Genomic DNA, 72,089 nt, shown 5'->3' with positions numbered 1-72,089 from the left:
CAACGTGAAACCAACTCGTTGGAAATTCAGTACTTAAACTAAACAACTACTAATTATTCACTATCTACGAGAAAACAAAACAATTTCAACCACCAGGTTGGTTTAGGATAGTCAGAATTTCAACTGCCTTCAATCATTAGAAAACAAATCAATTTCAATTGCCTTCAATCATTAGAAAACGAATCAATTTCACCACCCATCAATACTAATAACAAAAAGGTACATGTGAACTATATATTGTTGTTACAGTTGGAAATTCAGTAATTAAACTACCTTCAATCATTAGAAAACAAATCAATTTTACCACCCATCAATACTAATAACAAAAAGGTACATGTGAACTATATATTGCTGTTACAATTGGAAATTCAGTAATTAAACTAAACAACTACTAGAAAACAAAACAATTATTCACTACAAGAAAACTAACAATTTCAACCATCTCAGTGGCATTGCTATTTATTTTTGTTCCAACCATATAATTGGTGTTACACCTAAACCAGCTTGGTGGTATGTTGCATGATGTTCCTACCACCGAGCTGGTTGGGTTGGTTTAGGATAATCACCTTAGAATTCAAACAATTTGTACTAAAGCTTTAAGAATCACAGACAACCACCTGGTTAGGACAACCACTGACCTGCGTTGTGTCAAGCAAGTGTATGATGTGCTCCTCAAATTGCTTGTGTCCCATTCACTTTTTGCAAATGTCCTTGTTTGGAGAAACTCTCGTGTTCTCGTGCCAGAACGATGTCACTTTAGGAGTGAGTTTCGTAGCCAGGCTATCTCTCCTTTTCTTGCGTTTTATTGAAGCCCACAGACTTTTCGATTTTGGATCATCCTGCATTACTTTTACTCTGCGTCCAACCGCTGGAGCAACGTTGGAACTTTTGATTGACAACATCTTCGACGTTGTGCGTCCAAGCCATTTCTTCTTTATTTCAGGGGATACCAGAATAGCTAACATCACCCTCTTTGCAGATAGTTTATCTAAGCTGTGCACCCCTTTCACTTTCTGTAGGCCATCTCTCAGGTTAGAAAGTAGTGTCTCTTGTGCATGCATCTCCTCCTGAGGTGTTGGCAGGGTTGTCACTCTATGAATTTTAGGGTGCAAGGTAAAGCTTCTAATGACACGAGACTTGTACTCATCTGAATGGCCTGATGTTGCTGCCGTGAATTCTCCCACCAATCGATTGGCCATAGCTCATGTTCTTCGCCCCGATGGCAATGTTCAAATGCGTCCATCTGCAAACAACAACTGCTTCCTGTTGTTGCTGCTCTGCAAGGAGTCTTATATCTTCTCATCATCTCTCCCTCCACATACGTTGCAAAAGTGTCTTGTGTTGCCGCTTTGAGCTTGTTTCCTCATCCGTGCCATTTCTTTCCTCATCCTGCAATCTGCTCCTTGTGCCTTGACCAAGCTTTTCAGCGTTTCTATCTCGCTGCCTTTGTCTGGTTCTGTTGCAAGCCATGAAGAGCTACATATTGCCATTGCCATAGAGACGATCAGATAGAGATCATCTAGCTTAAGAGGCAAGCAAAGCAAAGAAGATAGAGACCACCGAGCTGGTGAGGCCAGCAAAGCAAAGCAATCAGATAGAGACCACCAAGCTCATCAGGTGAGCAAAGCAAAGAAGACAACTTACCAGGGTAAAGAAGACATGCAATAAAACCACAGTGTTTCCAACATAATCCTCAGTATTTCAGTTACAAGTCCAATTTCCAATCATTCCTTCCTCGGTGTACCTATGACATCATCGGCAAAAACCAGAACGCTGCTCACTCAGGGGCCTTTTCAATAGTTCCTAGCCCATAATACCTAGGAGTATAATCACAAAAAATCCATATGGACTCTCCGTTGAAGATCAGCTAGATCCTTGACACCAAATCTGTGTGAAGTTGGGAATGTTCTCCCAAGTCTGAATAGACGTCTTGAACGCCTTGTATTGTGGCCCTCATCCACCATACCGGAAGCTCACCATTTTAACCAAACCGATGCTACTCAAGACCTCGACCGATCTTGCCGCGCGAGACACCCTTCTTTGATTCTCTATCAGTTGTTGCAACATTTTCACTTAGGTCCCCACGACCTCATTTCATAAGATAGTCAAAATGCTTCCCCCAGCATTCTTGATGTAAAACAATCTTTAAAAAACAGGTTTCACATACAAATACAGTTTCCAAGCAATATTCCCATCTTTCCAATTCATTCTTCATCATTTCACATCATTCCTCATCATTCCTCATCATTTCTCATCATTCCACATCATTCCTCACATCATTTCTCATCATTCCACATCATTTCTCATTATTTCACATTTTTTCACATCACATCATCATACATCATTTCTACATTCATTCACATCAACCACGTCACTCCACGCAACATCTATGTCAATCCACATCCCTCCACACATCAATCCACATCAATCATCTCAATCCACATCAATCACATCCATCCTCATCAATCCACACATCTATCCTCATTAATCCTCATCACTCCACACATCAATCCATATTAATCCACATCACTCCACATCAACCACATCATCCCACAAATCAATTCACATCACTCCATATTATTCCACACATCCCACACATCACTTCACATCACTCCACATTATTTCATACATCCCACACATCACTTCTCATCACTCCACTTCATTCCACACACATCCCACACATCACTTCTCATCACTCTACTTTATTCCACACATCAATCTACATCATTTCTACATCAATTCAACTCCCACAAACAAGATGGTCTCTTTTCGGTTTGAGCGAATCAGGTTTGATTATCAACTTTCCTTGATCTAGTTATCAGTCTTTGTCCCACAATCAACCAGGTTAAAAGTATAGTTACTCTCTTTCCATTTACTGACAAAACTCTCTAAGTCGACCATTATTTGACTCAGTTAAGGGCAGCTTTTTCTCGACTCAATTCAGTTAAATCTAAATTTTCGTTCCCTTTTGGATCCTCGATCCTTTCAAGAATTCCAGATTCCTTTTCCAGGGAATCTAGAAATAAGTCAATCACAATGTTTACGTTCATCCAACTACGCATGTTTCTGGTCTTTTCTTGGGAAATCCTTTTCTCGTTCAGAATGTACCCAAGATTCTATTTCTCAAGAATCTAGACGTATTCTTCATAATTCCAAAAGTTAAATATATTCGTGATTCCTTTTTCTGATTAAAATTTATCCATGATTTCTGGATGCATTCCTATGAATATTTTCACATTCTCTTCTCAGTTTTCTCAAAATAAAATATCATGAAAATTCCTCTTTTAGCATAAAATATTTATACACTCATACTAATTCATTTTTTATCTAAATGAATTATATTCATAATCCCTTCCACCATAATTCTCTATAAAAATTTGTGCATAACCTTCTTTATTTTTCTAGCAAATGAATAATGCTCAAAACACCACTTTAAGCATAAAATTTATTATGCATAAATTCATTTCCTAATGATAAAAATTTTACCATAGCTTCCCCGCATTTTCTATGAAATGATAATGCTTAAAATTCCATTTTAGCATAAAAATTATTATGTATAAATTCATTTTCTAATGCTATAAATTTTGCCATAGCTCCCCCACATTTTCTATAAATTGAGAATTCTTAAAACTCCACTTTTGGCATAAATTTTAATTTATGCATAAACCATATTCTAATGATAAAAATTTTGCTATAGTTTCCCTGCATTTTCTATAAAATGAAAATACTCAAAATTTCACTTTTAATATAAAAATTAATCTATGCATAAACCTTCATTTTCTAATGATAAAATTTTGCCATAGCTTCCCCACATTTTCTATAAATTGAGAATGCTCAAAGTTACACTTTTAGCATAAAATTGAATTTATGAATAAACCTTCATTTTCTAATGATAAAATTTTGCCATAACTTCCCCGCATTTTTTATGGATTGAAAATGGATAACATTTCACTTTTAATAAAAAGATTAGTTTATGCATAAATCTAAGCTTAAACATAAACATTAATTCATCATAAATCAAGAACATCATGGTTAAAGGAGAAAATCCATAAAATAAAATGCTTCCCAAGCATGAGGGAGATTAGGAAGGAGATTAACAACAAAAAGAGAGCATAAACTTCATTGTTTAGGCTTACCCTTGGTTTACTTGATTATTTACCTTGCAAATATTGTGTAGCCCTCAAAGAAAAGGCTTGGCCACCAAGGGAAAAGGGTAATCTTCAAGAGAAGAAGAGGTTTAGTGAAGCCCCAAAGCTTCACAATGCCAATGAAGAGGGAAGAAGAAAATACACTAAAATACTCTAAGATGAAAATACAAAGGAATGGGGGTCTATTTATAGGTGAGGGAGGCCACCAACTAAGCCCAAATGGGATCTAGAGGCTTCCAGCTTCAGTTTGATCCATTTTGGACAAGTTCTAGACTAGTATTGCCCACTTTTCTATCTAGTTTGGAAGAGGAGAGAGGAGAGCTAAAATATCTAGCCACTTTATGATATTTTTGAATTAAAATATGCCTCTTTGATGTGATTTCTAGGCGCCTCCTTGATGGAGGGTTTTCCCTCTCCTAAGGTGTCACAAAACCTCCATAAAATCTCCTAAAAAATCTGAAAATTTATAATTGAGGAACCTTCACCTCATGTGAGTCTTTCTTTATTATTTTCTAGTAGATATTTCTAAAATTTCTCATTTTTCTTTTCTTTTTATTCTCCAACCTTAATGAATAAGGATATCACATTTTTAAATTCAAAAGAATGTAATATAGCTTAGAACTTTGAACTTGGGGACTCCTTGGTTCACCCATCGTCCAAATCTAATGCAACTTAGGAATTTTTTATTAAAATTTTATTTCAGGAATCACTTCCATTTGTCTAAAAGAAATACTTATCCAAGAATATTTCAAAATTGTATTATCTCTCTCTAGAATATTTTCTCTCTCTAGACCAAAACAGGGTTAAACAAGATCTTTTCCCACTTCTGAAGGGGGGGGGTTTATAAGAGACTGAAGGGGAGATTCTTATATCTTTACATCTCAAAAGCTGGAGAGAGGAATCTTACATCCTACCCCACTTAAAAAACATGAGATGTCCTCATCTCGTAGCTGGAGGATAATCTCGATAAAATCATCTTCTTACTCCCAGTGCAGTACTTAATTCCAAAAATCAAATTCCTTATTATAGGGAACTGAAGATTAGACTTGATCATCAATGGTGACATAAATCTATCCATCCTCTTTCTTCCTACCACTACATCAGCTATTGTGGTGGCTCATCCTATATGGCGGCTATCTGGGGTGGGACTCTTTCTCTTCTTTGTCAAGTCCATTTTTCCAACTTAACAAGACGCTCAAGGAATCTCAAGTTAAAAAGACCACTTTATTTATAATTCGTATCAAAAAGGAATTAAACTTTAGATCCAACTGATTCTGGGATTCCTTAAAGTTTGGTCAACCCTCTCAGAATCCTGGGATAAAGATCCCTTCTATAAGAAGAAACATATAGAACTCATTATCAAAAAATAGTTCATTCATATCCTTAACACAATAATGGTCCATCGCACCAATAATTTGCATTTAACATCTCAACATTTCTCCATGAAAATTTCAGTTATACATGTTCTCGATTCATCATTCCATAATTGGGTCCACTGGGCCAAAGGTCAAGCTGCGAACAATCTGTTAGCTATCCACTAATCCCATAGTGATCTGCTAAAAGTCTTGATCGTCTTCTAAGTAACTAACATCATTACTAGAATTCTCTCCATTCATCATCATCATGACTTATTCAGCTCATCTACTTTTAACCAAAATTCAGAAAATCATCATCCTTTAATTAGAATCAAAATCAATTCATCAATTCTCAACCAGAATTCTAAAATCATATCAACCAACATTCGAAATCATCATCTAGGATAGCATTTTTGCTCATAACTTTAAGGTCTTAGATTCACTCGTATATATTGTCAGTAAAGAGCTACAGTATACTCACGGTAGTATACTCACGGTATATACAAGTGGTCACAGTCCTTGGTGTTATAAGGCAAATGTCATCATATCTAGGCCTCAAGCAAGTCGGGGATTCCACATAATTGCGGTACTTCCATAAAAAAACCCAATTCCCAATTTATGAATTCCCATTCTAGATATCAATTTGTACGAGTTTCAACACTCAATTACAGTCTTTCACTGGTAATTCATAAATTTTTGACATTTCTTGCTTCTTAGTTTATCAACTTCAACCAAATTGCTTTGATACCAACTGTGAGATCCTTGCCCCCTCTGCGCATCAAACTTTGGAGTGCTAGCAGGAAGTAGCAACCTTGCACGTAGGGTAGAGCTTCCCACGCGGGGCCTCGCCCATGAATGTCCGGACAAGAGACTAATCCGACGGCTCTTCCAAAATTGAACCTGGAAAAAACTTCCCTCGCTCAGAAAGCTTAGCCGATTCCTCCAGGAAAATCTTCTAATGTAGTCAAGAGCCTTAACTATCCTTTATATTCCGACCGAACCTGTGGGTCACATGGCCGAATCAGAGGAGGAACTTACACTTGGTTCATAGAGACCAACGCTTTTTTTCCCATCAAAGAGGCACAGTTGCCGTTGATTCTTTTCCATAGAACAAGGATTATCCTGTGACTTACTTCAACTATCGTAACTTGAACAAAATAGGAATCCATCCATCCAGCCTTAGCCAACCGTCCAACCACTGTATTGATAGGATCCATTATAAAAATTTTGTTTCGTTTTGTCTTGGGTACCAGGGAAAAGAGTTCCCAAGTCCCCTAGCCAGCACTCATGATGCAAAATTTAAATAGACACACCACTTAAACACACCCGATATTAAATTGCATTTTCTTAGACTCAACTATTTCCAAAACAGCATTGCAATAAAACCACAGTGTTTCCAACATAATCCTCAGTATTCTAGTTCCAAGTCTAATTTCCAATCATTTCTTCCTCAATGTACCTATGACATCATCGACAACCAAAACGCCACCTGCTCACTTAGGGGCCTTTTCAATAGTTCCTAGCCCATAGTACCTAGGAGTATAATCACATAAGATCCATATGGACTCTCCATGGAAGATCAGCTAGATCAACCAATGAGATCCATGTAAAAGAGCCATGAGCTCATCCGTTGAAGACCAGCAAGGCCAATCAACCAGATCCATGCCTGTGTTCAGAAAACAACTCCAACTCATTTTCTTCCTCGACGCACGCGTGGGTATCCTGGGCGACCCAGAGCCCGAGCACTGTATGGTCAACACCCTCTAGGTTCCTTCGCAGAGCAGGTGACCTAGCGCTTCACTCGCTTACTTGGTCCCTCATCCACCGTACCGGAAGCTCACCATTTTAACTGAAGCGAGACTAGTCAAGACCTCGCCCAATCTTGCCACGCGAGATGTCCTTCTTTTACTCTCCGTCAGATGTTGCAACATTTTCACTTAGGTCCCCACGACCTCATTCCATAAGATAGTCAAAATGCTTCCCCTAGCATGCTTGACGTAAAAAAATAGTTTTCACATAATACAATTTCCAAGCAATATTTCCATCTTTCCACATCATTCTTCATCATTTCACATCATTCCTCATCATTTCTCATCATTTCTCATTATTTCACATTTTTCCAAATCAATTCACATCACATCAGTCCACATCAATTCACATCATCCCACATCATTCCACATTCATTCACATCATTTCTACATTAATTCATAATCAGCCTACATCAATCCACATTAATCCACACAACATCTACGTCAATCCACATCCCTTCACACATCAATCCACATCAACAATCGCATCAATCCTCATCAATCACATTAATCCTCACATCAATCCTCATCAATCACATCAATTCTCATCAATCCACACATCTATCCTCATCAACCACATCAATCCTCATTAATCCTCATCACTCCATACATCAATCCATATTAATCCACATCACTTCACGTCAACCACATCAATCCACATCATCCCACACATCAATTCACATCACTCCACATTATTCCACACATCCCACACATCACTTCACATCACTCCACATTATTCCATACATCCCACACATCAATTCTCATCACTCCACTTCATTCCGCACACATCCCACACCACTTCTCATCACTCTACTTTATTCCACACATCAAACTACATCAATTCAACTCCCACAAACAAGATGGTCTCTTTTCGCTTTGAGCGAATCAGGTTTGATTTATCAACTTTCCTTGATCTAGTTATCAGAATCTTTGTCCCACAATTAACCAGGTTAAAAGTACAGTTACTCTCTTTCCATACTGACAGAACTCTCTAAGTCTCGACCATTATTTGACTCAGTTAAGGGCAGCTTTTTCTCGACTCAATTCAATTAAATTTAAATTTTCATTCCCTTTTGGATCCTCAATACTTTCAAGAATTCCAGACTCCTTTCCCCCAGGGAATCTAGGAATAAGTCACTCACAATGTTTATGTTCATCCAACTATGCATGTTTCTGGTCTTTTTCTGGGAAATCCTTTTCCCGTTCAAAATGTACCCAAGATTCTATTTCTCGAGAATCTAGACGTATTCTTCATAATTCCAAAAGTTAAATATATTCGTGATTCCTTTTTTCTGATTAAAATTTATCCATGATTTCTTGATGCATTCCTATGAATATTTTCACATTCTCTTCTCAGTTTTCTCAAAATAAAATATCATGAAAATTCCTCTTTTAGCATAAAATATTTATACACTCATACTAATTTATTTTTTTATCTAAATGAATTATATTCATAATCCTTTCCATAAATCTCTAAAAAAATTTATGCATAACCTTCTTTATTTTTTTGGCAAATGAATAATGCTCAAAACACCACTTTAAGCATAAAGTTTATTATGCATAAATTCATTTCCTAATGATTAAAATGTTACCATAATGATAAAAATTTTACCATAGCTTCCCCACATTTTCTATGAAATGATAATGCTTAAAATTCCATTTTAGCATAAAAAGTATTATGTATAAATTCATTTTCTAATGCTATAAATTTTGCCATAGCTCCCCCACATTTTCTATAAATTGAGAATTCTTAAAACTCCACTTTTGGCATAAATTTTAATTTATGCATAAACCATATTCTAATGAGAAGAATTTTGCTATAGTTTTCCCTCATTTTCTATAAAATGAAAATACTCAAAATTTCACTTTTAATATAAAAATTAATCTATGCATAAACCTTCATTTTCTAATGATAAAATTTTGCCATAGCTTCCCCACATTTTCTATAAATTGAGAATGCTCAAAGTTACACTTTTAGCATAAAATTGAATTTATGGATAAACCTTCATTTTCTAATGATAAAATTTTGCCATAACTTCCCCGCATTTCCTATGAATTGAAAATGGATAACATTTCACTTTTAATAAAAAGATTAGTTTATGCATAAATTTAAGCTTAGATATAAAAATTAATTCATCATAAATCAAGAAAATCATGGTTAAAAGAGGAAATCCATAAAATAAAATGCTTCCCAAGCATGAGGGAGGTTAGGAAGAAGATTAACAACAGAGAAAAAAGAATAAACTTCATTGTTTAGGCTTACCCTTGGTTTACTTGATTCTTTACCTTCCAAATGTTGTGTATCCCTCAAAGAAAAGGCTTGGCCACCAAGAAAAAAGGGTCATCTTCAATAGAAGAAGACGTTTAGTGAAGCCCCAAAGCTTCACAATGGAGGGCCAATGAAGAGGGAAGAGGAAAATACACTAAATTAAAAATTACACTAGCATATAATTACTCTAAGCTGAAAATAAAAAGGAATGGGGGTCTATTTATAGGCGTGGGAGGCCACCAACTAAGCCCAAATGGGATCTAGAGGCTTCCAGCTTCAGTTTGATCCATTTTGGACAAGTTCTAGACTAGTTTTGCCCACTTTTCTATCTAGTTTGGAAGAGGAGAGAGGAGAGCTAAAATATCTAGCCACTATATGATATTTTTGAATAAAAAATACCTCTTTGATGTGATTTCTAGATGCCTCTTTGATGGAGGGTTTTTCCTTTCCTGAGGTGTCACAAAACCTCCAAAAAGTCTCCTAAAATATCTGAAAATTTATTATTGAGAGGAACCTTCACCTCATGTGAGTCTTTCTTTATTATTTTCTTGTAAATATTTCTAAAATTTTCCATTTTTCTTTTCTTTTTATTCTCCAACCTTAATGAATAAGGATATCACATTTTTAAATTCAAAAGAATTTAATAAAGCTTAGAACTTTGAACTTGGGGACTCCTTGGTTCACCCACCGTCCAAATCTAATGCAACTTAGGAATTTCTAATTAAATTTTTTTTTCATGGGATCACTTCCTATTGTCTACTATTCACTCTACTATTTGGAAAAAATTATAACTCTAGATTTAAAAAGAGAACAACAAAAAGAAAACCATAGATATTTTTTATTTTTCATGAAAAAAATTCCCATGGATTCACATTTGAAAGAAATATATTAAAAATGTCATTTAAGTACTTGCAGCGTCCAAAAAAACGCAGCCGATGTCCATAGTCGTCAAATTTCTGTTGCTATTTTCTGGCCGTCTGTCACACTAATTTGTTTGTTGCCGTCCAGCATTTCCATCGCCATTAAAGTTCCGTCCAGTGGTGGCTGCACTGCCGCCTTGTGTATGGTTGTTGTTGTTGCCTAAGCAACAACTTTGTAAAAGCTAAAATAGCATAGCCGCCCCCATCAACGATAGCAGCGCAACAGTTTTGCACTTCCGTCAGGTTTCCAACATCACCGTTCGTCACCACGGATTCCGACCCTACATACAATTATATCAATAGTCGATTGCTTGTATACTTTTTGTGCACGTGTGTGTGCGCGCGCGAGAGAGAGAACCTGTGGTCAGCGATGGCCAAGTTGAAGACTCCTCGCCTCCTCATCTTCATGGCAGTTGGTGTCACCTCCTCATCTTCCTGGCAATTGGTGGAAATGGGACATGTATACACGCGTGTGTGAGGGGGGAGGACGCGAACGTGCCGTTTGGCTTTTTCTTGTAGAGACGCCTCGTATAAATCAAATTCAAATTAAGGTTGTACAAAACCTTCAACAATAATGATAATCCATCATCCCAACTATTTAATTGAATTCCTTTTTTCACACATTGTATGCCCCTATTGTCTAAAAGAAAATACTTATCCAAGAATATTTCAAAACTGTATTACCTCTCTCTAGAATATTTTCTCTCTCTAGACCAAAACAGGGTCAAACAAGATATTTTTCCACTTATGAAGGGGGGGATGATTATAAGAAAGTGAAGGGGAGATTCTTATATCTTTACATCTCAAAAGCTGGAGAGAGGAATCTTACATCCTATCCCACTTAAAAAACATGAGATGTCCTCATCTCGCAGCAGCTAGAGGATAATCTCGATAAAATCATCTTCTTACTCCTAGGGCAGTACTTAATTCCAAAAATCAAATTCCTAACAGGGAACTGAAGATTTTAGATTGGATCATCAATGGTGACATAAATCTATCCGTCCTCTTTCTTCCTATCACTACATCAGCTATTGTGGTGGCTCATCCTGTACGGCGGTTATCTGGGGTGGGACTCTTTCCCTTCTTTGTCAAGTCCGTTTTTCCAACTTAACAAGACGCTCAAGGAATCTCAGGTGAAAAAGACCACTTTATTTATAATTCGTATCAAAAAGGAATTAAACTTTAGATCCAACTGATTCTGGGATTCCTTAAAGTTTGGTCAACCCTCTCAGAATCCTGGGATAAAGATCCCTTCTATAAGAAGAAACATACAGAACTCATTATCAGAAAATAGTTCATTCATATCCTTAACACAATAATGGTCCTTCAGACCATTAACTTCCATTTAACATCTCAACATTTCTCCATGAAAATTTCAGTTATATAGGTTCTTGATTCATCATTCCATAATTGGGTCCACTGGGCCAAAGGCCAATCTGTCAGCACGATCCACTAATCCCATAGTGATCTGCTGAAAGTCTTGATTGTCTTCCAAGTTACTAACATCATTACTAGAATTCTCTCCATTCATCATCATCATGACTTATTGAGCTCATCTACTTTTAACCAAAATTCAGAGAAAATCATCATCATTTAATCAGAATCAAAATCAATTCATCAAGTCTCAACCAGAATTCTAAAATCATATCAACCAACATTCGAAATCATCATCTAGGATAGCATTTTTGCTCATAACTTTAAGGTCTTAGATTCACTCGTATATATTGTCAATAAAGAGCTACAGTATACCCACGGTATATACAAGTGGTCACGATCCTTGTTGGTGTTATAAGGCAAATGTCATCATATCTAGGCCTCAAGCAAGTCGGAGATTCCACATAATTGCGGTACTTCCATAAAAAAAACCCAATTTCCAATTTATGAATTCCCATTCTGGATATCAATTTGTACGAGTTTCAACACTCAATTACAGTCTTTCACTGGTAATTCATAAATTTTTGACATTTCTTGCTTCTTAGTTTATCAACTTCAACCAAATTGCTCTGATACCAACTGTGAGATCCTTGCCCCCTCTGCGCATCGACTTTGGAGTGCTAGCAACGGAAGTAGCAACCTTGCGCGTAGGGTAGAGCTTCCCACACGGGGCCTCGCCCTCGAATGTCCGGATAAGAGACTAATCCGACGGCTCTTCCAAAACTGAACCTGGAACAAACTTCCCTCGCTCAAAAAGCATAGGCGATTCCCCCAGGAAAATCTTCTAACATAGTCAAGAGTCATAACTATCCTTTGTATTCCGACCGAAACCACGAGACACATGGCTGAATCAAAGGAGGAACTTACACTTGGTTCATAGAGACCAATACTTTTTTCCCCATCAAAGAGGCACAGCGTTGATTCTTTTCTATAGAACAAGGATTATCCTGTGAGTTACTTCAACTATCGTAACTTGAACAAAATTGAATTTTATTATAGGAATGCATCCATCCAGCCTAACCCCATCCAATCCCATGGGTTAGCCAACCGCCCACCAACCACTGTATTGATAGGATCCATTATAAAAATTTGGCTTCGTTTTGTCCTGGGTACCAGGGAAAAGAGTTCCCAAGTCCCCTAGCCAGCACTCATGATGCAAAATTTAAATAGACACACCACTTACGCACCCGATATTAAATTGCCTTTTCTTAGACTCAACTATTTCCAAAATAGCATTGTAATAAAACCACAATGTTTCCAACATAATCCTCAGTATTCCACTTGCAAGTCCAATTTCCAATCATTCCTTCGTTGACGTACCTACGACATCATCGACAACCAGAACGCCACCTACTCACTTAGGGGCCTTTTCAATAGTTCCTAGCCCATAGTACCTAGAAGTATAATCACATAAGATCCATATGGACTCTCCGTGGGGAAGATCAGCTAGATCAACCAATGAGATCCATGTAAAAGAGCCATGAACTCATCCCTTAAAGACCAACAAGGCCAATCAACCAGATCCATGCCTGTGTTCAGTAAACAACTCCAACTCATTTTCTTCCTCAACGCACGCATGGGTATCCTGGGTGACCTAGAGCCCAAGCACTGTATGGTCAGCACCCTCTAGGTTCCTTCGCAGGTGACCTAGCGCTTCACTCATAGGCCGCTTACTTGGTCCCTCATCCACCGTACTGGAAACTCACCATTTTTAATCAAACTTTGGAGTGCTAGCAACGGAAGTAGCAACCTTGCGCGTAGGGTAGAGCTTCCTACGCGGGGCCTCGCCCACGAATGTCCAGACAAGAGACTAATCTGGCGGCTCTTCCAAAACCGAACCTGGAAAAAACTTCCCTTGCTCAAAAAGCATAGGCGATTCCTCCAAGAAAATCTTCTAACGTAGTCGAGTCTTAACTATCCTTTGTATTCCGACCGAACCTGCGGATCACATGGCCGAATCAAAGGAGGAACTTACACGTGGTTCATAGAGACCAATGTTTTTTTCCCCATCAAAGAGGCACAGCCGTTGATTCTTTTTCATAGAACAAGGATTATCCTGTGACTTACTTCAACTATCATAACTTGAACAGAATTGAATTTTATTATAGGAATCCATCCATCCAGCCTAACCCCATCCAAATCCCATCGATTAGCCAACCGCCCACCAACCATTGTATTGATAGCATCCATTATAAAAATTTGGTTTCGTTTTATCCCGAGTTCCAGGGAAAAGAGTTCCCAAGCCCCCTAGCCAACACTCATGATGCAAAATTTAAATAGACACACCACTTACGTACCTGATCTGTGAAATTGCCTTTTCTTAGACTCAACTATTTCCAAAACAACATTGCAATAAAACCACAGTGTTTCCAACATAATCCTCAGTATTCCAGTTTGCAAGTCCAATTTCCAATCATTCCTTCGTCGACGTACCTATGACATCATCGGCAACCAGAATGCCACCTACTCACTTAGGGGCCTTTTCAATAGTTCCTAGCCCATAGTACCTAGGAGTATAATCACATAAGATCCATATGGACGCTCCGTGGAAGATCAGCTAGATCAACCAATGAGATCCATGTAAAAGAGCCATGAACTCATTTGTTGAAGACCAGCAAGGCCAATCAACCAGATCCATGCTTGTGTTCGAAAAACAACTCCAACTCATTTTCTTCCTCGACGCACGCGTGGCTATCTTGGGCGACCCCAGAGCCCGAGCACTGTATGGTCAACACCCTCTAGGTTCCTTCGCAGGTGACCTATAGCGCTTCACTCATAGGCCGCTTACTTGGTCTCTCATCCACCATACCGGAAGCTCACCATTTTAACCGAACCGAATATAGTCAAGACCTCGGCCGAACCGAATCGAGACTAGTCAAGACCTCGGTCGATCTTGCCACACGCGAGATGTCCTTCTTTTACTCTCCGTCAGCTATTACAACATTTTCACTTAGGTCCCCACACGACCTCATTCCATAAGATAGTCAAAATGCTTCCCCCAGAATTCTTGACATAAAAAAACAGGTTTCACATACAAATACAGTTTCCAAGAAATATTCCCATCTTTCCACATCATTCTTCATCATTTCACATCATTCCTCATCATTTCTCATCATTTCTCATTATTCCACATTTTTCCAAATCAATTCACATCACATCAGTCCACATTAATTCACATCATCCCACATCATTCCACATTCATTCACATCATCCTACATCATTTCTACATTAATTCATAATTAGCCTACATCAATCCACATTAATCCACACAACATCTACGTCAATCCACATCTCTCCACACATCAATCCACATCAATCCTCATCAATCACATTAATCCTCACATCAATCCTCATCAATCAACACATCTATCCTTATCAACCACATCAATCCTCATTAATCCTCATCACTCCACACATCAATCCATTTTAATCCTACACCATTTCTACATTAATTCATAATCAGCCTACATCAATCCACATTAATCCACACAACATCTACGTCAATCCATATCCCTCCACACATCAATCCACATCAATCACATCAATCCTCATTAATCACATTAATCCTCACATCAATCCTCACATCAATCCTCATCAATCACATCAATCCTCACATCAATCACATCAATCCTCATCAATCAACACATCTATCAACCACATCAATCCTCATTAATCCTCATCACTCCACACATCAATCCATATTAATCCACATCACTTCACATCAACCACATCAATCCACATCATCCCACACATCAATTCACATCACTCCATATTATTCCACACATCCCACACATCAGTTCACATCACTCCACATTATTCCATACATCCTCGATCCTTTCAAGAATTTCAGATTCCTTTCCCAGGGAATCTAGGAATAAGTCAGTCACAATGTTTACGTTCATCCAACTACGCATGTTTCTGGTCTTTTCTAGGAAATCCTTTTCCTGTGTTCAGAATGTACCCAAGATTCTATTTCTTGAGAATCTAGACGTATTCTTCATAATTCCAAAAGTTAAATATGTTCGTGATTCCTCTTTCTGATTAAAATTTGTCCATGATTTCTTGATGCATTGCTATGAAATATTTTCACATTCTCTTCTCAGTTCTCTCAAAATAAAATATCATGAAAATTCCTCTTTTAGAATAAAATATTTATGCACACATACTAATTCATTTTTTATCTAAATGAATTATATTCATAATCCTTTCCATAATTCTCTATAAAAATTTATGCATAACCTTCTTTATTTCTTTGGCAAATGAATAATGCTCAAAACACCACTTTTAGCATAAAATTTACTATGCATAAATTCATTTCCTAATGATAATTTTACCATAGCTTCCCCGCATTTTCTATGAAATGATAATGCTTAAAATTCCACTTTTAGCATAAAAATTATTGTGCAAAAATTCAATTTCTAATACTATAAATTTTTCCATAGCTTCCCTACATTTTACATAAATTGAGAATGCTTAAAAATCCACTTTAAGCAAAAATATTAATTTACGCATAAACTCATATTCTAATGAGAAGAATTTTGCTATAGTTTTCCCTCATTTTCTATAAAATGAAAATACTCAAAATTTCACTTTTAATATAAAAATTAATCTATGCATAAACCTTCATTTTCTAATCATAAAACTTTGCCATAGCTTTCCCACATTTTCTATAAATTAAGAATGCTCAAAGCTACACTTTTAGCATAAAATTGAATTTGTGAATAAACCTTCATTTTCTAATGATAAATTTTTGCCATAACTTCCCCGTATATTCTATGAATTGAAAATGGTTGAAATTTCACTTTTAATAAAAAGATTAGTTTATGCATAAACCTAAGCTTAAACATAAACATTAATTCATAAATCAAGAAAAGCATGGTTAAAAGAGGAAACCCATAAAATAAAATGCTTCCCAAGCATGAGGGATGTTAGGTAAAATATTAACAACAAAAAGAGAGCATAAACTTCATTGTTTAGGCTGACCCTTGGTTTGCTTGATTCTTTACCTTGCAAAAGTTGTATAGCCTTCAAAGAAAAGGCTTGGCCACCAAGGGGAAAGGGTAATCTTCAAGAGAAGAAGAGGTTTAGTGAAGCCCCAAAGCTTCACAACAATGGAGGGCCAATGAAGAGGGAAGAAAAAAATACATTAAATTAAAAATTACACTACCATAGAATTACTCTAAGATAAAAATACAAAGGAATGGGGGTCTATTTATAGGTGAGGGAGGCCACCAACTAAGCCCAAATGGGATCTAGAGGCTTCCAGCTTCAGTTTGATCCATTTTGGACAAGTTCTAGACTAGTTTTGCCCACTTTTCTATCTAGTTTGGAAGAGGAGAGAGGACAGCTAAAATATCTAGCCACTTTATGATATTTTTGAATTAAAATATGCCTCTTTGATGTGATTTCTAGGCGCCTCCTTGATGGAGGGTTTTCCCTCTCCTGAGGTGTCATAAAACCTCCAAAAAGTCTCCTAAAATATTTGAAAATTTATGATTAAGGAACCTTCACCTCATGCGAGTCTTTCTTTATTATTTTCTTGTAGATATTTCTAAAATTTCCCATTTTTCTTTTCTTTTTATTCTCCAACCTTAATGAATAAGGATATCACATTTTTAAATTCAAAAGAATTTAATAAAGCTTAGAACTTTGAACTTGAGGACTCCTTGGTTCACCCACCGTCCAAATCTAATGCAACTTAGGAATTTCTGATTAAAATTCTGTTTCAGGGATCACTTCCTATTGTCTCTCTAAAAGAAAATACTTATCCAAGAATATTTCAAAACTGTATTATCCCTCTCTAGAATATTTTCTCTCTCTAGACCAAACAGGGTCAAACAAGATCTTTTTCCACTTCTGAAGAGGGGGATGATTATAAGAGACTGAAGGGGGGGATGATTATAGGAGACTGAAGGGGAGATTCTTATATCTTTACATGTCAAAAGCTGGAGAGAGAAATCTTACATCTTACCCCACTTAAAAAACATGAGATGTCCTCATCTCGTAGCTAGAGGATAATTTCGATAAAATCATCTTCTTACTCCCAGGGCAGTACTTAATTCCAAAAATCAAATTCCTAATAGGGAACTGAAGATTTTAGACTTGATCATCAATGGTGGTGACATAAATCTATCCGTCCTCTTTCTTCCTACCACTACATCAGCTATTGTGGTGGCTCATCCTGTACAGCGGCTATCTAGGGTGGGACTCTTTCTCTTATTTGTCAAGTCCATTTTTTCAACTTAACAAGACGCTCAAGGAATCTCAGGTTAAAAAGACCACTTTATTTATAATTCGTATCAAAAAGGAATTAAACTTTAGATCCAACTGATTCTGGGATTCCTTAAAGTTTGGTCAACCCTCTCAGAATCCTGGGATAAAGATCCCTTCTATATGAAGAAACATACATAACTCATTATTAGAAAATAGTTCAGTCATATCCTTAACACAATAATGGTCCATTAGACCAATAATTTCCATTTAACATCTCAACATTTCTCCATGAAAATTTAAGTTATACAGGTTCTCGATTCATCATTCCATAATTGGGTCCACTGGGCCAAAGGTCAAGCTTCGAACAATCTGCAGCACATGATCCACTAATCCCATAGTGATCTGCTGAAAGTCTTGATCGTCTTCCAAGTTACTAACATCATTACTAGAATTCTCTCCATTCATCACATCATCTCATGACTTATTCGGCTCATCTACTTTTAACCAAAATTTAAAAAATCATCATCCTTCAATCAAAATCCAAATCAATTCGTCAATTTTCAACCAAAATTCTAAAATCATATCAACCAGCATTCGAAATCATCATCTGGGATAGCATTTTTGCTCATAACTTCAAGGTCTTAGATTCACTCGTATATATTGTTAGTATAAAGAGCTGTAGTATACCCCATAGTATTTACAAGTGGTCACAGTCCTTGGTGTTATAAGGCAAGTGTCATCATATCTGGGCCTCAAGCAAGTCGGGGATTCCACATAATTGCAGTATTTATATTAAAAAAACCCAATTCCCAATTTATGAATTCCCATTCTGGATATCAATTTGTACGAGTTTCAACACTCAATTACAGTCTTTCACTAGTAATTCATAAATTTTTGACATTTCTTGCTTCTTGGTTTATCAACTTCAACCAAATTGCTATGATACCAGCTGTTGTCATTAAGCCTCTTCAATGAGGGTGGCCTTTATACTTCACTAAATATCTATGATAAATATTTCCTCTTCTTGTTGCTATTTGCTTATGGTCTAAAATAATTTCAGGTTCTATGATCTTAGGAATCTTTGTCTAACAAAATGGAGGGTCATCATAGACTGGATATGTGGGAAGAGGGCCTCTAAATGGTCTCAATAAATTAATGTGAAAAGAGTTATGAATAAGCTAATGGAATGGTGCTCCAAACGAAAAGCATTATCATTAATCTTTGTGAGAATCTTGAATGGGCCATAAAGTCTAGGAGCTAATTTGCTGATGTTTCTCTACACTTTTCAATTTTCTCTTTTCTATGCAAAGCCAAACATAATCACCTTCTTGATGAAAAGTCACTACATTACGTCGCTTATTGACTTAGATTGCATATTGTGCTTGGGATTTAGTGATAGCTTCATATACTTGTTGAAGAATATGAGTATGGTCTCTAGTAAAATCATATAGTGCATGTACAGTACATGAAAGTCGAGACGCAAGTGTCAGTAATTTCTTACCATACATGGCTTCAAAAGGAGCTTTTCTTGTAGGCAAAATATAGTGTATTATTGTAAGAAAAATATAGCAAATGAAAGTGTTGGTCCCAAGTGCCTAGTGCATAAATAGTGTAGGACCTTAACAAGTTTAAAATGGTGTTATTAGTTGCTTTAGTCTGGCCATTACTCTCAGGAGTAGATGTGAAATCAATTTGATATGAGATTAGAAAAGAAAGCAATCCAAAAAAGATTACAAAATCTGGAATCTCGATCAAATATAATAATTTTAGGCAAACCATGATGTGTAAAAATATGCTTAATGAAAATGATGCAAATATTTGTAATGGAAGGATACCTACTCAATGCATCACAACTACAACATTTTCTTTACCAGGTGCCCATCTAATGTGATGATTAGAAATCAAAGGTTGAGTAAAATTATGCCATATAATTTGTTAATCAATTTTAATCAAAAACTCAGAACCCATCAAATAATGTTTCCACATACGAAGTGTGTAAACAATAGCATAAGTTCTTTATCATCATAAGTGATATACTTATTTTCAAAGGGTTCAAGCTTACGGTTCTCATTGGTGCAGTCTTGCATAAGGACTACATCAATGCTTAATCCACTAACATAAGTGACAACAAGGAAGAAAGGTTAAGAAAAATTAAGCAATTGAAGTATTGAAGTATGCGTTAAAATATGCTTAAGTATGTCAAAGGATTTCTGCTGGTGGTCACCCTAATGAAAAATAGTCTACTTTCGAAGAAGTGTAGTTAAAGTATACTTCTGCTTTCGAAGCAGTATAGTTAACTATACTTTCGCAGAAGTATAGTTAAAGTATACTTCTACTTTCGAAGCAGTATAGTCAAAGGTAAAGCAATCAAAGTAATAGTCTGAACTTTTTTAGGGTCTACCCTAATACCTTCAGCTGAAACAATGTGACCTAAATATTCTATTTCCTTTTAAATGAAAGACCTTTTCCTAGGATTACCAAACAATTTATTTTCTTTTAAATGAAAGAGCTTTTCCTAGGATCACCAAACAATTTATTTTCTTTCAAAAGTTTGAAGACAAAGACTAAATGTTGTTTGTGTTTTACTTCATTTTGACCAAAAATAAGAATGTCATCAAAGAATACAATAACAAAATGTTGATGTTTCAAGAAAATGCAGTTCATCATTCTACTAAATATAGCAGGTGCATTGGTAAGGCTGAAAGGCATAGTAAGAAATTTATAGCAACATGTTTGAGTACGGAATGTAGTCTTATAAACATCAAAAGTATGCATACAAACTTAATGATATCCAGCTTCTAAATAAAATTTACTAAACACACATACACCACGAATCTTATCTAACAAATCATCAACATGGAGAATAGGATACCTATATTTAACAATTATCTTATTCAATGCTCTATAGTTGATGCTATATTTTTTGTTCTTTTTTTGGACTAGAAGTATTGGAGCTCCAAAAGGGGAACTACTAGGAGATATGAGGACATGGTCCAAGAGTTCTTCGATTTGTCATTGAATTCCTTTTTGTTGGATTTTATTTTGTCTATAAGGAGATCTATGAAGTGATTGACTAAGGATAATCTCAATGGTATGATCTTCTGGGCAAGATGTAGGTAGTCCTGGGGGTAGATCATCTTTGAATTAATCTAAAAAAGCTTGCTAACTTTGAGTAATTTATGCTTGGTTGCTTCAATCTCATTCATATAAGCTATGTAATCTTTCTCACATTTCCTTAGTGTACATTTTGCTTGAGTGTGTGATAACAATAGATAGAGTTTATGTGTAACATAACTACGAAGAGTTAAAGTTTCATTATGATATGAGCTCCACATTGTGTGTGCATCAAAGTCAATTCGAGGTGATATCACTAGTGTGCAGAGGTGCAATTAAGAAGTTTCTTTTCTCTTTATAAGGGCCAATGGAAATTTCTAACTGTCTAATTTACTAAGAATTAACATGACATAGTGTTAAATTTGCACATAACACAAGATTGGGTCCAATTTGCCCCCACAAAAGTGAGCCCACTCTTTCTTAGTGTATTTTAATCATATTTCTTGAAATAGCTTATGGGGCTCAAAATAACTTCCACTCTTATAATGATGTCAACTTCAACAAAAGTAGCTTTGCTTTATTGAACGTGCAAGCCAAACTACTAAAAGTAGGTATAAACCTCAAACCATATAAGTGTATACATCTTTTGTAAAAATAAATATGCATAAGGGAGCTTTCACATGTCCTAATGAATAGGTATAAACCTCAAACCATATAAGTGTATACATCTTTTGTAAAAATAAATATGCATAAGGGAGCTTTCACATGTCCTAAAAATAGGTATAAACCTCAAACCATATAAGTGTATACATCTTTTGTAAAAATAAATATGCATAAGGGAGCATGCCCTAATGAATATATCCACTGATAATAAATATGGGCGTCACACAAAATGAAATAAATGGTGCGCGTTATACAAAATCAAATAATATTCCTCTAACACACAAAGTCCAGTGTCTTAAAATCTTCCAAACCACACCACCAGCTAGCCTTTATTATCTAACCTAGGGATTTGCACTTACATCACCTATGCCAATCAATCAATAAATTAATTGATAAAAAATACAAATAACCATATGCAACTCAATAAATCAAGATGATGCAACCCATACTCTCACACATGTACGAAATCACCCACATACGCTCAAACTAAGCTATGATCACCCGAATTTAGAAAGGTATTCCAATCTAAACTCGTCTAGGAGAATTCATAAATAATGAGAAACGTGGGAATATTAAATTCTATGAAATTACTCCTCATAACAATGATTGTACTTTTAATGTCCCAATAATAACAAAGGATAAGAATTCTTCTTGGAAATTATAGCTGGTACACCTCTGAACAAATTTCTTGCCCCCAAATTTACATTTCATTTAAGTAAGGGAAGGAGCCTTTGAATGAGTTTCTTGCCCCCAAATCCACATTTTATTTAAGCAAGGAAAGTTGGGCTTCATCAGGACATCAAAAGAAAGGAAACATGACACTAAGAGAGGAGAAACATGACTCGTATTTGCATTGCATGATCTTGAATACATACAAAGGTAAGCTTGCCAAAATTAGCCTAAACTCCTAATTTTGTAGCTCTTCTACGCTTATCTCCACATATGCACCTAGTGTGCACTACATCCCCATTAATATTAAACACCTTCTGCAAAGCCTTACAAAATATTAAACACCTTTTGCAAAGCCTTACAAAAGATTAATATTAATATTAAACACCTTCTGCAAAGCCTTACAAAAGATTATCATATGGTGGAACCATCAAACGTAGATTTTCATAGCTCTTCTAGGTGACATTTGGAAGAGGGAGAAGCAAGCAGTCCCAAATGACCACCTTAGGCCTTGTCTAAGTCTTACCTCAATAGTGTAGCCATGAATATAACTGGTGAGACAACCCCCAAGAAAGACATTTATGTCTCCATAATGCCAAGTTAACATCTGTATGGTAGGTATGTCAAGGATCTACATGGTATATTAAATGGTTTATGGCATGTCCATCTTTTCATATCAAAGATAAAAATTTATGTTGGAATGTTGCGTGCCAAATTGGAAATAGCACTGGCATGTTGGCATCCACAAAGGAAAAAACCTTATAACTTTAAAAAATCTCATTGACAACTACTTTCCAAAAAACATTCCCTTGGTTCCACTTTAATGCACATGAGCACCCTCACAATTTAGTAGTCTCAATAAATTTTTCCTTGCCACTTGATTGTGAATTTCTGTAATTAGATTTGATTGGTTGGAGTTATGTAAAATTTTAAATTCTAGAGTTGGTAAAGTTGTGTGTGTTTAGTCAATATATGAAGGGTGCTTTATATTACCTTTAGGACAAGGGTCATGTATTTTTTGAGTCCCATTCAAGCTCCATAGATTTCATAACCAAAACAAGCATCTTTAATACTTTAAAAGTCTCAATTTTCTTACAAAAAATGTTTTGGAATTTGGTACTTCTAAACGAAGTCTTAAGTCTCAATTTTATTAGAATAGTATGTTTTGAAATTGAGTACTTTGAAAAAAAGTCTCAGTTTCATAACCACCAAAATCACCTCTAATACTTCGAAAGTCTCAATTTTATTTACAAAAACATGTTTTGAAATTGGGTACTATTAAATAAAGTCTCAATTTTATTAGAATAGTGTGTTTTAAAATTGGATACTTTCAAAGGAACGTACAAAGAGTACTCACCACCATTATGGTACATTCAAGTTAGTTTAAAAGAAAAGTGTGTAGGCTTAAATAAATTCTTAAAAATGCATTCCAAGAATAGGATATGAAAAGGTATGCTTGTCAAAGTAAGCACCACACACTTATTCAAAATAAGATGAATAGTTTGATTGTACTATGAAAAAGGAAAGTAACCTTTTTCCATTTTAGATGGCACATCAAAGTTTGGACGGGATGCTATATTAGTAGAAAAAAACATAAATAACGTTTTAAAAGAAATATGTGGGTACGCATTAAAGGAATCATGTATGATGCTCTAATATACAAAAAAGCATGAAAATATTTTTTTTCAATGCTTTTTAGAGAGTGTATCCATTAAAGGCCAAGCTACTCTTCAAGAATATTTTCTTGAAATCTCAATTATGATAAATTGAGAAGTCAAGTTAATTGTTACGATGAAAGATCCTCTAGAAATACAAATAAAGATTGATGATTCATCAAATTAGATGATACGGCAGAGTTTGGAATGGTAATCATAGAAAGCAATAAAAAGGTCAAAAGTTTTCTACTAAATGTTTCATTTTTCAAAGAAGTACATGGTTGTTAACCCATACATGATAAAAAAACAACAATAAGGATACAAAAAGAATGTCAAGTTCTTAGATTTAAAAAATAGATGAAGCTAGGACTTGCAATTCCATGCCAAATGAAGAGTATCCAAGAAGTGGCTATGCATCTTAAATAAAGTAATATGTCGGGTGAACTTGCCATCAAGTAGAAATGAATCTAGATACTTAACTTGCTTCACCTTGTTAAATCAACTATTACTCCCTATGAAGAACAACAATGAAGTAATGTATAGTTGCCAAGCTAACATCTTAAATGTCATTAATACAAGCTCAAGATAGAGAGGAGGTTGTGTCACGAGACAATTTTGTAGGGAATCTTTTCTATAAATGAAAAAGGAAAATTAGATATTTATACTTTCAATAGTCTAAAATTATGTGTATTTGAAAGGCACAATTCTCGGGGCCTCACATCCAAGAAAACCTCCACATTAGAGAAGGTTATTTTGCATGTTTTCGTGATTAGATGCATGATCTCTTGTCAATAATTATAAGATGAATGTAAATATATATAATTGTAAGATGAATATTTATCACCCCCTCCTTAGAAGATACTAAGACATAGATTATTTGAAATGAATGTAAAGATTGGAGGTACTTGATTGCTAACATTGCTATTTCTAAATGTAGCGACACATTTTTTTAAAATCAATATAGCCCCTATTGTGTCATATGCCCTTCTTGTGAAGGGTGGATCTGCATGAAGGTTACCGTAACATTCCAACCTCAACCCACCAAATTTTTCATGATGTGATATGAAAACTACAATAAAAACACATAATCCTTATTTTGTCATTATCATTAGATCTTCATTGAAGGATACCAAAACCTTCAGATTTTAGCCCTACTAGAGATACATCAATGGTGATAAAGGTGTTCATTGGATAGAGGTGGCTATTGGATGATGAAAGTAGTAGAAGGTAACCTAAGAGTTCAAGTTACACCAAATAACGTTTGTTACATTCAAAACCTTCTGTCTTCCAATGATGTGGATATAGATAGAGAAGTACTTAAAACATCCATATGTTTCGTTGACTTGTATATATAAGAGTACTCAAAACGTTCATATGTTTGGTTTACAAGTCAACTTAACATGTAGCTACAATTTTGCTAATATTCAAGCTTGTCTCATCAAATCAATGTAACAAATAATCTCACATGAATAATTTTAAGATTAAAGAAAGCCTCCATGTGCAACTTAGCACTCTTCCTAAACTATGCTTTAATGATGTTCTCTCCCTACACAAAACCCCATGGCAAGTCAATGGTTCCCTTACGTTGGCAAGTTGAGTGATACGTCTTTCTTAACATGCTTCCACATGGAACTTAATCATTTAAAGTAGAATAAAAAAACTTCATAATAACTTTTTGAAAGACAAAGAAACCACACTCTAGTATACAACTCATCCACTCCAAGTTAATGCAAGCAAGGAAGGAGAAAGTATGTAATCTAAATACATATACTTTCTTAAAAATTATCACTCAATATAATGCACTTTGTTTTGTTTGTTTTTCAAGCAATGGATAATGGAAGTAAAACATGGATGGACAAGATATATGCGAATAGTTTACATCTCAAGGTTTCTTGTTAGTGCATTTCAATACTTTGTCAATCCCATAAGTTATATTTCAGGTTCTAGTAACATCATAGTGGCCATCTCTCTCTCTCTCTCTCTCTCTCTCTCTCTCTCTCTCTCTCTCTCTCTCTCTCTCTCTCTCTTTGTGTGTGTGTGTGTGTGTGCGCGCGCGCGCGCTATAGATTTTGGCAAGGCCACAAGCATGTGCAGTAGCACTTTACGATAAGAAGGGTCACATACAGTTGTAAATGCATACGAGTTTTGTGAACTAGTGGATAGTCATTTTCTTTCAATTGTTAATATGAGCTACTTTTTAGAATGATGAATAATATCACTTGGTGGTCCACAAAGGTCACTCATTGGCTATTGTAATTCATGTTTTTGGCTTTTTTTTTCCTAGCTCAAAGAGAAGAATTGTTAGACTTAGAAGTTCTTATGTATATTGCTTGGTTCAAAATCTCTCATCATTCAACGATTATATGTTGCCTTTGCTTGTCAAAGTGATGTGACAATTTAGAGAAAGCTTCTTTTGTTTGGTATTGGGGTACAAACGACTTCATAACGATAGGGGATCATTAAGAGTGGCCCTTTAAGCAATGCATTAAAATGATAGGGAATCATTAAGAGTGGCCCTTTAAGCAATGCATTAAATTCGAAGAGCTTGGTCAACCAATTGAAATTCTATCCATAGAAGTTTGGCTCAATTTTAAACCTCGAATATAAACATATGACTTGAAAGCCATGTGGTATGGATGTTCATCAACTTTCCCAATTCACCAAGTGTGTATAATGCACACAACCCAAATTCTATACATGTGAGACTTGACCTTGTGCTTTTTGGCTTCCCACCCTCATAGAGACTTGGAAGTTAAGAGGGGGGAAACATGGGGTGGAATAACCTTCGTGTAGGGAAGAGTGAAGACAACTTCTTTGCACGGTTTTCTTTGTGAGAGAGTGATACTAATAATTGTTGATATAGCTTGAATTTTTGTTTCTTTTAGAAAGGTTCATTTCTTTAAATCACACCCCTTAACTATGTGGGAGCAAGTTTGATTTTCGACGGGCACCAGTGCCCTTCAAAACCGACACGTTTGGTGAAATATAGCAAGTTTTTGTGCAATTTTTGATGGGCACTTTAAAATTTTGCAAGTATTTTACAGCCAAAGAGCTCAAAAACCGGCATGATGCCGGTCGAAAAGCGACTATGTGTGGGAGGAGGAAGAGGGCCGAGTTGATTTGAACTCACGCCTTGACTTCTGCATAGTAAAGCTCGAACACTTTATTGTGAATTTAGATGTAAATGCACTTTGTGCACCGCTTTAAAAAAATTGGGAATTTTTATTTTTGGCCAAGGCGATTGGAAAAATTAGAAAGAAAATATTTCCCCCTTTCTCTATCCTCGCGTCCCTTTCTCTCTCTCGTAAACAAAGGCTTGGCGTTATAAAGAAATTATTCTCGGTTAAATTCATTAAACGTACGAAAATAACGGTGATCGTTTTTGGAAACTAGCAAACAGAGGAACATCCGGGGGCCGGTACACGTCAGGATCTACCTGGCACTTTCAACTGCATTAAAGGTTTGGCCAATCGATAGCAGCCATCAGTATGACGTGGTTCGAATCGGAAATGCCACCTTCATATGCATTTTTTTGACAAATGGCAACTTGACGAGGGCCACGTCCGCCGGCGCAAAATGCGTCAACATCAAAGAGAGACTGGCCCACGTGTCGATGAAGTGGCCCCTCTTGCGCTCGCCCGATCGTGTTGTGGGCCATCGGCCCACGATTGCTAAAAAAGAAAAGAAAAATCCCCACCCAGCTGATTGGCCACGCCAGCTCCAATACTTTCCTCGGACACGTCAGCCAAAATCCACGTTGGCCGGGAAAAACATTTTTCTCAACACATCCAAAAACTTGCATCTTCAAAATTTTGTCTAAATTTGCAGATTTTTGAACTAAATTTTAAGTGGAGTACCTTAAAATTTGCCGATTTTGAAATATCCATAAAATAAAGTTCTAAAGTTAAAGAGCAAATATATATTGTAGGTTTATTATATATGTATAGTTTATAGGCTACTCTACTCTAGTAGACATACTAGTTTTTTTTTAAAAAAAAAGTTTGGCGTTAGAAGCGGGCTTAGTACCTATGGGACCCCCCTTATCCCACAAAGCAGGGGCAAGCTTCATTCGAAACACAAGGTCAAGGCATCAATCGGGGTAGCTAGCAGGGTTCGAACCCATAACCTGGGTTTTGACAACGAAACGCCTTAGCGACTGAGCTACCGCCCGATGATAATATACTAGTTTTTTTGTTTTTGGAGTCTTGCTCAACTTAGCACATATGTGCCCCGTTAAACTTGAAAGGTCAAACGCTTTTGTCACTAGTTTTGACTCATATGGTACACATGTTGCTCAGAATTTGTTGTGGCATCACTACTGGGTAGTTTTTTTGTTTATGGAAATTTACAAATTCTTGCATTCATGATGTTTCTTTCTCCACACTGCACAATGAAATGATGCTGCAGTCCATGGGAGGTATTGCTATTGTTTCAAAGACGCAGTGCGACATTCATTTCCTTCATTGGTGCTAAGTCTGGCATCTTAGGCAAAGATGGTTGTGGCTAGTAGATTTCCTTTACATGTGAGAAAAACCTTACCGGGCTTAGTAGACGGAGCTCCTTAATGTGGGGGGCTTGATCAAGTGGAAAAGTAGTGTACAAAAGCTCAAGTCGACACTTGTGTTGACAATGAGGCAGAGGTAAAGCTTACAGACAATGGCGAGAGCATGTTTGCATGCATATTATCTAGTCTCCACACACAGGCCCACTAGATGGTGTGATTGGCTAGGAAATGGAAATGTCCCTTTGTAGTTGGTTGTGCTTGCATGTAAGTTAAGCTCCAGCACAACAATTTTCTGCTCTCTATTCAACAGGCCTCGAGGCTTTGGAAAATTCCACCCGCCCAAATCTGAACGCCCCTAGGGCCTACGGTCAGCTCAGTCTCACCGCGTCGCCGGTGACTGGCCAGAGGGCCGTCCAGCGGTTTTATTTAAGGTGATAATTGCCGCCTTTAATAAAGTAGCGTGCCGCAGTGTGGTGTACTGTTGCACGCGTTCCGACGTGCTGCTTGTGCTGCTGTTGGAACTTGGCACATAATCGAAAAGGAAGGGTTGTGGGTTTAAAAAAAAGAAACGCCCACAAACGCAGGCCTGAACTTTGAAGCCTGGCAACAGACAACAACAAGTACGCAGCCTCTAGTTAAAAGGTTCGCCCAAAGCCTGGGAGGGTAGCCTTCTAGTTTTTCGATCAAAGGTTTACCCAAGTGGTCTTCCTTTGTAACCCTTCCCCAGGGAGACCTTTCGGAGTCCGATTTCACGCCCTGTAGATAATCCCAGCCCGTGATGATTTCCTACTGTTGCTGTTGCGTGGGGTAATTCATATTCGTAGAGATCCTCTCGTCCTTGCCATATCTGAGCATTGGGCTCCGCCAGAGCATGAGCCCTCGGCCTGCCCTCTTTTCTGCTTTCTTTGATAAAAATTGCTGCCTTTCTCTGATAGGTTGGGATATCAATTCACCCAAAAGTAGGCTATTAGATAGCCCAGTTATCTCTGTTCTTCCTCTCTGGAACCTCTGAGGGCTGGGCAATGGAACCTCTAGATGCGATGATTCGGTGAATCGGGCTTTTTAGTGTTTTGTTGTGGTCAACGAATGTGGTGCTTGAAAACATCTTCAGATTTGCGCCAAGATACCCCAGAACACTGTGGGCGATTAGCAATCTCCCGTGTAATTTGTGAAGCTTTTCCAGGACCCGAATTGTGAGGTATTCCGAGTGCCCAATTAGATTTTTTTCAGTGCCCACCATTCAACTTGTGAAGATTTTGCAGAGCCCATCAGCAGATTTGTCAATCATTTCGGGTGCCCATTATCAGATTTGCGGAGTTTTTCTCCGTAATCATCGAAGAACTGTGCACACGGTTAAATTTGTGCAGTTTTTCGAGCGCCCATTTGTGAGCTTTTATGGTGGGCATGCGCCGGAAATGGCAGCACTGGACCGAATTGTGGGTTGCCTTCTTGAGCTCAAGAGAAAGCAGGGAGAGTGCGCTGGTTGGGGTCCTACAAGGCTCTCCTTTTCTCACTGTTGATCTTCATCATTTCATCCTGTATTGGTCCCCTCCATGCGTACTTTACTTATTCTCTTCTTATCATCATCTGAGCTTTTGTTGCCCCTTTAACTGCCGATTGGTCTCCCCCCCTCTCTTTTCTTTTGATGACCCCCAACAAAATGTTCTTAGTGTGGCCGACTGTCCTCACTCTCGGTCGGTATCAGAAGAAAGAGATTCCCAACACACTCAAGTCAAGTGGTATACTTTGCCTTCACACTCCACAAATCCGCCTCCTCCTGGGTCAACTTGCAGAAAACCTTGGTCTTTGATCTAATGATGGGCTGCTCAGCGTGTTCTCTGCAAATTTAACCGGATATTAACAGGTTTTCTTTGGGTATTTTTGGCTCAGAGAAGTTTCTGTCTTTGATGCTGAAATTTCAGTACTTCCCTATCTCATGCTTAGCACAATGGAAAGGCCTAGCAATAGCCTTTGTCAAGAACTAGGGCCCATGGATCATCACAGATACAGGAGGTGTGCAAATCTAACCGGATATTAACAGGTTTTCTGTGGGTATTTTTGGCTTAGAGAAGCTTCTTTCTTTGATGGTGAAATTTCAATACTTCCCTATCTCATGCTTAGCACAATGGAAAGGCCTAGCAGTAGCCTTTGTTAAGAACTAGGACCCATGGATCGTCACAGATACAAGAGGTGTGCACTTCCACATTCCGCAAGGTTGGTATTAGTTCTACTTTTGTTCTGCATATTGGGTGGACATATGTTAGATGTATGGGATATTTGATCTCATGAAATTTTTTAACTGAGGAGAGTTTGGCACCCTTAAGGGTGCATTGCAACTTCATGTAAAAAATTGCCATCCTTTTCCACTGGGGTGCATGCCTTGTTTGTCCATCCCCATCTATTACCGGAGCTGCCTCCACATGCCCTTTACTTTGTTTCTGTTGTCATGATAAGAAAAACTGGGAGGGCTGCTCAGCTTTGGAACAACAGGGAAAAAGCCACTCAGACTCACTTAAAAAGACACCTCCACTTGACTAACTGCATCCATTTGAAACACCACTCACATATGCAGAAGGGTAGAATGAAGCTAGAACTGGGAAGTCCTTCTGAGTTATCTTTGATCAGAGAGCTGTCTACCCTGAAAAAATCTCGCTCTTTGAGAGATCCATCTACCAGCCCTTCATGGAAGGCTGGTTCCCATTTGCAGAAGCTTGACAGGGAATCTGGAAAGGATGAATCTGAACGGCATCTGCCATTTCAGACTACCGGGTTTAGAAATTTGGAAAGAGAAGTATCTGTACCAGACAACGTAGGGGGTAATGCTGCTCTACAGGGTACTAGTGCTGTATCGGAGGAAGGTGAATCCAGCGATAGGGATGGCTGGGTTGAAATCAGCCCTGAAGATGGCAAGCAGCTTGGAGCAACATACATCTTGAATCATCATGGAATACATAGCATGATAAGGGATCGTGACTTGAAGCTGGAGTCACACATCACCTCTGAACTCAAAGGCGAAGGTTCCACTCTGCACAACTGGGACACCACGAGCAGGCCATCAGATTGGCTGAATGCAATTAAGAAACATGGGATTCAGAAAGGATACAGTGGCTTGCTATCAAGGAGTGCTGGTGGCAGTCTCGGGAAACCAAGAGAGGAGACAACATCAAGTAGAGATGGAGGCAGTTTGGAAAGTGAGAAAGAAAGGTCACCTTTTGGTTCTGAATCCACAAGTAAATCAAAGCCAAGAAACAGGAGCACTAGAAAGGGTAAGGTCCAAAGAAGTAGACTGTATGCGCAGTCGCCTTCTGCGGCCGGCGGGCTTACTGTATCCACCCAAGATCGACGGAATTGGAGATCCTCGGCATTAATGGACAGGGTGAGTGCAGATGCACCTGAAGAAAATGATGAGCTTGAAATTTCTGAGCTTCCTCAAAATAAATGTGGTATACCTTGGAATTGGTCTAGGATTCATAGCAGAGGAAAGAATCTTTTGGACATAGCAGGCAGAAGTGTTTCTTGTGTTGCTTCAGATCCTCTAACCAGAAGACTGGGAAAGGCAATATCTCGAGACCATCTCAGCTCTTCTGAAGATTCTTTGCCCGTCACAACGTCAGAGTTTTCAGACACTTCCTTCAACACAGACTCGGAAAGTTTTCCTTTGCTTGAACATAGCCTTCACTCAGATAGTGGCAGTCCAAGTGAAGGAGGCCTGGGAGAACAAAGTGGACAAGATCAAACTGAGTCTTCTGAGATCCCTTCCAAGATCAGAGGAAGGAAATTGCTAGGAGGACACTCATTCTTGAGCAGTGAGAACAGCCACCACAGTCTGAGTCAAAAGTACATGCCAAAACTTTTTCGGGACATTGTTGGGCAGAATCTAATCACACAGGCCCTCTCTAATGCCTTGTCAAGAGGACGGATTGCACCTATATACATTTTTTATGGTCCTCGAGGCACAGGGAAAACCTCTTGTGCAATGGTCTTTGCAGCAGCTTTGAACTGTACTTCAGAGGAACCGAGGCCATGTGGTTCTTGCACAGAATGCTTAGCGCACAAGTTTGGGAAGACTTCCATTGTTAAGGAGCTCACTGCAGGGGGGCTTCAGGGTGCAAGGGCCATTAAAATGTTAACACATGATCTTACAAGGTCTTCCTCCTCGCACTATAGAGTGTTTATTGTGGATGAATGCCATACTTTATCAAGTCAGGCTTGGAATGCTTTTATGAAAGCTGTAGAAGGTGCTCCCAGAAACATTGTGTTCGTCCTGTCCACGAGCTGCTTGGAGCAGTTGCCTCATGCAGTGATCTCAAGGTGTCAGAAATTCATATTCTCAAAAATCAAGGAAAGTGAAGTCGTCAACAGGTTGCAGATGATTGCAGTGCAGGAGGGTTTGGAAGTGGATGCAGAGGCTTTGAAACTAATTGCTTCAGCATGTGATGGATCACTGAGAGATGCTGAGATGATGCTTGATCAGCTTAGTCTTCTGGGTCAGAAAATCTCTTTGTCCATGGCGCAGGAGCTGGTAAGGTCACTCAACATGCATTTCAGTTTTTCTACACATAAATCCGTGATGTGTTACACAAGCTCATACTGTCTTATATCATTGTTGGGAATTTTTAGTAGGTGCTTGTAGTTGTAAAAGCTTTCAACAAGTGAGTTGTGGTGGTTTCTGAGTATGCATCTCCTTGACCCTCTTCATGTGACCAAATACTTCTTTATTGCACGCAGTCCTAGGATCTTCTTCATGTGACCAAATACCTCTTTACCTCTTTTATTTCCAACCAATCTGAGCATTGCCAACCCTGGCATTGTAATATTCAAATCTTAGGTATTTTTACTTCTCAAATATGGCAATATCAGTGCACAGTGTAGCGATACAGGGTCCTCCCAAGTCCCTATCTTGCTATATTACTGAAAAGTGCAGTTGCCCTATATTCATTTTGGAAGACATGCATTGGCACTAAAGAGAGTGTAAAGGGTGGCTTGTTCCATGAGGGAATCGCTCAATGCATGGGTCCCGTTGAGAAGGCCAATGAGCAGAAATGCCAAGTGGCTGACATCGCCTACCCAATGCAAGACTTAGCTGTAGGTATCCTTTTGGCCTCTGCTGCTGCTTGGAAGACTTAGCAGAACAGTTTTTGAAGTCTCAAACATAATAAGGATGCTCTAGGTAGACTTTGAGAAATTTTGTTGCCACAGACTTGACAAAGATAAATGAGATAATAGGGTAGTTAGAATCAGAGACAAAAGATAGATCTAGCTGAGTCATGAGCCCCAATTTATGAAGGGATAGAAGTGAGTGGAAGTAAGTTATGTCCTTTGGGACATACCTTACTACTTCTTGTTATTACTCACACTACTTGATGGTGGACCATACAGAATGATAAAGCTCTTCCGAACAACTGAGTTAACTGTGAAGCAGTCAGATTATTCTTAGTTGGAATGAGCCTAGCAAGCTTAGCCACAAAATTCTTCACAACTACTCAAATATCATCATGATACTTTCTGGTCTCTGGTAGTCAAACCACAAAACAGATGCTTTTTAATTTTCCTCTGTCAAGGTCAAGTTTTTACGCTTAGTAAATGTTACATCTCATTGGTGTATGTTGTATAAAAGGATGATGCATAAGGATTCCTTTTTTAATTACAAGAAGAAATAGTCAAGTAGAGGCTCGAGCTTTCTTTTGTTTTTTCTGTTATGTCTCATGTGGGGACCTATCATGTGAACGCATTTATTGATGACCAGTCTAGGAAAGTATGGATCTATTATATCAAGGTAAAATAACATGCCTGTAAAGTTGAAGGAAAACCAAGTCTTTTTTGGAATGATGAAACACCGGGGAGAGAAATGGCAGCACTTTTTAAGGAGTGGCACTAGGTATGTGGTTATGGCTGTGTTTTTATGCAGCAGACACACCAACAGAACATATGAACAACCATGTTTTTGTATGTTGATAGTTTGACTTGCAACATTTTAATACAAGTTGTTAATGTTGTTTTTGCAGATGGGATTAGTTCCTGATGAAAAGCTAGTAGATTTGTTGGATTTTGCTCTGTCTGCAGATACCATAAACACTGTCCGAAACTTGAAGGAGTTGATGGTTTCTGGAGTTGAGCCACTCAATCTCATGTCTCAGCTAGCTTGTTTAATCACAAGTGTACTTGCAGGTGGCTATCAGATCCCCAAAGGGAGACCGAGAAGGAAGTTTTTTCGAAAGAAACAATGTAAGCTTTTTTTTTTCCTAAAAAGGAAAATAAGTGCATGCTACAAATCATGATAACCTCATTTGTTTTATTTTTGTTGGTAAGTGATTTTTATGACACTTTATTTGCTCTAAAGATAGACTATCTAAAATTTAAATCCAAGTTGAATTCCAAATTTAGCAATTTGAGGACATTAATTGTTTGGTTATATGAATATTTGTGAAAGACCCAAAGGGTTTAGGAGACCAAACAGTAGCACAAGGATTCCATGAATAGACTAAAAGAGAGATTTATGTCTATGGAAGGCCAAAATGGCCTATGAGACCAAAAAGTGATGTGTACACAAGTTGTAATAGAAAATGTGTGAAGATCCCTAAATGCTATTGCAACATAGAAATGATATATTAAACGACTTTTATCATCTAGAAAAAATACTCAGTGATCTCCTTGTGAGTTGTGACATCTTTTCTCTGCCAAATCTGCAAGCTTATTTCGTGTCAAAGGAATAGGGTTACAAAGTTGGTGAAGGATGTTATCTTTTGAAGGCCCAGTGTAAGGTCTCCATAGACCACGCCCAAGGATGATCTGACCTAGTACCGAAACCCTAACAAGATTTTATAGACCCAACATCCTATGCATTGCATGACCGCGATAGATTGTGGCTTGCGACTCACCACCCAACCGTAGGTTCATTGCCTCGAACCACCCCCGAGCTAGAGGTCTAATTGTTGCGAGCTTGCATGGTACCGATGGCCCCAACCTAGCGTCCCATACCATCAGGCCGAACCACCCACCTTGAGCTCTATGGCCGTGAGGTCTTGCACACCCTTGGTAGCCCTCTTGTCTACTGCCGTGTGGATACTTCAATAAATCATAAGTGTCCCCATGATCATTTATATAGCAATAACTTGGCTATTATTGGTCCTTGCTTTATTTATGAGCTTTTAGCCATTATTACCCTCCAGATAGGTTCGGAGCTCCTATTTGTGTAGGTGCTTCTTTTGAGGGGATGTCAGCGTACGTGACTCCTATCTTGGGAAAGCTTCGTTTACAGATTGGGGATTATGTGGACCATGAGAACTTTGTTGTCGGCAAAATTGATGTAATTTTGGTTAAGAAAATAGATCCAGCCATTGATTGGGTTGGAAACAAGATTAGGTTTCCTTTTAAAGGCAGGAATGTAACTTTTGATGTAGGGGAATTCTATTCCACTCATCAGTCATGTACAGGTTCCTAAAGCAATAAAGCAATCTATTTCTTCGTACTTGGTATATGTCAGAGATCCAAAGAAATCTGAGAGTGATGAATCATTCCCGACTCTTGATCTTGAAACTTAAAAGAAAAGATTTCTTAAGAAAATATGAAGATCGTTTTGCAGATACTCATTCATTATGGCTAAGTCTGCCCTGCATCTCCGGAGGTTTGATAGAAACTCGGTACGAAGGGCTTTGTGTGAATATATGCTCTTAAGTGTGTGTTGTGTGTGTGGAGTGCATGTGTGAGAGCATATCTTGATAGCGTTCTACACCCACTATTGGGCATTGATGACGTTAGTGGGGATGTCGTAGTATCTAGTCCATACTATGCATAATGGAGTTGATAGTTATATAGTCTTGTGGGTTGACTACCATGAGTATATAATGTGCACGTTCCTAAAAGGTGAATTTGGGCATGTTCTTGGATTCATCTAGGTATATATATCATCGTTAATCTTCTCTGTAACGCGAAAAGGTTCATAATATCTAAGAGCAAGCTTGGGGTCCTTGTGCTCCTTAGCTTTAGACTTTCTGAGTCGTGCTTTATCGAACCGCAACAAGACCCAATTCCCTTCTTCAAATGTGACCTTTCTTCTATGCTTATCTGCAACTTTCTTTTGCTTGACTTGAGATGTCTCAACAGCCTTTCGAACCTGTGCAAAAGCTGTATCCAAATCTCGCACAAACTCATCTGTATTGAAGATCTCTTCCTTGGTTCTTAGCACGGGCAACAACAATGGTTTGCCATAGATAATCTCAAAGGAAGCTTTGCCTGTCGAGGAATGAATGTTGTTGTTGTAAGCATACTCCACCAAAGGCAAATACTATTCACATGGATCATTCGCTTCGAGAGCATAACATTTTAGCATATCCAAGATGGTGAGATTTGCAATCTCACTTTGTCCATCGGTTTGAGGATGATAAGCCGAAGAGAAATTCAGCTTTGTCCCCATGTTGTCGAAAAGAGCTCTCCAAAAGAAACTAGTAGTCTAAGAATCTCTATCCCCCACAATGGATTTAGGAAATCCATGGTGCTTGAAAATCTACTGAATAAACAATCTTGCCAACTATCCCATGAGGAGCTTGTATTGGAGGATCCACCAGAGGTGGAAGAGAAAGAGAGATTTTGCAACCGGAACAGATTGTATTGCATTCTGTGAGAAAAAGAGGAAAGACAGTGGTCAGAAAATTCCTCTTGAAGTTTAAGAATTATTCGCCTATGGGTGTGAAATGGATGCGAGAGGAGTACTTGAGAGACTATCCAGAGATACTTCGAGCTTATGATGAAGCGGTTGGTCCAGATGTATTTGAAGTACAAGCATAGACGGCTTGCGAACAAAACAAATAAAAGAGGGAGGGATTATATCTCTAGCCCTCTTCATTGTATTATGTATATATTTATATTGAAATGGAATTGATCATTATCTTGCTTATGTAATGGTTAATTGGACATGCTCTAGTTTGGGTGGCAGTGATGCCAGATAACCCAAGGAGCAAGACCCATTGGATGTCCTTTTGTGCCAGATATCTTGGACTTCATAGTCGGGTAGTGATTGTGAACAGATAGCCCAAATGACTATTGATGAACAGTCGGGTGGTCATTGCAACCGGATAGCCCGGATGCTTGTATTGGATTTTATAGTTGGCACTGTGGGCTCAACATGGGCAGCCCACATGGCAGTTTGGGACCAGTTTTTGGCATCCTAAACATGTGCATACCTGTTTGGCCAAAGGGCCAAGGGTTGTCACCTTTTTAGTCCAATGCGAACTTGTCAAGTGATTTTTGACACCTTTGTACAAGAATTTGACTATAAATAGGCATTCCAGCCCCCATTTCAAATTATCAAATATTTTGCATTCAAGGCTTTCTAGCAATAAGAAGTATTTGGAGAGCAGGGAGGTGGTTTGGAAGCTAGTGTTTGAGGGACATTCACAAGAGTGCCATGCCTGTTGTCATGAGGATTCTTCCAACTATCATCATGAAACCCATTTGCATCCAAAGTGGGATCTTGAGCACAATGGTGCTGACTTTAGTTGGGAGGAGCATCTTGATAGTAGACACCGTCACTCTTGGGACATTCAGCACAGGGGCAAGGACTTTGAAAACCGAGGAACTGTTAAGGCCACAAGGGTAAGCGGTATTGCTTTATATCATATAGTTTATTTCTTGGAGACAGGGAATGTCCGCACGGAAGACCGAGCATCGAAGCTCAGCATGGAGTTGGCGGATGTTGGTGTGAGTTTACAGGGTCAAGGAAGTACGGGTGGTTACAGGGAAGAGTCGATGGTTTGCAGCAGAGCCGATACCCTTATGCATGAAAGAACAGATGTGGAAATTGAATAATTATGAAACGAAACCACATAATCCTTCTCAAGGTGTTTGGTTGTTAGATCATCCAAGGAGGCAATCACTGGCACTCCTACCACATGGGAAGGTCGAGCCAATTGGTCAGTTCATGAAAAATGAGAACATGTGATGTACTTAGTACCTCCCACCTGCACGATCGTGGCATCCATGTCCCTTGAGCGGACTGTGGCAGTGGCTGTCCGTGTCCTGTGGCCTTGTTTTCTGATGTATGAGTAAATGTACCTGAAACTCTACGATCTTTGTAAGTTTGCATACATGTCTCTGATCTGTGCATTGGAGTCCCTCAATGGCACTACTTTGCCTTTTCATTACAACTCTGAAATGTCTCTGTATCATACTCTGTATTAGGCATGGTTTGGTTGCCTAGACTTTTGTTTGATCAATTGGTGGACGTAGTAGATTTCTGATCTCTTGGAGCTCTGACAGAAACTCAGTACACAGAACTTTGTATGAATGTATGCTGTGTGTGTGTGTGCGTAGGGTGTGTGTGTGGGAGCATATATTGATACCAAGTTCTACACCTGCTATTGGGCACTGATGACGTTAGTGGGGATGTCATAGTATTTAGTCCATACTATGCATGATGGAGTTGATGGTTTATTGTCTTGTGGATGACTACCATGAGGTTATAAATTGCACTTTCTTATAAGGTGAATTTGGGCATGTTCCTGGATTCATCTAGGTATATATAGATTTCTGTGGTAAAGTAGGTTCAAATTTATGTAAACATCTGCGGAGGGCCTTTCATGTAAGAAAATTTACAGAAGTGTGCATGCTGAGATGACGAGTATGTTGCCTAAATATGACATGTAAGGCAGAGCTAATACTCCTAATCCATGTAACACCCAATCACCTTCGTCCCTTGCGTGCATGATTGCCAGATATATCCTTTTACAGTTGGCAAATACCTTCTAGGCCTTGGGGTGTACATGTGAAAGGAAATGTTGTAATCCTTCAAAGTTTCAGCAAAGTTGACCAGTGCAGGTCAAAGTGTATCATAACAGCTGCGCACTGCTATAGATAGTCTCCTCAGTCCCATGGGCTGTGTTCTGTGTTTTGTTCCCTCTTCTCTTGGTTTATCACTCTACCACTTGGACAGTTTTGCTTTGGTCTCCTGCACTTAATAGTCAGATTCTGTAGGCCCTTTGTGATTTAGACTTGCAGCACCGTTTCTGCATCTCAAATTGCAAATGATGAGAGCCCATCAATTGGCAGAAACATTATGAATGGCATAATGTGGGACCTATGATTTTAGGGAGAAAAGGGCTTTCAATCTCTTCTTTGGAAGGAAAAAACCTCATGTGGGGGGTTGATTTACAAAGTGGAGTAATGGCCATTTGAGCTGTTCTTTGCTTCCGAAAGTTAAAGTCATTGTTTAAGAAATTCTTTCTTGACAAGTGGATCCTTTGAGATGTCACTAGCTTGGACATTTCCGAGTATGAAAGGGGTTTGGTAGACTCAAGGTTGTTTAAATATTTTGAAAGTACAAGCTTGGGGAATGGGGGATTATCCAATACAGAAGATCTAGCACCTGAACTCCTAAAATCTAGGAGGATTACTATTTTTGGACAGTCCCCAATGGAAATTCTGTTCGTGTCATTACGTTCATAAGCTAAGCAAATGGGGGGATTTGCTGAAGCACCTTTGATAGAAGCTTTACGAGTTGAGATTTTTTTAGAGATGAAGTTATGGGTGGGAACCATCTCTTAAATTGGGACTTGTGGCACGACAGTGGATCAAAGTGAGACAAGTGGCCTTACACTTGTCACCTCAGCTCTACACTTGTCATTATAGCTTTTACTTGCCATTCTAGCTCATGAGAGCCCTAAATCTATAAATTGGATTCCTTTCTCTTCATTTGAGCAAGCTCTATTGCTATTTCTGCAAACTAGTCTCTACCATGTTGGTTGCTCATATTCTTGTCTACAACACTCTATGGAGAGTCTCTACCCTACTTCACTTTCCTCTACAAAAGGATACTCCACCTCTCTAGCTTTTCTATGCCGGAATTCTTGTTATTTTAGGTGTACTTGCCACCGTACTTGTTGTACCAACCATTGTACTTGTTGTATGAGTCAATGTACTTGTTGCACCAACAATTGTACTTGTACCAATAATTGTACTTGATGTACAAACATTGTACCTATTGTACCAATCATTGTACTTGCTGTACCAATCAATGTACTTGTACTAGCCTTGTTGTACCAATTGTTGTACTTGTTGTACAAGTCAATGTACTTGTACTAGCCTTGTTGTACGAATCGTTGTACTTGCTAAACTAGCGATTGTACTTGATGTACCAGCACATGTACCTACTATTCCAGATTTTGTACTTGTTGTACCAGCTCTATTGGTGCTTCCCTTTCCTTTTTTGGTTCCCTGTGCTGCTGCTGCGTGACTTGTTCATAGTGCCTGGGATGGTGCCTAAAGCTGTCTCGACTGTTCTACACTGGTTTTATAGCTACCCGAGTTTGTATTTCACCAAAGTTTTGGATATATGGTATATGTGGAAGTAGTATTTGCTTCAATTGAGTTTTTTTAAATCACATATATCACCTTAAGACCCGTGGTGATGGGGAAGGTTAGTACCTCATTGGAAGTGGTGATTTACACACATTCATGGTATTTTGTTTGGGGGGGGGGTGGGGTCGGCCCATTCTGGCCTCTATGTGGTGTCAGATGTTTGTATTTCACCAAAGTTTTGGATATATGGTATATGTGGAAGTAGTATTTGCTTCAATTGAGTTTTTTTAAATCACATATATCACCTTAAGACCCGTGGTGATGGGGAAGGTTAGTACCTCATTGGAAGTGGTGATTTACACACATTCATGGTATTTTGTTTGGGGGGGGGGGGTGGGGTCGGCCCATTCTGGCCTCTATGTGGTGTCAGATGTGCACATCTCTCTTTTACAATTTTGTGGAATTAAGTGGCATATGTTTAAGGTTGTAGACAATTTGAAACCCCTTTTGCTCCCCATGGAGCTACATTGAGAGAGAAGGAGGTGCAAGGCACCCCATCTACTAAATCAGCTTTGTTGAGTCCATCGTTCCCATGAAGCCCAAGAGCTAACTCTTGTGGTTTTTTTTCCATTTTACAACTTGCTTCCCATGCAGCCTTTGGCAATGTTCCCAAGGGTGCATGACATAGTTTCAATATGTATTAACCAGCCTTTGCATGTATATATTTTTTTCCTAGAAAAAAGATTCTTCTATTAGTTACCAAGAAAACCGCCAAAGTGGCTACATACAAGCTCGTCCTCAAATGTGAAATGAGAGTCTAGGCTTTGTGACCCTTTCGAGGATATGGAGTTTTTAATTGACTTTAAAGAAGTTCATGTGGATTTGCTTCCAAATTCTGTTGACATTTATCCAATCGATGACCTAGATATTGTCTTGCTACAGTTCCACTATATATTAAGGACCACTTTGGCAGGCTTTATGACCCTTTTGAGGATATGGAGTTTGCGGTTGACTCTAAAGAAGTGAAAGGGGATTTGCTTCCAAATTCTGTTGACATTTATCCAATCGATGACCTAGATACTGTCTTGCCACAGTTCCACTATATACGAATTAAAAGAAGGGGTGATGAAGTCATCAAAAGGAGATTTCTTAAAAGGCCAGATTTTGAGCACAACTTGATTGCATGTATTCTCTAAAGCATAGGATGGAAGTCTCCCCTGCCTCTAGCATAGGTACCATATAAAAGTGTCCACCTGGGCCTTAGCTGGTCTTGGTAGAGGTTTTTAATGAGCATGGTTTTACTCCTTTTTGCACATTGACCACTCTACCCAATGCAGGCAGCTATCAATTTCTGCCATCCTCCATATGAGAAGAGAGAGTACATTAACGTCTACAAAAGACCCAATATGGATGTCAAAAATACATGAAAACGAAAGAGAACATCTGCGTAAAGGAAACGGGGTCCGTGTATTACACAGACCCTGTGTATACAATGCAATGGGCAGAGATCATCCTGTGTCACCCTCCTCCTGGATGTAGTACAGAGTGTCAGTATCTACCTCCTGTGGTGGTGTATCTCTGTGGTGCTGAAATATGACCTGGATTTGGAGTTGGTGAGTGGAGGGTCTAGCTCGCTGGGGACGAGCGTGTCTGGCTATCTGGAGGGACTGCTCTCTCTCTCTCTCTCTCTCTGACTCCATGCGTGCACAGAGCCAAGGCATAGCGAGGTTGGGTATGTTGTCTGGGCTGTCTGCTCCGAGAGAGAGAGAGAGAGAGATGTTATAAACATCTAGTAAAGGCTCGATGGGTCTATGAGATTAAAAGTGTTAGATATGTCATGTGTAAACTGAAGATTGTAAACATAAACATGGAAACATAAAGCCAAAGAAAATAGGTACAATGAGTAATAAGGCTATTGAAATTAATGGGGCTCATCACGTGTCATCCTCTATGAAAACATACACGGAGGCAATGCCCACTGACTGGGGCGGTGCTGTTCTAAGTTGTTAAGAGTATATCCCAAATTTGGAGCTGATGGGGATTGTGGCCTGGATCTCGAGGGGCAGGGGCATCTGGCTCTCTGAAGGGACTGTGCACGATCCCTAATAACTCGATGTGCACAAGCAGCTAGTAGGTCTCGGGTATGGGGGGCAATTGCCCAGCAAGCTCGGGTGTCCTATCATGCGGGCTGATCCCTCACGTTTCCCTTGGAGAGAGAGAGAGGCATACGTGCACTTGATTTGATTGCTTTGTTTGAGTCATATAAGTAATCCAACAAAAAGCAATATTGGGAATTTTTTATTCCACTGGTTGTGGCTGTTACACAATGCAAGATTGGAAGTCTTATTTAGAATGAATTTTAGTAATTTTCTGCCTCTGACCTGTTAACGCAGTAGCTAAAGAAGACATGGAAAGGCTGCGGCAAGCATTAAAGACCCTTTCTGAAGCTGAGAAGCAACTCAGAGGCTCTTCGGATCGAACGACCTGGCTAACTGCTGCACTACTTCAGTTTGCTCCAGATCAATCTTATCTACTCCCAAGTTCCTCTGCTGATACAAGTTTCACTCAGAGTCCAGCAGGAGCAAATACTGCAAACGGGACACCAGAGCTGAACTCTTTATATTCAACACAGCTGGAGCTCCAACATCGGCATGCCAGGTCTTTCGAAGCTGGATCTGGGACCACAATTGAAGCTGTCTCAAATAGAATGCCAGGTTCACCCAAGGCTTCTGTTGCGGACTCAGGGCACGGTCCTTTGGCCGCTTCTCAAGCACAAATGAGAAGTCAGAAGTCAAGGGGACGGCAGGTCATGCCTGAGAGTGGTCACATCAGGATGTTGTCATCATCACGGTCTGGTGAGTTAGGCCGAACAACCATGTGGCAAACCACTTTGACAAACGATTTCGAGCTGGAGGAGGTGTGGCAGAGAGTTTTGGATGCAGTGCATTCTAGCAGCCTCAGAAAGTTCTTACAAACACAGGGGAAGCTGCTGTCGCTTTCACTTAGTAAAGGTATGTAACCCCCTCTACAGGCTATCCACCTCAAGGTGTCCAATCTCTTCTGCATGTGTAGTTGTCACTTCGTGACTGAGTAAGATGTTTTGTTTCATTTTTTTCAGGTTTTGCAGTGGCAATACTGGAATTTAGTCAACTTGAAAGCAGTTCACGAGCGGAGCGATCAAGGACTAGTATAGCACATGCCTTTCAAGTGACACTCCGGTATCCAGTGGATGTGAAAGTGCAGCTTGCTTCAACTGCAGGGGAACAGACAAGGAGACGAGAGGATTCTGGAGATCAGCCAAGTGGCTCCAGTAGTTTATGGCAGCCTGCATGGATCTCCGGTGACGGCAAATCTCGTTCGGCCAGCAGCACGGCTATAGAGAAGAATGGGCAGGATGATATCAAATCCCAAGGTTTGCACTATAGAACGCATCAATCTCTTGAGGTGTATAGGGGGCCTACAAACTCCTCAAAGTCTCAAAACACTCAAAAAAGTAATCACAGTGTTGAAATAGTTGCACATGAAAGTGGGAGGAGTGGTAGCCTGCCTACAGCCACCATAAATAATCATGCTTTGGAAGACAGACTCGAGAGTGCATGGGTTCAAGCACCCTCTAGTAGTGACTTCTTCGTTAGAAGCTCTTCCAAAACAAACGAGCATCATGAGGCTGCAGGGTTGAGAGCCGATAGCACAGGGAAAAACCGAGTAAGCCTTGGCTTTGTGATTCAGCAGGCTGAGGGCAGTGTGGAAGGATACAGCCAGGATTTGGAATTTGATCACATGAGCGAGGGGTTGAACCAACACCTGAGGCAGAGAGGTGCCATCGACTTTGGATATAGTGGCGGCACGGCCCATGAAATGGCTGCCAGGCTAGAAGAAGAAAACCTGTAAGTTGGCATGACTTCGAGAGCTATAACTGACTCGGAAAATGAGGGCTGCTACCTGGTTTTTTTATAACTAAAACCACCCTTTTTGACTTGCAGGAGGTTAGAGTCAAGGTCAGGGGGGCTTTTGTGTTGGAAGGTGATGGATAGAGGCCATGAGAAGGTAGACATGGTGTTGTTTCTTTAATAGTTGTTATTTCTGATACTCAAAAGACCAGCAACATTTCTACATGCTCATACCTTTTGTTTTCTCCCTTATGTACCCCTTGTTCAGCAGGTGAGGCAATTACAGGAGAGTCCAAAGAGACCAGGATGTCTTTCGAGTCTTTGTCCCTGTGCAAAATCCAAGCACTCATAGCATGTTTTCTTCTACTTCCAAATCACTTTTCCAACCAATCCTATTACACACAACAAATTTGAGGACTTGCAAGCCTTCCAGAAGGGACTTCTAGATGATTCTTGTTAGCCCTAGAAGGAAACTGTTGATAGATAGCCTCACATGTCATTGAACATTATTTTTTGAGATATACAGCTCAAGAACTCCCCTCAAACAAAGAGAGTCTAAGGGGGGCTTGGCAATAAAGAATTTTGAGACATTTGCTATGTTGGTCTTTTGCATTTTTAAGTTTTTACAGCCCCCCTCCTCTCTCCTTCCCTCCCTCTCGAAACAAAATTCAGGCCTGATGATTTCAACTTTGATCTCACTGTCAGTCATCAATGTTATGATTACATAGAATCCGTGTACGATCTAGATCATCGATCAGAACTTATTTGTTTGCTGTTTGCAGTTTGAGCCCATGACGCGCACTAAATCGCAGGAACAATTTCTCAAAGAAATCAACAGCCTGAGTGGGAAATTGGAATGATATAAATTCGTAGAGAAATCATTTGAAAAGGGGCTAGTATATAGCTTAACATGAGCATTAGTGTATGACATAATGTCTAGAAATAGGGGTATTAACCTCCTCAGACAACTCATCAAAGGAATAGAAGCGTCAGAGATGACTCATCAAAATGATCAAACAAATAGCATGGCCATGCACTAAACGTATACTAGCTAGCAATACGTAATGCATTGCACAAACATGTACAATTCTTCTTATGGTACAAATAATATATGAATACTTATAGGCGGTTGGATTGTACTCGTACATGGGACTGGATGACTACTTTGACTACTTGTAGGGTTGCCTTTTTGGTATATGGGCTTGTCTTTTTGGCATATATATGGTGTTGTAAACCTCGATGCAAATATGCAAATTTGTAACTATCGGTCGTACATAATATAAAACTTTTATTTATTTTTGGTCAAATTTGAGTACACTTCGTTGAGTACTTTAACCAGTTGGTAGAATGGTGCAGCTAGCTACACCATTTTGTCAATTTTCTTTTTGCACAGAGCGTTGGTATGCTTATCGATATGTGCACTGGTACGTGCATCGGTATTGATATTTTACCGACATAGATATCGGTGTTGGTAATAGTATTTTATCGACGCAGATATCAGCGTTGGTATTGGTATTTTACTAATGCAGATATCGGCATGCATACCGGTGCCTATACTGGCATTTATGTATTGACGCAAATATCAACGTGGTACCGGTACCTATACCATACCAGTGCTCGGGGCATTTACAATGCCATGAATGGACACTGGTAACCCATCATTTCCTTGTAGTGTTTATAAACTCACTTATTAGTACCAATTGCTTTCTTACCAAGAGGTAGATCCACTAAATCCCAAGTACCATTGTTTTGCATGGCTTAAATTTAATCCTACATGGCTTTAACCCAATTTGGATCTTCTTGAGTCTCTTCAAAAGACCGAGGTTCATCTACATCATGTAAAGAACTAAGAAATGAAAACTCAGTCATGTTTGTTGAAGAGATGATTTTAGCACCAGATTTGGTTCTACTCTGTAAAGGACCAGACAATTTGCTATTCTACAAGGTGCTTCTAATCCATTTAGCGATAAGCCTAGACTCATTGATTGTTGATCTTTAAAATTTACTATATCTTCCAGCTGATCAAAAGTTGGTGCTTTAGTTTCTTGAGCATTCCTCCTTGAAGCAAACGAGGATCAATATGCAGAGTATCAATAAGACATTAGCACAGTCAACAAACCATCATGCATGTTCGAGGAATTGGCATAGGTATATTTGTTGAATTCCATTATAGGATAGACAGAATCTTCTGCAAAAAGGATGTCTCTACTAATAATAATCTTCTTCGTGAGAGTATTGTAGAGATGGTAACCTTTGGTTTTTGAACTATAGCCAATAAAAATGCATTTCAATGTTGTATCACATCAAGCTTAGTCCTGCTTTTTGCACGCACTTGGGCATATAATTTCAAACAACCAAAAAACATGCATATGTTCAACGTGAGGTTTTCTACTCAACCAAGCTTCATAAGGAGTGATGGCTTTCAAAGCTTTAGTGGGGCGCCTGTTTAGCATGCATGTAGCACAAAGAACTGCTTCCATCTAAAACTTGTGTCAAATTTGCTAATCTGCTTTTTCAAACAACCAAAAACATGCATATGTTCAACGTGAGGTTTTCTACTCAACCAAGCTTCATAAGGAGTGATGGCTTTCAAAGCTTTAGTGGGGCGCCTGTTTAGCATGCATGTAGCACAAAGAACTGCTTCCATCTAAAACTTGTGTCAAATTTGCTAATCCTTAACCATGCATCTAACCATCTCCATCTTCATGCCAGAGTCACGTTCCTTCTCTCAACAACACCATTTTACTGTGGTGTATAAGAAGCTGTGCATTGACGCTTAATGCCTTTTTATGCCAAAAAGTCTTTGAAAGCATTAGACAAATATTAACCCCCTCTCTATACGGAGGGTTTGGAATTTTAAACTAGTTTCATTCTCGACCAAAGCAAGAAAGTGTTGAAGCGATGTAGAGCCTATGTTCAACGTTCCTTTCAGTCTGGAGGAGATTATCAAGGACATGGCAAGGACATCCCTGTGGACAGACTGTTGCAGGTTGGTCGGCGGAGGGACCGTCTCTTATGGGTCCATTACGTATGTCCACATGTCAAGCCTCACAGTCACCTTGTCTCAGAATTCAAGCATGTCGAAGAGGTGGGACACTTAATCAGATGATCAACGTATCAAGATTTGTGTTGACATGTGCCCAATGCATGGCAGGAAATGCAGGTTGCTAGAATATCATTTTGAGTTTGTTGCCTATCTCTTTCTTCATGCTGATAAGGAGGACTACACAAAAGAGGAGCTCAAAGGAAGGACTGATAAATCAGAACAGTCCTTTATTTCAAGTGCTCAGTTTGTAGAAGAAGAGGTCCTGGACCTTGTGTCTGAGAAGGAGGAGGAACTTCTTACCACAAATTTTTATGTGGCAGAGTTTAAGGCCTCCAACATCTGTATCTTTGGATATGGCCCTGGTTTTTGGCCTTCTCGAGCAGGTTATTTTCTATGTTATTCAAGCTATGTCCTAGGTGCAGAAGTGGAGGATGTAAAGTCACTCAAGGGCTATAGTCGTACGAGGTTTTTGAGTTATAAAGGGGGAGCAAGAAGAGAAGAGACTCAAGAGCAATCAGCTCTTTTTGTTGTTTTGTAAATATTTTCACTGTAAATCTTCAATGTAATGGAATGGTGCAATTATTTTTTATTTACAACTTTCTTCTAAATGTTTACTTCCTAAGTCAAAAATGTTTACAACTTTATTCCAAATACTTTCAATTTCAAAGTGCCATTTCTACTTCCAAATTCTTCCTATGCGTCTTCGTTGAAGATCTCTATGCTGCATGACGTGCTGGTCTTGTGCCAGCTTTCCACTTTAGTGATCTTCTCTGTTTGGCATTATTTTGTGCTGCCCTTGCTAGATTACTCATACGTGCCCTTTCCATGGATAATTTTTGCCCAAAAGTGTATCTGTAAAACCAGTTAAACATCTCCTTGAGGTAATTTGTACAAGTCTTCCCTCCTCCATGCCGGGTGTTTTTAAAATATACTCCTCTAGCTTGATAGTGAGATTTCTCCATTCCTTGTGTGCTCCACATTTCAGAGAACCATACTTATTCATGAAGTATGCACCATGAGCATAAAGAATGTGCTGCAAAAAAATTAAGAGAGTCAGTAGTTATTCATACCCGTTTCTTAATATCCAGTAGTTTAGGAAGGAGCAAATGTGTTTACCATGTAGTGTGTAATGTTGGTTTCACCCCATGTATCAACGATGGACTTTGTAAAATTAGAAAGCTCGTCTTGAAATTTTTGTTGCTCCTTTGTGGTTGTCTTGCTTTTGGTCAAAAGTTTCACCATCTTATTGAAGTCTGACCAAACCTTCTCACGTAGAATTACAAGGCTTGAATTGGTGCAGTCAAATGTTGTACATTTGTATAAATCCTTCCACACGTTCCAAGGCTTGGTTGAGTCCTTGGCATTTTTTGACTTCTCCAAAAAACGTCTTGCTTTATTTCCACTCATGGACACTTGTTGTGCAACCTCATGATTTGTGCCAGAGGTCTTTTTGTTAACAGTAATCTGCACATTACCACCATGGCACCCAATTGAGTTGAGTAGTTGCTCTACTTTATGAAGTTGTCATTCTTTGCCTTGCATGGTAAATGCATAATCTATGTGACACTTGAGAAAACGGTCAAACACATGCATGAATGCATGCAGTGTACAGAAGTGGACATTCTTCAGGTCAAATAAAATTATAGGATTCCATTCTGGGTCTCTCAAATGCATGTTTGGCACAGCTAGCATGTTGGCAGACAAGACACCTCCAACCCAGTTATACCGGCAACATCGTCCATGGGCTCGTGCTCAATATCTCAAGCATTCTCTTCTTTCCCGACTTTTGTTTGTTTCCCTCACCATTCTCATGCACCACGGACAAGGATTTGGGGTGTTGGCACCTTCTGGACACCCAAGCAAGCACTTTATTATCTTCAGGTCACCCCCCAAATGCCAATCTACTCTATAAGTGCCCTTGCCCTCTACCTCAAGTTTTTCTCCCTGAATCTGTGCTTTGATGACAGTGGTAATCCACGGTATCCTATCAAACATCCAAGCGAGAACTTCATGTGTCTCTTTTGGTACCTCAAATGCCCCAAGCCACCATATCTCTTTCTCAGATTGGACACTATATGAGGGAAGGTCTAGCTTGCAAATCCTCTCCCTATCAGGAGTTTGGTTGATCTCAGTATTTCCCTCAAATGTGTCTTCATTGAGAAAAGACGATAACTCTGAACTTTTTGCATATGCCATAGCCTCATTCATGAGTGATACTCATTAATCCTAGAGAGGGAAAACTAGAGAGATCCCCTACTTTTAGGGCCAAAAGTAGGCGTCATTATGAGGTTTGTCTCCTTAAGCCTCAATAAAATTAGTCTTAATTCCTTAAAATTAGGGATCCTTACAAGGCCCTTTTTATGTTCAAATGCCCCCTAATGGCGTGCTATAGGCCTGACAAAGACCCACAAATAAACGGATTTCTTGGGCTATCTTGGAAATATCCCAACTGAGTATGGCTTGTATCTTTTCAGGGTCAAGGCTAATACCTGATAAGCTAATGATGTATCCCAGGTAAGAGTCTACACCTCTCGTTCGTGAAGACTAGCCGAATGCTTCTTCCACTTGCAATGCACACATAGGTCGCCAATGAATATCTCCAAGATATTTCGAAGGAGATCCTTGAAGGATGTATGCATCAAGCATTGGAAGGTGGTGCGTGCATTGGTCAAACCAAAGGGTAGACAAGCCATCCAAGAAGTTGTAAGCTTCTACTCCAGTGACTCTTTCCACAACATGTGGTCTATGTAGGGCAAGGGTTAGTGATTACAAACTAAGGTGGCATTAACCTCTTTGAGGTTAACACACACTCTAAGCTTTTTGTTCTTTTTAGGAACGATCATTATCGGTGGCACCCAAGCAACACCCACTTGGTGAGCTTGATTTCATATATAAACCATGTCCAGCTCTTGTCTGGCCATTTCAGCGTACTTGAAATTCATGTGGTATACTCTATGTTTTGCATAGTTTCATGCCTTCATGTAGAGGAATGGTTTGTATCACCACTTTCGGAGGTTCATGTCAACATACTTCCAGGCGAACACATCCCGAAATTCCTTGAGCAAAGCTATCAATTCTCCTTCTCGCTTAAGGGTGAGGCCCTTGGAAGTGAACATTGGCTTTAGTTCTTCACCTGGGCCCACAAGGTTTATTTTCTTAACCTTGGGTGGGGCCTTCATATTAAGCATGTGGCTCTCCAGTTGGGCTTCTTTGAGCCTTCTTGTCATGTACAGTCACTATGTCCTCTATGTTGAATGACTTAAAGTAATTGGGCACTTGCCTTAGATCTTCCCCTTGAGACTTGGCAAGCTAAGTTTTGCTTCCTTCTCTGCCTTAGCTTGACCTTATTGAGCTCATATGGCAGCTCAGCAAAGCTACCATATTGAGCTCATATAGTAGCTTAGTACAGCTTGGCTTGCTTGAAGCTCGCGGACTCCTTGTCACTTGTATAAACCACTATCATGGTCTAAATAATGATCATGTTTAAGTCAGCTTTCCATTGTCGAGTGTAGGTCTCATGTGAATCCATGGCCTTAACACATCAAAGGTAGTGAAGAACTATCTTGGTCGATGGGTGATTGTGTTGGGGAATGTAGAAAACTAATCCTTTTGGTAGGAGTCCTCGCTCTATGAATTACTAGCTACTCCTGGCTTAGAATTAATGTTGGCCAAGAGGGATGTAGCACTAAGCATGAACATGGAGGTGATTTCCTCCCCCTCTAGTTGTACAAATCCTGTACCAACCTTTTATGGAAGAGTGCCCATGGTTGCCAAGACATGGACCCAATCCTTAGAGTCATCTTAGACTCTGGGAGAGGTTCGTAGTCTTGGTTCTCATGTTCACTATCCAACAACTTGTGTTACAACATTCATAGATGTTGATTGAAGCAATTTGGACAGTTATGTCAGACTCATTGGTGAGAATGCCTCAACCCATGGGATGAGTCTTCCCTATCTTTAGGTTTATCTTCAAGGATTATTTGCCTTTGCATATATAGATGTGATTGGTTTCCCCATCATGAGACAGCCTTGCTTCTCTCATGTAAGGCTTTTGAAGGATCATTGTGTATGACCCTCTTCTCTAAAAACTTTATCACCACATGAATGTGTGGTCAAAGCTTAATCCAGAGATCTTGATTTTTACATCTTGCAGGGTGCCTAAAGGTTTGGATGTGTTCTCATTGGGAAAGCTTCACTATGAGGCTTTTGCCTATCCCAAGTCTCCGAGTAATCCTTGGTAATTATGCTAACACCAGCACCACCATCCAAGATTGTGTAGATTGTAAGTCCTGTGTATATGAAAGGTAACATGGCATTCATTTTGTCGCTTTCAAAATACTCATCCAGATGGTTCATGGGAACTTTTGACATCCTTTGGTTTTGGTTATGGAGGGAGGGTGCTCAGTGGGGCATGGTTACTCCTCTTGGGATTTCGGTTCAATTGTGTGGGCTCTTGAATCCCCATTCATCCAATGTGATAAGTCTCCCAAAATTTTTAAATTTCCTTACAAAAGAGAACTTATCGAAACTTGGACCTCCAAGGACAAGAAGGCAGTGAGGCTTGCTATGTCCCACATGCGATACTCACTGTGAGATGGGCTAGGACTTGCTTTAATGTATAAGGTATGTGCACTGGACCTTCCCTAGGATGCAACGCCTTTAAAAGAGATGAGATAAATTCATCGTCGGATCACCTCAAAAAAATGTTGTGTTTGCTATGGTAACCCATGGAAGGCCAACTTTCACCTTCCCTTGAGTCCTCCCTCATTGCATCTAGCAATGTGGGGCTTCGTTAAATTGGTTCCAGAGGCAGAGGCTGGTGTTTAAGGCCTCTTAAGAATGGATACATATTTGTTTGAGGCCTTTGGGAAAACTCTAAGCTTTCCTCACTGGGTCTATGATTGGCTTTGGGATAGCGTCTAAGATACGCTCAAGCACAAGGTTAGTGGTTTGTACTCCACTTGCTCTAACGTTGGCTCTAGTTGAATATGTATCTTCCTCAAGATCTTGTTCTTGTTTCATTATTTCTTTATTGAACAACGAGAAGTTTCTTAGAGAAAGGGATTATTTCATTCTTTCTTTATTGAACATAGGATTGGGGTACTCCTTGAGTTTCTTAGAGCAAGAGATTGATCGTTGTCTTTGCAAGGGAGGCAACTTTGGAGCTCTCATCCAAACTAACTTTTCAATGGCCACACCAATGGTGTTCCCTTGACAATTGATCGTGTGTTGTGTTTGTGCATGATCTTTAAGATCCTCTTCTTCTATTCATGAAACTTTTTAGGGACTATTGTGTAGCTTTTGAGGCTTGCACCTCTGGCTCTTTAGTTACTTGCTTCGAAGTTGAAGCTTGGCCTTTCTAATTATTAGCAACCATGGTTCCTTTGGCCTTTCGACTTATTGATAACCTTGGTTTCTTTGGCCGGCTGATGCCCTTATCTTGGCTTGGAGCCTTGTAATGTCATCAAGGAGGACTATATGAATAAGTCCTCCTTGTTTGCAAAGTATTAACAAATTCTTTTGCCCGAGGCGATTACCACGTTGTTGGGACAATCCTTGTATGCATGGTTAAATCCACACTTATAGCGTGTGCCTCCATAAGGAATTACATTGGGGTTGGGCACGGGATTTAGAGTGCTTGGAACACTTGAGGGATTTGGTGTAGGGTCTTTATGACGGCACTCTACAATACGGCATGGGACTTTACATTAGAAGCATTATATTGGTGGCCTACTTACCATATTGTTGAGGTCTCTTTCTTTGTTGCACCATGGCTTCGATGTGTAATCTATGGGTGAAGCCTATTGAGGATAACCAGAGGGATCATATGATTTTCACTCATATAGGTCTTATTGTTTGTTAAAACCCTAAGATCTCTCTAGATAATTGTTATGCATAAACATGCATAAATCAGGCATAAACTCATCCACCCGACCACCCCCGAGCCCAAGGGATGCACACATGAAATATAATGAAATACACCATACCTTTACCTTGATGTCCCATACCATCAAGAGGTATAACTCCAATCCAATAGCATTTAGGTATAGTGTGAAATGGTAGGTGAGTAGTTATGATCCTCTACACAAGAGAGCATAACATAACCTCTACACAAGAGAGCATAACATAACCTAGCCTCAAGAGAGCATAACATAACCTTATCCTCTACACAAGAGAGCATAACATAACCTAGCCTCAAGCTAACATCAAGAGACCATAGCCTAAGACTCAAGATAACATAGCCTTGGCCTCCCAAGCCCCCAAGTCCCTCTTGAGTGTGCCCCATGCCCCTATTATATAGGAGGGCCCTCAAGTGTCTCTTAACTCTCCATTTCCCATGTGTGATGCCTGACCCTAACCTTAACCCTTAAGGTTAGTCCTAACCCATGCTTCTTTTTCCCAATTTGATGCTTTTGCAGAGACATATGCATGAAGCATATCCTCTAGAATCTGATTCATACGCTCTGTTTGCCCATCAGACTACTGCGGATGATCATAGGAATTCATACTCAAAGTAATTTCCTTGTTGTAAACCATTTGGAATAAAGTAGGAAAACATGGCATTATAACAACAGGAACTAGGGATTCATCCACATTTGCACATGGAATAATCGACGTCCCGAGTTACCCATATCAACATAGAGAGTCATCAGCATCTCGATGAGTCACATATGTCCATCCGTAAACCATTAGGTTGACTGTATAAATCACCTAAAGTTCGGAACTAGAGAAAGAAATGCCAACAAAGGAAAATTCCAAATTTCCTTAATCCGAACACAACAAGATAAACTTGTTGAACTCTAAAGAAAGAGATTTTAACAAATGAAAATACCGATAAGATTACTCTCATCAAAACATGCAGGCTGTAGTTAAAATAAGTTTATCTAGAGAGAATGCCTACACTATAACTTCTAGTGAATTCAGAAAATGAGATTGTCTTTGAATGTTGAGGTCAACATGCTAAGTGATGTAAGCAAAGCAACAATCTTGAGCCCAAATTATCCCATCAGATAATATATGTGAGGGATCACTAGCGTCCCTTACCACCATGATACCACCCGTACATACCTTAACAATTTGAAACTCCCTAGTATGCCGTCTAGGAAATATGAATAAAATCCTGTATAAAAGGAATAAAATGGCCTTATCCCAGACTTCCACATACTAAAATCTGTCTCTATATATTTGAGACTACATCTAGGAATAGCTCTTTCTGAGTGCATCATTAGAAAAGAAATTGAATTATTGGTGCCTTTCTAATGATAACTACCCAATAAACAATAAAGTTAGGGTAGAAAAATAACTCACCTAGATATATAAGCAACTAGGTATCCGAGTTGGAATATGTACAAGAGTACAAGGAATATAGTCCAAAATTACGTGCAAAAAAGGAAGGCAAATGCTACCTTCAAAGCACATGATATTATCCAAAAGATCCAAAGATCCTTATAAAACCATGGATAAAAGCATAGAAGCTTCTCGAATCCGTAAAAACCATAGTTGATCAATGTATACCATCTAATGGACATTAATCATGCCAAAATAAGTATTAAAATTGGTGGCCAGCTCATCAATCCAGAGTATATGAATGTGGTGTCGTTCAAGCAAAACTCCAAAGTAAGCAAGTGAAACACATGTGTGTAACATTCATTAAAAAACCCTAGACACAAGTGATCTAGGTAGAACCTAATGAGTCCATATAAAACTTGGAAAACATCTAATAAAATCCACAAAAACAAACAGATCAACTAACCCATGATAGAATTTCTCTTAGGCTTAAGAAATTAAGCATAGACCACACTTAAATAAGTGCAAAATAAATTATCATGTATAAGTGTTAAAGGTGAAACACACTTTGAACGTAAATTATAGCCATCAAAAGAAATTAAGGAACATGTCCAAAAAGAATGGCTAAATAATGGAAAAAAATCATGAAAATATCGTTTAGAATTAATAATAACTACTAATACGAGGTACAATCGTATTAATAATATACGAATAACCCGCACCTATCTAATGTCAGCGCACGAGAAAACGTACTTCAACATTAAATAACCCTAAAAAATATTTAGTTCTCGAGAAAAAGAATTAGAGTGATTTTTTCTCTAATTTTCTCTAATTTTATAGGGCCTTAAAATATGATAATTTTGAATTCCACCAAACCTATCTTACGGCATTCCAAACCTATATTTTTTCAAAAAAATTTATAGCAATTAGATTTGCCAGAATACCATTGATATTTTAAAAATACCAATTTCCAAGGTTTCTAAAAATAATTTCTAGAACATTCCTAATTTTTCCTGAGAATCCCATCGTTCATAAAATTTCCAATTCTGCCCGACAATTCTCAAATCCAATGAAAATTTACAATTTTAATGGATTTTCTAATTTTTTGGGTCAAAAAATACATTTTAAAGGAATTTGAATGGTCACGGGCACCCGAATGGACACACCACATGCCAAACACCAACCCCACATAACCTTTGTCTAATTTTTCACTAATTTTCATGAATTTTTAAAAATTTTAATTTACCCCAAACGCATTTAGAATACGAACGGTCAAAAAATTTCAGAATCCCAATGGTTTTCTCGGAATACGGAAAGCGAACAATTTCAGGAAAATGAAAAGACAAAAAAAATCGGAATGTGAAAAGTCAAAAGTTTTCGGAATCCGAAAGGTCAAAAGATTTTCTGGAATTCGGAAAGCCAAAAGGTTTCGGGAAAGCGGAAAGTCAAAAGGTTTCCCAAAAGATGAAAAGCCAAAAGGTTTGAAGAGAAAAAAATTCAGAAATTTCCAGAGTTTTTTTTCTCAAATGTCAAATTTCCTCTATTTTTAGGCTCTTTTTTGGAAAATTTTTCAAAATCTAAAAAAAAAACAAAACAAAGCTTACTAAGCTTTATTCAAAGGCTTTTGAATTTTTTTTAAAAAAGGGGGGGGGGGAAGTTTTACTGCCAGTGGGGTGCGCAGTAGCCACCCTCCCAGGCGTGTGCGCAAAAGTATGGGAGAGAGAGGAGGTCTCCCTCTCCACTGTCCTCTCTCCTTCTCCAAATAATCTCCACTCTCTCCACCCCATCTCTTCTCTCTTTGTTAATCAGAGAGGTTAATTTTTAATTAATCTTGTTAATCATAATTAACTCCTAATTATGATTAACATTAATAAAAAATGTTCTTTTTTAAGAGATGTTTATACACGCGAGAGGAAAATAGAAGAAAATTCAGAATTGAGAGACAAAGAGGGTCCCACACACACACGGGAGAGCATTTCGTGCATCAACATGCTACCCCCTACTGCATTTCAGCAGAAAATCGACAGAAATTTGATCGCATACCCGCGGAAAAACCCGCACCCGCAAAAATGTATAAAAAATATATTTTTAACCATAAAAATGCTCAAAATAAATTCTAAAAAATTAGGAAAAAATTCCTAAAAACTCTAGAAATTTAGGGAATCCATTCTACCAAAAATATCCATAATAAAATATGTGGTAATTTTGTAAACATTTCCATTAATGCTTATTTTAAACCATAAAAAATAGGAAAAAATAGCATTAAACTCACGGAATTCCCTCGCAACGTCGATTCGTCCATTGAAAAGTAGTAACACACGTTCCAATCACCATATCCATGATCCACGTGCAAATCATCAACACAAATCAATAAAATAATATTTTTTATTTAGTAAATATTAAAATTTACTTCAAAAAATGCTAAAAATTGCAATAAGAAAGAAAAATCAACAACAATCAACTAGAGATTTCTTTGATACCACTGTTAAAACCCCAAGATCTCTCTCGATAATTGTTATGCATAAACATGCATAAATCAGGTATAAACTCATCCACCCGACCACCCCCGAGTCCAAGGGATGCACACATGGAATATAATGAAATACATCATACCTTTACCTTGATGTCCCATACCATCAAGAGGTATAACTCCAATACAATAGCATGTAGCTATAGTGTGAAATGGTAGGTGAGTAGTTATGATTCTCTACACAAGAGAGCATAACATAACCTAGCTCAAGCTAACATCAAGAGACCATAGCCTAAGACTCAAGATAACGTAGCCTTGGCCTCCCAAGCCCCCAAGCCCCTCTTGAGTGTGCCCCATGCCCCTATTGTATAGGAGGGCCCTCAAGTGACTCTTGACTCTCCATTTCCCATGTGTGACCCTTGGATGCCTGACTCTAACCTTAACCCTTAAGGTTAGTCCTAACCCATGCTCCATTAGAGCTTGTTCCCATGCTCCCATGCTCACAAGCCTAATGTGGGTTAGCCTCCTAGTATATGCACACATAATGTGCATATAACATTATTCATAAGAATCATAGCTCTCTTATTAGTCATAAGACTCATAGCTCTCTTGTTCCAAAGTAGGGTCATGGAGTACTATTGTACACACTAGTGTGGTTCTTAGAGGAACCGACTGGTGGGATCGGATGTGGATATAGAAATTGGGGTGGTCTTGTGGGTAAGAGGTTTTGATATGTAGGTACTTGTGCCTGACTCGTGGGGCTGGAAGGGCCAGTGGTTGCCTTGGTGCGCAGGGAGAACCTATCATGGTGCTAGAGTTCACTCTGCTAGGTTTCCTTGGTACTAACAATGAGATGTGCCATGGTTCCTCTGGCACTATGGCAATGTACACAAAATTGTTGTTGTTTAAGACTTAACATTGGAAACTCTATACTTGTATGATTTTGGTAGATTATGCACCACACCATATCTCTTCGTGGGAATATATGTGGGTGTCCTACTTGAGGTGTTGACTAGGGCTGGTCTTGAGGTTCTAGCTTTGAGGTGTTGACTAGGGATGGCCTTGAGATTTTGGCTTTGAGATTGCCCTTGGAGTTGTCCCTACTGCTATTGGACTAAATGATTGGCTTTGAGATTACCCTTGGAACTGTCCCTACCACTATTGGACTAAATGATTAGGTGTCCTACTTGAGCTGTTGATTAGGGATGGCCTTAAGGTTTTCGCTTTAAGGCTACCTTGGGACTATTCCTACCACTACTAGCCTAAGCGATTGAGCAGATTATCTGCCAACTCCTCCATGCTCATGTCCTTAACTAGGAATCTAGCTAGTGCTGGTTGGGCACCCTTGGCTTTGACAATGAAGCTTTGGATGATGTGTCCCCTATCTCCTAGTTTGGCTGGACAACTTCTACATCCTTCTCTTGTACATTATCCAGTAGGTCTATTTCCTCGTGGGTGGAAGAACTCATGAAAGATATAGTGCCTAGACCTATACAGATGGTCGTGCAGCCTCTCGTTCTTAAGGTAGCCTCTTGTTATTAAGGCCAATCATAAATCACAGTGATGGTCATGTAGAGATGTTGGTAGTGTGGCCTCTTGTTCTTAAGGCCGATCATAAATCAAGTGATGAGCAATAGATCATCTAGTCTTTGCATGGTTTCTCCCTCCTCCTGCTTGAGGTTATATATGTATACAATGGGGCTCCATATGGCTCTCCCATTAGGTGATAATCACAATGAATATGTGGCTCAAGACCTCATAGTTAGCCTTTTCAAGTGGGTTTAGTGACCTAAACCACTGGCCTACTTTGCCTTCAAGGGAAAATTCCAAATGAGGAGATCTTAGTGGGATCATTGATATGTCCCATGGCCTCATAATTTTGATCAAACTTCTCTAAGTATTGAATGAGATCTGCACTCCCATCAAATTTAGTCATCATCTTAACATGTGGATTGGCTTGGTTTTGCTCAACTCTAATCCTCTAGGTGCTCTGGTGGTTACACCCCCCTTCCCATTTCAAGCACTATCCTTAGCATGTCTTATGTGTATTCATGTGGTGGTGGAATTTAAGGAAATTTTTGCATGAAACCCTTTGCTTTAGGGTATGGGATCTCTTGCATAATAGGGTTGAGTTGTGTGGTTTATAATGGCACTTGTCAACCTCCACCAAATTGGCTTTGAGTCTACAAGCTCACTATGGCTAAGAACACGTTTTGTGAATGCTCGTGTAGCTCCCTTTATGATGACTGACATTGGCTCATTACCCCTCCTCGTGTTCCATGTTCCTCGTCCAAATGGAGAAGAACTGCTAGAACTTGGTTCTATGGATAAGGCACTTTTGTAATGGGCTCCTCTGGGGAGGGTGGGACTCCTACTTGCACTATGTGCGCTTGCTATTGCGTGCACTAAGGAACTCTTATCCCTGGTGGTACAACAAAAGAGACATATCTTGTTTGTCATTAACTATGATTGTTGGGTTGTTTGTTGGTCATAGGATAAATCCAACACATGATTGACAACGCCACAATATTTGAAACATTGTGGCATTTTGACATGATTTTATTACTTCTAGCGAGAGAGACCTTGAGGTTCCAGGTCTTGCTTTCACTCCTTTACTAAAGCTATGCCAAAAATAGGGAAGTTGTGAATGCCTTCTTCGTAAAATTTAAGGTGGTGTTAACAGAGGTAGTTGGCGAATCCATAGTTTGAAAGACCATGGGCAGGTCCTGTTTCTAAGTTTTACATTGTTCCTCCACACACTTTTGTTTTTTGTTAGCTCATTTCCTCCCAAATATCCGAAGGAGTTTTGCCTTCTCAATTGGGGAGAGCACTTTTTTGCATTAGATATTTATGGTAGTACTATAGTCAGGCCATATACTGATGCCATGGGAACTTTTATCCCACTGGGTTTTTCCCCATGGCCATCTAGGTGTGAACGGACACATCTTAGGGTTAGCTAGTATATAAGTAACCACATCCATTGTTTAGGGTTATTGCTCATTTGTATTTTCTTTAGAGAGCTTTATCTATCTCCCCTTTAAGCTAGTCATCCTCTCTCACACTCTCTACACCCTTGTGTTCTTCTCATTAAGAATTGTGTGTGTGAGTTCAGCTCCATTGTGAGCTTATAGTGGTATCAGAGCAAGTGTCTCTTCTTCACCATTGAGAGCTTTGATTTTGGTTGTGGAGTCTTCTACCTATTATAAGCATCAAGTTTTTAGTGTTTGTTTTTCTAGCTTATATTGGATCTCTCTATTCGATGAAGGAAAGGTGGTTGGAATTTGGACTACACTAGCTATGTGTTTTCTATTTGAGTAAAGGGAGTAGGCTCTTCTGATCTTAACAACTGACTATAGTAGTGGGCTACATCTCCAACATCCCACTTGCAGTAGCATTCCGGATCCATCTAATAGCTTCTTCATCTCACAAAGGGAGAAGTGACTTCTCCCTTGACTTACAAGCTAACAAAGTGATCTCCAAATGAAGAATTGTAATAAAAACCATGTACATGTGTACGGTATCCGGTGGAATGTCTACAAAATCTATGTTTTTGCTCACACGAGGACCCTAGTAATGTTGATGATCATGTTGACTACATGGAAATCTAGATACTAGGATACCGAACCCATCCAATTCAACAACAAGAGGACATGTTAGAAGAGACTATGATGGACGAGATGTTGGATGCATTTACATAATTAATGGGCCATGAACAAGAGGATCTTGGTGTTTAAGTCGATATCATAGTACGGTGTCGAGATACAACACATGAAGAAGAGGAATTATGTAACCTCACACATATACAAATTTATCCTCGAGCTCAAATATCTAAATTATGCACATGCCTACTAATGTGTTGAACATGCAATTAATGTTTGGGTGGTCTGATTCAAGCATCTCAAAAACTATTTATGTGTGTATGTCATGTGTATGATGTAATTTTTTGGTGTATATAATGTACATGGTGTTGATTAAGAATACATGTTTCATCTTGGCAGGTTATTAAAGGACCAAATCTTGCCAGAGGGAAATGAGATGCCGAGCTCTCATGTGGAGGCCAAATGATTGTTAAATGTAATTGACATGGACTACAGTTGTATCCATTCTTGTCCCAATGTTTATATCCTTTATTGACATGAATACACACCTTCAAGAATTTCCAAGTTGTGGGGCACTCAAATACACGTAAGATGTTCAGGGGCAAAACGTTCTTACAAAAGTTCTTAGACACTTCCCTATGATACCAAGGATAAAGCACATGTTCAAGTGCAAATCTATAGCAAGTTTAATGACATGGCATTGGTCTAATAGATCCACAGACAATGTCATACGTGTCCCAGCCAATTCCCTTGCGTGGAGACACATTGAAGAGAAATGGCCTATTTTCAAAGAAGAGCCTTGTAACATTCGTCTCGGGCTAGCAATGGATGGTGTGAATCCATTTGGTTTACGAATTTCATCATGGAGCGCCTTGTGAATTATAACCTTCCACCATGGTTGGCAATAAAGAAGGGGCATATCTTACTATCATTAATAGTCCCAAGGAAGTACAAAGTAAAGAACATGGATGTATACGTAGTCCCATTGGTAGAGGAGCTTTGAACACTTTGGGATGGCATTCAAGTTCATGATATGTCCAAGTTCTTTGGACAAAGAGTTACGAGTGTACAAGGAATACTTATGTGGACTATGCGTGATTGGCTAGGCTACAGAGAATGTGTGGGTAAGTTTTAGTACATGCTTCAACAAGTTCCTCGGTAAAGATAATTAATTAAACCTATCAGCTATTGCATATAGGAAAGTGTAATTTCTGTAATTGCCTTTTTTTTGTCGATTTATAATGTTTTGTAGGATTCACTATATCTGGATACAATGCATGTCTATTATGTGGACCTCGATTGGATGCATATTACTCTACATTTCCTATCCACCTCCCCATCTTGGGGTACTTTGTATGCAAGAACTAAAAAATAATAACAAAAAGTTTAGATATAGGATCCATACCTCAAATCCTACAAATACATACAAAAGAAGCAAAAAAACAAAGCTAAATCAATGATGGTTAGAAAGCATAATGTGGCAAAGAAAGGAAATAAGATCTGAGCCTACCAAAGTAAAGCTATGGCACTTTGTATGCCTATGCATATCCAAGCCTATGCATGGCCATGGCTATGCATTACCAAGCCTATGCCAAAGCAAAGCTATGACTATGGCTATGCATAAGTATAGGATTGGCTATGCATATCCATGGCCATGTAAATACTTGGCTACGCCTATGCAAAGCTATGGCTATGCATAACCAAGCCTACGCCAAAGAAAATCTATGGCTATGGCTATGCATAGTCATGGCCACATAAATGCTTGGTTATGCATAGGATATACATATGAATAGCCTAGCCATGGCTATGCAAAGACAAGCCTACGGCCAAAGCAAAGCTATAGCTATGTCTATGCATAGTCATGGCCATGTAGATGCTTGGCTATACATAGGCATGCCATGGCCATGTAAATGCTTGGCTATGGCTATGCATAAGCATAGGCTTAGTATACAAATCTCTATCTATGCATAAGCATAGGCTTGCCTATGCATAGCTCTGGCCATGCAAATTCTTGGCTATGCATATGATATGCAGATGCATAGCCAAGCCCATACATGTCCATGGCTATGCATATACATAGCCAAGCCCATACCTAGACATGTCTATGCATAGCCAAGCCTATACCACAACAATGCTATGGTATGGCTATGCATAGCCATGGCCATGTAAATGCTTGGATATGCATAGGCCTTACAACCATTATGACATGCCTATGCATAGCCAAGACTACACATGGCCATAGCTATGCATAGCCAAGCCTATACCAAAGCAAAGCATAGACAAAAATCTTGTCTTGGCTTGGCTATGGCTTCGTTTGTACCTACAGTTCCTACCCACCTCCCCATCTTGGGGCACTTTGTATGCAAGAATAAAATAATAATATCAAACAATTTAGAGATAGGTTCCATACTTCAAAGCAAAGGAGCCGGTGTAGAGAAGTTGCCCTCCTCCAAATGCATACAAAAGAAACAAAAAAAAAAAGCTAAATTAGTGTTAGAATGCAGAACATGGCAAAGAAAATATGGGCAAAAGGCATGGAGCATATTACCTTCAGTTTTGAGAGAGAACGAAAATAAGATTTGAGCCTACAAAAAATACATACACACACACACACACACACACCCCCGATTTGGTTAGTTAAGACTTTGACTCGTTACATCAATTCTCCCGTTAGATGATTTTCCTGGTGGAATCGCCCGTGCCTTCCGGGCGAGGGAAGTTTTTCTAAGTTCGGTTTTCGGAGGAACCACTAGGCTAGTCTCTTGTCCGGATATCCGTGGGCAAGGCCCCGAGTGTGGATCCCTGCCCCCGCGCGAGATGCTGACGTTGCTTCTGCTGCCAGCGCCCCTGGAGGGGGCATTGCGGAGGGGGGGCAGGGGTCTCACATGTATTTGCATGCCTAAAAGGTCAAAGGTAAGCCTTTTTTCCCCCCCTTGCCTTTCCCTTATTTCTTTGAGGTTTACCATGGTTATCATCTTTCCGACCGAACCCTAAAGTCACATGGTTAGATCAAGGAAGAGACTTGCACTTGGTCCATAGAATCACCGTTTTTTTCCCCTTTAACGAGTCATAGCCGCCGCTGATTCTCTCCCACAGAACAAGGGTCTTCCTAGGACTTAATTTAACTAACGTAACTATTTGTATCGCAGGAATCCCCCGATCCAGCCTAACCCTAACCGAGACCCATGGGTTAGCCAACCGCCCAACCACTGTATTGGTGGGATTCTTTTAAAAAAATTTGGTTATGTTTTGCCCGGGTACCAAGGAAAAGAGTTCCCCGGCCCCCTAGCCAGTGCTTCAAGCAAAATTCAAGGTAGTCATACCACTTACACACCCAATATGAAATTGCCATTTTAACAGATTCGGCTGCTGTTAATAGATTCAGCTGTCTTTAAAACAATCTTTCAATGAAATCATAATATTAATGATCATAATCCTCCAAAATATTGAGTTCATTATTTTATAAAATATATCATCCGGACTCTCCGTTGATTTGAAGACCAGCTGGTCAACCAAAGAGATCCAATATCAAAATTCAATTCACAAAAGTAATTCTTTTCAGTTCATCCGTATCTTCCTTGACGTACGCATGGGTGTCCTAGCAACCCCAAGTCCATGCATCACTTGGTCAGAACCCTCTACGATCCTACTTAGGTGTCCTAGCACTTCACTTAGGGAGGACCGCTTCGTTGGTCCTTGCCCATCGTACCAGAAGCGCACCATTTTAACCATACCGAGATTGGTCAAGTTTTCGATAGGCTTTGCCCACGAGTGACGTTCCTCGATGACTCCCCGCTAGCTGTTGCCAAACGAGTCTCTCCTTACTTAACCACATACCAAATGCTTCATCCAGCATTATGGCGTAAAACAGTCCTTTAAAAGAAAACAGAGGTTCTATGCAAGTAGAATTCTTGGTTCGAGATTGGTTCCACAAAACCCTTTTCCCGTAATCCAGATTTTCTTAATGAGAATCATTGATATCTCATAAGGGCAATCTACCCATCATTTGACTGAATTTCCAACTAGATTCTTGGTGATTTCGATTAAGGAAAAATTACGCTAATTCAATGGTAGTCTATTCTTTGTGTCAAGAATTGGAATATGTCTCGAGGTTTTTGCTTGATTCAGATTCGAGAGATGGGCAAGTAGTTTACTGGCCGCCCCTCTCACAGTCGTGGTCTAACCAAAATTATTCGGTTTACTTCTAACTTTGATTTCTAAGGATTTTCTCTAGATAAAAATCTATTGAACTTCTAACTGTAAGGAAAATTTTAACTTTATGAATTTTATTCCTTCCTAACCACAATAGATTAAGAAATAGTTCTATACGAGAATATCAGGATTTTATAAAAATACTGTTCTTCCAATTTTGGAAGAATATATCAATTTGGTGATTTATCCTCATAAAAGTATCTAAGAATATTCTTTCCACCAATTTAATTATCAACCCTAATTTTCTAGGTGGAATTATGGTAAAAATTCCTCTTTTGTCACATCAAAATTAATTTAAACCTTTTTCTACTTAAAATACCATAAATTTTTATCTTTTAATTAAATACAAATATCCATTTTTTTGATATTCTTAAAATTCTACTTTTTGTATTTAAATGATTGAATTCCGAATGTCATGGGAATTCCTCTTTTATCATTAAAAAAATTCTTATGCATAAAATAAATTTATAAAAAATTTCTCTTTTTTTAAAATTAAATAAAAATATCCATTATTTTGAATATGCCAAAAATTCCTCCTCTTGCATTTAAATGATTGAAATCCAAATGTCACGGAAATTCCTCTTTTATCATTTAAAAAAAATTCTTATGCATAAAATAATTGATTCCTAATGGACATTGGAGAATTTTTTTTGAACTCTGTTTCACGGAAATATATTTTAGATATTAGGAGAATTTTTATATCCAAAAATATCTCAAGATTGAATTACCTCTCTCTAGAATTTTTCTTCTCTCTAGGCAAAACAATATTTTCTTGCATTCTGAAATAGGGAATGATTACAGGGGATTGAGGTAAAAGCTTATTCATTATTCAGGGGGAGGAGGAATCTTACATCCTCTCCCACTTGAAAAACGTGAGATGTCCTCATCTCGCAAAGCGGGGCGGGGGTAATCTTTTACCAACTCTTCTTCTTTCTCCTAGGTGTGGCGTCTTCTAGAGGGAAGAACTTCCACTTGACTAAAAACTCTGTGAGGACTCTACTTCCCGAGAATCTTCTCCCGAATGTCAAGGATTTCTTCAGGTTGGAGTACCATTTGGCCTTGATTTGGAGAAATCAATTGTTCATCTCATCAAGCACATGACTTGGGCTGGGTACATATTTCTTAAGCAAACTGACTGGACTACATCATGTACCTTGAGATGGCGTTGCAGAAGAAGTTTATAAGCTAGATCGCCTACTTTTTTTATAATAGCATACGGTCCACAATATTTGGGAGAGAGCTTCTTGTACTTCCCTAAAGATAAGGAACTTCTTTTTGGTCATACTCGAATGAAGACCATATCTGATTCTTCAAACACTCTCTCTGACCTCTTTTTATCTGCATATTGCTTTTGCCTATCTTGGGCTGCATTAATATCTTTACGGATTGATTGCATTTGCTGGCCCATATCATCAAGCATTTGTCTGAACATTTCGACTCTGATCAATGGGACATGATCTTCAACATTCTTTGAGTATACCAAGATGTCATTAAAGAAGACAAGAACAAAATCATCCAAGCATTCTCTGAGAATATCCTGCATAAGATGATTAAACGTCACTGGGGCATTAGACAATCCAAACGGCATGACTGTGAACTCATAATTCCCATAGCGAGTATTGAATGCTGTCTTCGGGATGTCCTGCTCCTTGATTCTGATCTGGTAGTACCCGGATTTGAGATCTATCTTTGTGAACATTTGGGTTCCACTTAACCGATCCAGAAGTTCATCGATCCTAGGGATAGGATACTTATTTTTAATTGTTAATTGATTCAGGATTTTGTAATCAATACAGAGTCTTAACGTTCTATCTCTCTTCTTTTGAAAGAGAGAACGGGCGCACCCCAAGGTGAGACACTGGGTCTGTCGAATCCCTGCTCTCTAACAATTGTCTTAACTGCTCTTTAAGTTCTATGGCTTCACAGACTGGCATTTTGTATGCACGCTGGGCTACTGGCTGAGCTTCGAGGGTTAACTCGATCTCATGATCTACTTCACGAGACCGAGGAATCTTAGTCAGCTCTTCTGCATACTCACTTAACCACTCTGGTTCTTTAGCCTTGCATTTTATGTATACCGGATTCATCTTTATGACATAAATATCTTGCCTCTTTCTGAGTCCTTTTAACAATTTAGAAGCCTTGACTAATTGTAGCAATGGGGATCTGGAAATTCCAGTTCCTCGAACTTTATTCCCGTGAAGGTCAAGGAAAGAGATGGTTCCATTGTGACAATCAATGTCAGCCTGATTCTTATGGAGCCAATCCATTCCAAGAATTCCATCATAGATTCCCAAGGGTAGGACTCTGAACTAGCAATCTGTTATCTTCCCATCTAGACTAAACTGAATAAGGTCTGTCTCAAGGTGTGTGAAAAGAATCCTTCCACTGGCTAATTCCACTTGCATAGGTTTCCTTGATTTTTGCTTTAGCACTAACTTGCGCAGATATCCTGGGGAAATAAAAGAATGAGTATTGCCTGGATCAATCAAAAACCTAAATTGCTTACCCTGGTACTCTGCTGGAGTCTGGAGGACTGAAAATTGACGATTCTGCCCCTGATGCTCAATTGCGGCATAGATCTGTCCTTTTTCTTCCTCCACTTCCTCAGCTCTAGTGACGGCTCTAACTGCTGCAGTCTGAGGTGGAACTCTCTCTCTTTGGATTTCCCAATTCTAGGAGGGAGTTCAGAGACTACTTTGCATGGAGGCATGTAGGCTGGAGTTGGCACTCTTCTAGGGTTGCCTTGATTGGACTGATATGGAGTTTATCTCTGAACTCTGGGACCCTGTTTCCTTGGCCCACAGAAGGAGATGGGCAATCCTTGAGCTGGTGCCCAAACCCCTGACATCCAGAACACCTGTTCTCACTACGAAGCTCTTCCCTTTGCATTCTTGAAAGAGCCGGAGTTCTTGAGAAGAAAGAGCTTTGAGGAAAAGGTATTCCTTCATCCCTGAAACTTCCTGTCTCTAGATTTTGGTTGGGACCTTGGTGTCTTTTTGGAGGCGAAAGGTTGGAAGAACTTCTCGGGTGTTTGGAATCTCTTGAAGGATGACGAAGCTGGCTTTGGTGGACTTTAACGATGAAGGCTTTGGCAAAGTCCTTCGCCATTCTTACAGCTTCAGCCATGGAAACTGGCTTGGCATTCTTGACCAGGGTGTCTAAAGGTTCGTTCATTCCGCAAATGAACCTGGCCATAAGTTGCTCTTAGTCTAGCAGTGTCAGTACTTGAGGAGAAGAGCAAATGCCTGATGATATTCTTCAATAGTTTTGCTCCCCTGGTTTACTCTAAGAATTCATTCATCTTGGTTTCTAAAAATCCAGGGGGACAAAATCTCTTCCTTAGATAAGCTTTGAGATCATTCCAGGACTGGGTGTTCCTATCCAGATGGTTGGTATCACAATGGTTTCTCCATGCCACCCTGGATGTTTCCACAATCTTCAGCTTTGCGAGAGCCATTTTGCTCCTCTCATTGTAACCGGTGACATCAAAATATTCCTCCATGGCCTCAACCCACTTCTCCCTCCACAGCCTCGCCCAAGTTCTCCCCTTCACCTTTGAAGAGACCTGGCTCAGTTCTGTGAAGGGCCTTGCGAACATCGGGGTCAAGCTCTTCCTCATCAGTGAGCGGATCTGGTTGTCGGCCATGGTCGCTCGCCTCATGATTCTGCCAAAAATGATACATTATTAAATTTTTATTTTGATTTCGTCAACGAGATCCTAAGACTTAAGAGATTCAAAAAACAATTGCTTAAACAAGATAAACGATCTTATTGGAGATCTATGACATATGTCCGAGTAACAGATCTTGCTTCTTCAATTTGTCATATAATAACAATCACTTATATAACATGGAATTTTTTCGCAAAACATTTCTTTATTTATATAAAGGTTGCAATATGTACGTAGAGCATCTTAGCTCCGGAGATACTTACTACTTGGGATAAAACATCTAAGAAGTCTATAGATATGGCAGGAAAGTCTAAAATATCGAGGCATGGGGTGATACAAAATAACACCATGAATCACTTTTAACCTCAACAAGACCATGGCCAACGAGATATTCTCCCTCAGCATCATGCATTGATTGCAGGAGGCGTCTACATATTGCCCTGCGTGGACATATTGCCCTGCGTGCCACTTGTGTTGCCATCTCTCCGCTGGATCTGGAAAATGGCTTGCGAGTCTGGTTCGGCTCGTTCGCGTCATAGCGGAAGAGACTATATGCTTGAAGCGAAGGCAGTCATATCTTGTGATTGGGTGAGATCAGGAATACCGGATAAGCGTGGAACTTCCATCTATAAAACCAAATTCTTTGATTAAAAATCTTCATTTTAATGAAGCTTAAGGGATGAAAATACAATATATAAATGCTCTTTGTGAGTTTTTATTTTAAACTTTCTGATAAGATTTTTCCTTATTAGCTTTACACAAGGCTCTGATATACCAGCTGTGAGACCCCTGCCCCCCTCGCACTGGCGGTGAAAGCAACGTCAGCCTCTCTCGCGCAGGGTAGAGATTGTTGAGATATCGAGCTCATCTACTGAGGCAGTGGACACTAACGACTCGCCTGGGGGATAGGCCCCACACTTACACCACTAGCATGGTTGGTGAGATCATGGGTGATATGCGGCCAGTGGGATGACAGGCTGTGTGATAGCCATTCTTGAGACTCGCATAGTTATAGCGCCAGTTCATTTAGTTGGGTTCACACTATAGAGAACCCTAGTATGTATTTGGTTGAGTACCTTTCATATGAAGTGTACTCTTATCTTTGTATATGGTGTGTTGAGTGTTGTGTGAAGAAGAAGAAGATTTTCAGCCTCTCACCTTGTGTGTTCTCTATTAGGGTTTTGTGAGTGTGTGTGTGCTTGCAAGAGCTCAAGCTCTCTTCTCCCCTACATCTTTTCATAGTATCAGAGCCTGGTTCATGCTAAGGGCTAAGCTGCAAGCAAGAGAATCACAAGAAGCGGTACTAGGGTAAGAGCTTCAACTACTCTTCCCTATTTGTGTTGGATGGCAACTACACCCTTATCGGGAGCTCTACGGGAGGCACTGGCAAATGATCTTTGATTGAGGAGCTTTCTTCGCAGGAGAGTAAAGCTATAGGAAAACTATACTATCCCATTGGATAAATTTTTGGGCCGAAAACACGTTTCGGGCACGTCACGACCTCCATTTTTCAAAAAGCAGGCGATTTCGAGCACTACGACGCGGGTAAGTCATCGATTCTCTGTAGAACTCTGTTTTAAGAACTATAGGAAGATAGATTGGCTGTGCAGGCACTGTGTGTGCTACAAGGAGGTCAACAGTTGCCATTGGGTGTATGTATGCACATTGAGGTCACTGGATGTGACATTTGAGTGTACTACAGTACCGCTCTACAAAAAATACAGCAGTTTGTGCAGGATAAACCAGAGTGCTATTTCTGGTAAATTTGTGTGAATGGCAAGATGTCAAATGATGGTATAACACAGATTGTTGCTGAGAAGCTTGATAAGAACAACTTCCATGCTTGGAGGTTTAGGCTGACAAATTTCTTGATGGGAAAGGGCTATTGGGACTATATAGAAGGTGAGCATGAAGAGGCACCGGAGATATCGGACATCAATCCGACTACTGCAGATGTGAAAGAGTTCAAGGATTGGAACCAAGGAGCCAAAAAAGTTATGTACTGGCTCTCTATCAGTATACAGGACACCATGATTGGGCACATACATGATGCCAAGTCCCCCAAGGAGGCGTGGGACACCTTGGTAAAACTCTATGAAACAAATACCAAGGCACGAAAGATACAGTTGAAGAATGAACTTCATACTGTGGAGAAAAAGAGTATGTCTGTGAATGACTATGCATTGAAGATAAAGGGTATTGTGGAATCCCTTGCATCTATTAGTGTTTCAATAGATGATGATGACAAGGTGGAAGTCTGTCTACATGGTCTCGGGCCACAATAGAAGGCATTCAAGATGTCTATTCAGACTCGGAAAAACATTTCCAATTTTACAGATTTGGTGTCTATGTTGATAATAGAAGAGAAGATCTTAGGTGAAGACCAACAGTCTTCACAAAACAAAAACAGTTCAGAGCAACAGGCCTTCTACACAAGTTCAAGAAGAGGACAAGGTAGAGGAGGCCATGGACGCGGTCAAGGAGGTGGCCGAACAGGTAATCAGAATTATGGCCAGCAGCAGCAACAACAACAGTCCCAGAATTCAACAACAACAACATGCAGGTGGAAGAGGCCAATTCAGAGGCAGGGGGAGTCAAAGAGGTCGTGGAAATTGGCAAAGGCAGTATAATGATACACGTGGATGCTTTTATTGTGGTAAGCCTAGACATGTGCAGGCAGATTGTTTTATAGCAGGCTGACATGAAAAATGGGAAATTGCAACAAAACAACTATGCATCCTCGAGCACAAACAATGAGGATAATGAAAGGTTGTTTGTTATGCAGCATGTCGTTAATGCCATGTCTGAAAATGTTGAAGCAGCACATAAAGATGATGTATGGTACGTTGATTCAAGTGCTTCGAACCACATAACGTCATGGGGGGGAGTGGTTCAAGGAGATGAAAAACCTTGAAAGACCAGGTTTTGT

At 39.2% G+C, this 72,089-nt stretch overlaps 1 protein-coding gene across 4 annotated transcripts; it reads left to right on the top strand.

The window, feature by feature from the left end:
- Positions 1–29,169: 29,169 nt before the first annotated feature.
- On the top strand, positions 29,170–45,468 carry LOC147616698 (protein STICHEL-like 3). 4 transcript variants are annotated; one of them, XM_086777776.1, is made up of 6 exons: positions 29,170–33,214; positions 34,698–34,917; positions 43,380–43,994; positions 44,102–44,870; positions 44,967–45,030; positions 45,145–45,468. In XM_086777776.1, the coding sequence occupies exons 1-6, from the start codon at positions 31,139–31,141 to the stop codon at positions 45,223–45,225; spliced, it is 3,825 nt and encodes a 1,274-aa protein (XP_086633902.1). In that variant the 5' UTR covers positions 29,170–31,138; the 3' UTR covers positions 45,226–45,468. The 4 variants fall into 4 exon arrangements, with proteins under 4 accessions (XP_086633902.1, XP_086633901.1, XP_086633900.1 ...); XM_086777775.1 differs by having other exon boundaries at positions 45,142–45,468; XM_086777774.1 differs by having other exon boundaries at positions 43,377–43,994.
- The last annotated feature ends 26,621 nt before the right edge of the window (positions 45,469–72,089 follow it).

Source organism: Cibotium barometz, chromosome 38, assembly GCF_041138505.1.
Source record: "Cibotium barometz isolate CiBa-2024 chromosome 38, ASM4113850v1, whole genome shotgun sequence".
Classification (NCBI taxonomy): Eukaryota; Viridiplantae; Streptophyta; class Polypodiopsida; order Cyatheales; family Cibotiaceae; genus Cibotium; species Cibotium barometz.
This window is presented reverse-complemented; position numbering and strand designations above follow the sequence as displayed.

What these genes read in the sequence shown, in the direction of transcription:
- LOC147616698 (XM_086777773.1), top strand. Translation starts at nt 31,139, where the DNA reads ATGATAAGAAAAACTGGGAGGGCTGCTCAGCTTTGGAACAACAGGGAA. An exon ending in TGTCCATGGCGCAGGAGCTG is followed by an intron (nt 33,215 to 34,697) that starts GTAAGGTCACTC and finishes TTGTTTTTGCAG; the next exon opens with ATGGGATTAGTTCCTGATGA. An exon ending in TGGATAGAGGCCATGAGAAG is followed by an intron (nt 45,031 to 45,141) that starts GTAGACATGGTG and finishes CCCCTTGTTCAG; the next exon opens with CAGGTGAGGCAATTACAGGA.